General features: G+C 34.4%; 6 protein-coding genes across 6 annotated transcripts; 3 read left to right on the top strand and 3 right to left on the bottom strand.

The window, feature by feature from the left end:
- Positions 1–13940: 13940 nt before the first annotated feature.
- On the bottom strand, positions 13941–15448 carry LOC116113814 (ethylene-responsive transcription factor ERF061). Its single transcript, XM_031399983.1, has one exon. It carries the CDS (start codon positions 15062–15064, stop codon positions 14135–14137), a length of 930 nt encoding a protein of 309 aa, XP_031255843.1. The 5' UTR covers positions 15065–15448; the 3' UTR covers positions 13941–14134.
- Positions 15449–27534: 12086 nt separating this feature from the next.
- Positions 27535–30465, top strand: LOC116113815. The gene is made up of 5 exons (XM_031399985.1): positions 27535–27754; positions 27850–27956; positions 28044–28551; positions 29216–29343; positions 29790–30465. The coding sequence occupies exons 2-5, from the start codon at positions 27879–27881 to the stop codon at positions 30252–30254; spliced, it is 1179 nt and encodes a 392-aa protein (XP_031255845.1). The 5' UTR covers positions 27535–27754; positions 27850–27878; the 3' UTR covers positions 30255–30465.
- A 12681-nt stretch (positions 30466–43146) lies between these two features.
- LOC116113793 (endoglucanase 6-like) lies at positions 43147–47372 on the top strand. Its single transcript, XM_031399954.1, has 9 exons — positions 43147–43642; positions 43730–43942; positions 44186–44386; positions 45087–45176; positions 45272–45436; positions 45533–45817; positions 45915–46263; positions 46394–46468; positions 46571–47372. The coding sequence occupies exons 1-9, from the start codon at positions 43436–43438 to the stop codon at positions 46867–46869; spliced, it is 1884 nt and encodes a 627-aa protein (XP_031255814.1). The 5' UTR covers positions 43147–43435; the 3' UTR covers positions 46870–47372.
- Positions 47373–47744: 372 nt separating this feature from the next.
- Positions 47745–49778, bottom strand: LOC116113794 (protein phosphatase 2C 51-like). The gene is made up of 3 exons (XM_031399955.1): positions 48953–49778; positions 48512–48617; positions 47745–48149 (listed from the first exon to the last, which is right to left on the bottom strand). The coding sequence occupies exons 1-3, from the start codon at positions 49658–49660 to the stop codon at positions 47851–47853; spliced, it is 1113 nt and encodes a 370-aa protein (XP_031255815.1). The 5' UTR covers positions 49661–49778; the 3' UTR covers positions 47745–47850.
- A 5792-nt stretch (positions 49779–55570) lies between these two features.
- Positions 55571–58543, top strand: LOC116113876 (LRR receptor-like serine/threonine-protein kinase GSO1). The gene is made up of 6 exons (XM_031400041.1): positions 55571–55809; positions 55901–56055; positions 56143–56360; positions 56890–57499; positions 57679–58185; positions 58256–58543. The coding sequence occupies exons 1-6, from the start codon at positions 55625–55627 to the stop codon at positions 58363–58365; spliced, it is 1785 nt and encodes a 594-aa protein (XP_031255901.1). The 5' UTR covers positions 55571–55624; the 3' UTR covers positions 58366–58543.
- Positions 58544–59130: 587 nt separating this feature from the next.
- Positions 59131–66433, bottom strand: LOC116113813 (long chain acyl-CoA synthetase 4-like). The gene is made up of 19 exons (XM_031399982.1): positions 66006–66433; positions 65587–65650; positions 65400–65489; positions 65248–65304; positions 64896–64944; positions 64700–64776; positions 64343–64382; positions 64168–64262; positions 63028–63195; positions 62502–62612; positions 62340–62427; positions 61495–61561; positions 60892–60967; positions 60656–60773; positions 60291–60536; positions 60052–60191; positions 59655–59837; positions 59422–59541; positions 59131–59351 (listed from the first exon to the last, which is right to left on the bottom strand). Exons 1-19 carry the CDS (start codon positions 66155–66157, stop codon positions 59304–59306), a joined length of 1989 nt encoding a protein of 662 aa, XP_031255842.1. The 5' UTR covers positions 66158–66433; the 3' UTR covers positions 59131–59303.
- Between the last annotated feature and the right edge of the window lie 5656 nt (positions 66434–72089).

The raw sequence follows: 72089 nt of genomic DNA, 5'->3' as shown, positions 1-72089 counted from the left end.
CAATCATGCACCGATACAGCGACTCTGGCCACCCTCCGGCGGCAGTGGCAGACTGTCTGTATTTGATGGGTGGGTTGGGGGTGTTTTTGTTAACTTTTAATGTTTTATTATAGGGGTGTTTTGTAAAAAAAAAAAAAACATAGGGAGTATTTTATTAATTTGTAAATCATACATCGTAATACCCGTCCAATTCAACTTTTTTCAAAAAACGTAAAAATTTGAACCAAACGGAGCCTTACCTAGTTTCGGGGTTTTAAGATATTTTTAAAACCGAAGTAATAAAGTTCGTTTTTATTAAAAAGGAAATTAGTTAATTTTACATATACACTCAACAAAGAAAGGTGAAGTTAGTCCCTAAAATTAATTATAATAGAGCTAAACTACAAGTGGCAATGGGTTGTGCCGACACAGCACACAATTTTTTTAGCATTGCCCACCACGGCACGACACGAAAATTTCGTGATGTGCCATGGCCTGTGGGCCATGTGGGCCGTGTCATGGGTCGGGGATTTGGCATGTGGTTGTGCACGACACGTCCCACGAATTTAAAAAAATAAAAAAAATTCAAATGTAGCCGCTGCAACGGCTACAATAGCCGTTGGGACTTGGGTGTGCTTGGGTGTGATGGCTTACATAAGCCCCTAGCCCGCCCTTCACATTTCATCTCTCTCAAATCTCATCTCAATTCTTACATATTCTTCAATTATTAAACTCTCATATTTTTCAATTATCATTAGTCAATTAATTTCTTTCATCAAATCAAATTTATTTCAAAATGGATCCAAATTAAAATGAATTTAATCATTTTCAGTATTTTGATGATGAAGGAAATCCATTGCTTAATGAATTATCAAATGAAGATCCATAGCCCCCAGAAAAGAGAAGAAAACAAAAATCAAAGGTTTGGGAGAATTTCAGTCAAGTACAACAAAAAGTTTTTGGTGAAATTGTTCGACATGTCGTGTGCAGCTATTGTGGTTCTACTTTTTTATGTGCGAGTTTAGGTGGCACGGGGCATCTCAAAAGGCATACAGAAGATCATTGCACACATGCGCCAACTCATTTAAGAAGGCAAAAGCAAATTGGTTTTAAAAAAAGTAACATCATCAGAATGTAATTCATCTTCTAATCCATCTCCATCAGTACTGCAATGGGCGAAATTTCTAACTTCACATATAGTCAACAAAACATGAGAGACTATATGGCTAGGTACGTTGTCGCAACTGATCAACCTTTATCATTTGGTGATGATACTTTTTTAGAATGGTTTATGCAAAGTAATGTACAATCTACTTTTAGAAGAGTTCTTAGAAACACTTTAAGATCTGATATTATTAGAAATTATGAACAAATGAAATTAAATATTATAAAGGAACTTAGGAAATTTAATGGAGTTATTTCATTTACTTCTTATTTATGAACTTCTAGTAATCAAGATTTATGATATATTTGTGCAATTGGTCATTATATAAATTCAAATTGGCAACTACAAAGAAAATTCTTGCATTTCGTGTTTTAGAATATCCACATACTGGCAACACAATTTATGATGAATTAACTACAATCTTTAGAGATTATGAAATAAAAGATAAAATTTTCTCTATTACATTTGATAATGCAATAACATATGATAAAGTTACTGAGTTAATGTTACAATGTAATAATTTACCTTATGAAAGTAGATTATTTCATATTAGATGTGTGTGTCATATAATAAATTTAATTGCACAAGATGGATTAAAATTAGCTCAAAATGAAATATTCTCACTAGGCATGCAATTACTTTTATTTCATCATCTCCTTCACATTTACAACATTATTGTAAATTGTGTAAAGAAACAAAATTAAAAAAGAGAAAATTGAAAGTGGATGCAAAAACTCGCTGGAACTCTATATATTTAATGTTAAAATCTTGTGAAGGTTATGAAAATGTTGTTATACAATTTTATAATACAAATTAAAAGGATCATGTATTGACTCAATATCATTGGAATGTTGCGTTTTCCTTAATGAATATTTTAGAACCTTTAAATAATGCTAATGATCAATGTTTTGGTATTTATTATCCTACAACTTGCTTAGCGTTATATTGTATAATGGAAATTAGTTTTATTTTTAAAGAATATAGAATGAATGAAAATTTTGGACATGTTGCAAAAACAATGGAAGGAAAATTTAGAAAATATTGGGAAAAACCACCTCCACTGTTTGCATTAGCCACTGTAATGGATCCTAAGGCAAAATTATTAGGTGTAAATGATTTGGTAGAAGTTATTTCGGAAAATCTAGAGGTCCTTTTAGCATTAAAAATAGGAGATGTTAAGGAATCTGATACCACACTTCCTTTATGAACTTATTTCAAGAGAAGGCCATGTGGTAGAAATCAGAGTTCAGTTGACCAAGTCCAGCTTTGCCAATTGCTGGGTCTAACGCACATACCTGAAGAATCGGTCCAAGCTTGCCCATAAATCTTTCCAACAAGTTGCCTCACTTCTCCACTATTCCACTCAGTCACTTCATCAATTATTTCTTAGTTTCTAGTTGTTTGTTTCTGTATAAATACCTGTAGTTACTATTTTAATTAATGACCATTGAGATTGATAATGTTGTTATCTTTTGGAGTTTTGTCCTCTCTATACGACTGGTTTATTGGTTGTAATTGTGTTTAAGATTCTTGCATGATTTGCTGCTAATATAAGTTTCAATTGTTTCACATCATTATTTCTTTTAAAATTCTAGCCCTTACCATTTTGGTATCAGAGCAGGTTGATCCATCATGGTGGTTTAAACTAGATCATCTAATATCCAAAATGAACTAGCCAATCCAAACACCAACCCTCCACCAGCCAACCCAAATTCTAATCAATTTGCTCAACAATTATCAGCCATCGCTTCCAAATTAAACACCTTAGACTCTCTAGCAGTTGAAGTAGCATCACTCAAAGCCTAATCCAATGGGGTTCCACATCGGGAAACCAGTCATGGTCTATCCAACAAAGAGAAATGCAAAGACAGAAGATTTGCTTGGTCCGAAGCGGAAGATGATGACAGGGACAATCCTTGTTGGATTAAGAATCCTTCACGGCCCCCTAACATTAAGATGGAATTCCCAAAGTTCAAGGGAGGAGACCCCCGTGGTTGGATCTTAAAAGCGGAAAAGTATTTCTGTTATTATCAGACCCCGAAGGATATCAAAGTTGACATTGTCGCCATGTATCTCGAAGGAGACGCCCTTGATTTATTCGCTTGGATCAATAATTAGCAAACTCTACTATATTGGTAGGAGCAGGTCAAAGCATTACAAGAAAGTTATGGTTCGATAGAGTTTCAAAATCCCGATGAAAACTTTGCAGTATACGACAAACAAGATCTGTCCAAGAATGCCGTCAAGAATTTACTAAAAGATCTTCTTAAGTTAGGAATTGGCTAGATCATTGTTTGTTGGGTGTGTTCGTAAATGGCTTGAAGGAGGAGCTAAAAGCGGATCTTAGAATTCACAAGCCCAGGACAATCTACAAAGCAATGAGTTTAGCAATTGAATTTGAAACTAAGCTAGGCCTAAGTCGTGTTACCCGAGGGTCCAATTGGTCTACACCCAACTGACCAAGTCCACTAACCCAAACTTCCTTCATACGATCCCGCCTCTCATGTGACAATCATCCTTTATCTATGACCACACAAGCTAATGCCTGAACTAATTTTTTGGCAACCCAACCCCTGCAAGCTCACTCACGGGAAGTTGAAAGGCAAAATAGAGTATCAAAAGATCTTTTTTTTTTTTTTTTTTTTTTTTTTTTAATGTAATGAGAAGTTTTGTCCTGGTCACAGATGCAAGCCGATCTCTTTCTCTTTAATAGAGCTCACAAATGGTGAAGTTTCAGCCGATAAAGAAGGCGACAATGTCGGTGACCCAGATAGCGAACCCAACGGCAGTGTAGAAGATGCAGATCTTGCCAAAATCAGTTTCCATGCTATTTTGGGGAAATCTGTCGGTACCACTTCGAAGCTACAAAGTGTAATCAACACTAGGCAAGTTCTTGTCCTTGTTGACAGTGGGCCAACTCATAATTTTGTGGCTGAGAAGATTGTTGAGGAACTCCAACTCCCACTTCAATTTGTTCCTTCTTTCGGAGTCCAAATCGGCAATAGGGATGTAATCCGCTGCAATCGTATTTGTCGGGATCTCTCTGTGCAATGTCCAAGTTTGACAATTACTCAAAATTATTACCCAGTCTTAGTTGGAGGGGCTGATCTGGTTTTGGGAATCCAATGGCTTGTCTCCTTGAATACGGTACAAGCTAATTGGGATGAGATGTTTTTAATCTTCAACTTAGACAGTAAGAGATATAAGCTCCAACGGGTCCCTCACAAAGCGCAAACTGAAGCTACTTTTCAATTCATTTCAAAGCAGAACAGAATATCAGGTAATCATCCTATCCAAAAGTTAAATATTCAAAGTCTACTAACCACTTTTGAATCTATTTTTTAGGAACCGAATACCCTTCATCCTTTTCGCAATCACACTCTATCAATTCCATTACTTCCAAATTCCAAACCATCGAATGTCTAACCTTAACAATATCCCTATTTCCAAAAAACCAAAATTGAAAAACAAGTCTTAGACTTATTACAATCAAGTTTATCTGCCTAAGTTCTAGTCCTTTCGCCAGTCCCGTCCTTTTAGTCAAGAAAAAAGACAATACTTGGCGAATGTGTGTTGATTAACGAAGCCTAAATCAAATCACCATTCTTGATAAATACCTCATACAAACAATGGTAGACCTAAGATTTTTGCACGGGGGGCCCCTGTGGCTTCGCCATTGCTTGCCAATCAACTAGTGAAAATACAAGAAAATAACATCCAATTCACAAGGAAACACAAGAAAATTTTACGTGGAAAAACCTCTTCAATGTGAAGAGATAAAAAAAACCGCAGGAATCTAATGATCTACTTAAATCCAATATAATCAAAAGAGTTTACAATAACCACAAATCCACCAAAAATATTCTACACAAATTTAGAGCTTAATCACAACTCTAACAAAAGTATAATACACAAAGGTTTACAAAGAGATGGATTACAATCACGCCAAATCCAAATCCAGACATTAACATTCCAACTCAACTGTCTAGATTAAAGATCCACACATCCTCTGCGTATTGACCCAAAAATCAAGTTAGAATGGTATACCTAAAGATCTAAATAATATGAATATTGATTATTTAAAGATGAAAGCAAGCTAGAATAGTACACCTAAAGATCTTCAATTTAACACGATTTTCCGCTTCATTATGTTCTGAAAATGTTCAATGATATCTCATTTTAAATTGTAGTAAAAACTTCCTTTTCAATGTAAACTATTAAGCAATTGTTCATCCATTTGTCTCCTATTCGATTATACAAAGTATTCTTAACAAGATTCATTGCACAGAACACCCTTTCAACTGTTGCAGTAGCCACGAGCAAAACCAATTCTAATTTAGTAAGCAAGAAATCTTTGTCATAAGCAACATCCTTCTTAAACCCAACCATTTTTGCAAGATCGGCAATCCCATCAACATGAGTGAAGTTGGTGTTGGTGCTAACATCCTCATAATAGTTTTCAAGTTAATTATCGAACAACCAAATATCGTGTTGAGGAAAATTGGCAGGATAGAACTTTGCAAACTCAAGTAATCTATCTTTGTTAAATGCAGCAAAAGCGTTACTTGGATCAAGAGATGCCATACACTGAAGCAACCTCATTTTTACTTCATCAAAATGATTATTGAGTTCTTCTTGAATGTTATCTAAAATTGTGTACATCAGTTACACCTTAAAATGATGTTTATTCGTAATTGGCGCAATCCCCCGTTTTGTCCCCCCAAAATTATTTTCCATGTTCTCCAGGATTGATATGTCATTATCTTTACACAGATCATAAGCTTCTTTCAACAATATGTCGAAACAAGTGTCTTCATTTCTCAATTTATGCAATCAACATTTCAAAATTTGTACAAACTACATGGCATTAAGAAGATCTTGATCTTTTCTTTGTAATGCTTGTGACAGTTCATATGTGATTCCCAATACTTTCTTCATCAAGAATAACAAAAAGACGAATTCAAAATTCTCCATGATTCGTAATAAATTCCTTGCTTGACTTTTGTTTTGCTAATCATCTCCTTTAATCTCAATCACTGTGAGCACACCAACAACAGAAGAAAATAAGTTTATGATACTATGAATTGTCCCTATGTGTGAACCCCAACGTGTATCTCCTGGTCATTTAATAGTGCATTCTTGATTCAAACCGCGTTCCGTCTGAAGATCACCATTAGATATCAAAGATATCACATATTCATACTATTTATCACGTAGAAGATCTCTGCGCTTGCAAGATGCCACTATAGTGTTTGATAACATAGAAAGAGTTTGAAAAAAATGCACCTAATGCCGAATGTTTACTTACAACTTTGACTAGCGTCAGTTGGAGTTGATGAGAGAAACAATGAATGTAGAAAGTTGACTTATTTTATCTCAATATCAAAGTCTTCAAACCATTGAACTCACCCCTCATATTGCTTGCTCCATCGTAACCTTGCCCCTGTAAACTTGTCAAACTCAATCCATACTTTACAAAAAAGACATCTATTGCAATTTTCAAAAACTTTGTAGAAGTATTTTTAACATGCACAATCCCAATAAAATGTTCAATAACATAACCTATTTTGTCCACATAGCGAAAAACAATAGTCATTTTTTCTTTCATTGCCACATCACGAGATTCATCAACTAGTAAAGAAAATGGTTGTTTATCTCTCACAATTTCTACAATAATTTTCTTGGTCATCAAATGAGCACAAACACTAGTTAGTTGCCTCTGGATTTTGGGGGCCGTCATTTGATGGTTTTTCGGAGTATTTCCTAGCATAACTTTCTTTATGTCGTCATTGTGATTTGATAGCAACTTCAATAGTTCCATAAAGTTACCTTGATTTTCAGATTCAACCGACTCGTCATGACCATGAAATGTTAGTCCTTGATGTAAAAGGAATCTACTGTAATCAATTGATGCATTCAAGCGAATGTGATAGTCCAATTTGCCATTTTTCGACAATCAAGCAAGATTTACATCAATGTGTTGCCTTTGGTTCATCAAATCAACACACTTGGCATGACATTGGTTATGAGTACTAGAATGATTACCAACATGTTTTTTCACTTTTGCTTTATCTTTCCAATTATTAAATCCCTTATTCATAAAAACTTCACCACCTGCTTGGTCACCATGATGGGGTTTGAAAAGATAACAATTAAAACAGAAGATTTCATCTTTTGCCACACTATATTCCATCCAACTTGAACCTTCTTTGTACCACTCTGATGTAAAACTACGCTTTTTATCTCCAGAAGGAGTGCAAGGAAAGTTATGATCTTTAGGTTGGCAAGGACTTTTCAACAAATATGCTCTTCGAACTTCCTCTTTTTGTTTGTTAGTACAACAAAGCTCGTTAATTGGTATCCTCAATCCTGGGTCAGTTTCAAGTTCATCTAAATTGAACACCCCGATTGANCTTCACCACCTACTTGGTCACCATAATCGGGTTTGAAAAGATAACAATTCAAACAGAAGATTGCATCTTTTACCACACTATATTCCATCCAACTTGAACCTTCTTTGTACCACTTTGATGTAAACCTATACTTTTTATCTCCAAAAGGAGTGAAAGGAAAGTCATGATCTTTAGGTTGACAAAGACCTTTCAACAAGTATGCTCTTCGAATTTCCTCTTTTTGTTTGTCAGTACAACAAAGCTCGTTAATTGGTATCCTCAATCCTGGGTCAGTTTCAAGCTTATCTAAATTGAACACCCCGATTGAAGGTTGAACTTCTTTTACTTGGTGTTGTTGTCGCTGTTGTGGGGCTTCTTCTTCTAATGGAGTTTGATTAACCTCAATATCAGTAGAGTTTTTATCAACATTTTTTATTGGACTTTTCTTCAATCTTTTGAAATAATTGGATATCATAATCTTATTTGTACAAATATATTTGGAACCATTCTTGCTTCTTAATGCTTTGGATTCCAAATCCAATAAACATTAGTCAGTACCAAAATGGGATCCCAAAAATAAGAGACAAAGAGATTCCTATATATAAAAAAAAAAAAAAAAAACTAATTAATTTAGCAACTTAATTAACTTTTTCTTGAATAAGATACATGAACAAACCAATACATATAAACAATTAAAACAAATAATATAGTTTTGGCGAATTCAACCCATAGCCCAACAAGGCAACAACTATAATGTAGATGTGATCATTAAATGCATATTTTAACACATTAAAGACATATTTTAACACACTTATCTTATTCTATTTTGTAAACTCTAATAAAGAAGACAAAATATGAATAGAAGTACATGCATTTCCAAGTAGTCTAATCCCAATGGGTCTATAGTCATTTTTTTCTCTTTAGAATTTTCCAACAACACAAACAATTTACCATACATTTAATTGCATCCAATGAGTTCCTTTATTCAGTCCCAAAGTATCTCTTACTCCTAATTCTCAATTCCTAAATGCCCAGCACGGCAACACCAAACCTTCCCAAATTTGGAATCTCTTTCTTTTTACTCATTGGGAATCCCAATGAGACAATGAGTAAAAGGAAAGAAATGCAACATCAATTTCCCCCAATCATGATGTCCCAAATTTGCTTAAAAAAGAAATGCAACATTTTAATCAGGAATAGTAAAAAATTAAGGGCAAAGAGCCAAAGACAATACCAAATTACCAATCTTTCTTGTTATGGTTCTGAGAATAAGGAGAGTGCCAGGACTCAAGACTCAGGACTTAGGAGTCATGAGTGAGAGAAGTTGAGAGGCGGAATTTCAACTTTAGATTTTTTTTTAATTTATGGTTCTAGGTTTGAGGTAGCGTTGTCATGTAAAAGGGAAGATGAGAATTGGGGAATGAAAAAGTTGAATATGAAACGGACAAAATCTAACTTTTTAATTTTTAACTTTTTACTTTTTAAAAAAACTTTTCAATTTTTTTTTTTAAAAGTTGAGGGTAAGTCTGAGCCTACCCTCAAAGGCTTGGGTATAAATGAACCGTTAGGTCTACCCTCATCTTTTATACCCAGGCCCCTTAAGGGTAGGCTCAGGCTTGCCCTCAACTTTTAAAAAAAAATTGAAAAGTTTTTTTTAAAAAGTTAAAAAAAGTAAAAAATTAAAAAAAATTAAAGGATTAGTTTTGTCCGTTTCATATTCAACTTTTTCATTCCCCAATTCTCATCTTCCCTTTTACATGACGGCGCTACCTCGGACCTTGAACCATAAATTAAAAAAATCCCAGGTTGAAATTCCGCCTCTCAACTTCTCTCACTCACGTCTCCTCAGTCCTAGCACTATCCTCATCCTCAAAACCATAACAAGAAAGATTAGTAATTTGGTATTGTCTTTGGCTCTTTGCCCTTAATTTTTCACTATTCCTGATTAAAATGTTGCATTTCTTTTTTAAGCAAAAATTGGGACATCATGATTGGGGGAAATTGATGTTGCATTTCTTTCTTTTTACTCATTGTCTCATTGGGATTCCCAATGAGTAAAAAGAAAGAGATTCCAAATTTGGGAAGGTATAGTGCTGTCAGGCATTTAGGAATTGAGAATTAGGAGTAGGAAATACTTTGAGACTGAATAAAGGAACTCATTGGATGCAATTAAATATATGGTAAATTGTTTGTGTTGTTGGAAAATTCGAAAGCGAAAAAAAATGACTGTAAACTCATTGGGAGTAAACTACTTGGAAATGCACGTACTTCTATTCATATTTTATCTTCTTTATTAGAGTTTACAAAATAGAATAAGATAAGTGTGTTAAAATATGTCTTTAATGTGTTAAAATATGCATTTAATGATCACATCTATATTATAGTTGTTGCCTTGTTGGGCTATGGGTTGAATTTGCCAAAACTATATTATTTGTTTTAATTGTTTACATGTATTGGTTTGTTCATGTATCTTATTCAAGAGAAAGTTAATTAAGTTGCTAAATTAATTAGTTTATATATATATATATAGGAATCTCTTTGTTTCTTATTTTTTGGATCCCATTTTGGTATTGACTAATGTTTATTGGATTTGGAATCCAAAGCATTAAGAAGCAAGAATCGTTCCAAATATATTTGTATAAATAAGATTATGATATCTAATTATTTCAAAAGACTGAAGAAAAGTTCAGCAAAAAATGTTGATGAAGACTCTACTGATTTGAGGTTAATCAAACCTCATTAGAAGAAGAAGCCCCACAACAGCGACAACAACACCAAGTAAAAGAAGCTCAACCTTCAATCGGGGTGTTCAATTTTAGATGAGCTTGAAACTGACCCAGGATTGAGGATACCAATTAACGAGCTTTGTTGTACTGACAAACAAAAAGAGGATATTCGAAGAGCATACTTGTTGAAAGGTCTTTGTCAACCTAAAGATCATGACTTTCCTTTCACTCCTTTTGGAGATAAAAAGTGTAGGTTTACATCAAAGTGGTACAAAGAAGGTTCAAGTTGGATGGAATATAGTGTGGTAAAAGATGCAATCTTCTGTTTGAATTGTTATCTTTTCAAACCCGATTATGGTGACCAAGCAGGTGGTGAAGTTTTTATGAATAAGGGATTTAATAACTAGAAGGATAAAACAAAAGTGAAAAAACATGTTGGTGATCATTCTAGTACTCATAACCAATGTCATGCCAAGTGTGTTGATTTGATGAACCAAAAGCAACACATCGATGTAAATCTTGCTTGCGTGTCGAAAAAGGAAAAATTGGACTATCACATTCGCTTGAATGCATCAATTGATTGCATTAGATTCCTTTTATATCAAGGATTAGCATTTCGTGGTCATGACGAGTCGGTTGAATCTGAAAATCAAGGTAACTTTATGTAACTATTGAAGGTTCTATCCAATCACAATGACGACATAAAGAAAGTTGCTGGGAAATGCTCCAAAAAACCATCAAATGACAACCCCCAAAATCCAAAGGCAACTAACTACTGTTTGTGCTCATTTGACGATAAAAAAAATTATTGCAAAAATTATGAGAGATAAACAACCGTTTTCTTTACTAGTTGATGAATCTCGTGATGTGGCAATTAAAGAACAAATGGCTATTGTTTTTCGCTATGTGGACAAAATAGGTAGTGTTATTGAACGTTTTATTGGGATTGTGCATGTTAAGAATATTTATGCAAAGTCTTTGAATTGCAATGAATGCCTTTTTTGTAAAGTATGGATTGAGTTTGACAAGTTTACGGGGGTAAGGTTTCAATGGAGCAAGCAATATGAGGGGTGAGTTCAATGGTTTGAAGACTTTGATATTGAGAGAAAATAAATCAGCTTTCTACATTCATTGTTTCTCTCATCAACTCCAACTAGCACTAGTCAAAGTTGTAAGTAAACATTCAGCATTGGGTGAACTTTTTCAAACTCTTTCTATGTTATCAAACACTATAGTAGCATATTGCAAGCACAGAGATCTTCTACGTGATAAACAATATGAATAGGAGATGGTGATCTTCAGACGTGATGCGGTTTGAATCAAGAATGCACTATTAAACGACCAGGAGATACACATTGGGGTTCACACATGGGGACAATTTATAGTGTCATAAACTTATTTTCTTCTGTTGTTGGTGTGCTCAGAGTGATTGAGATTGAAGGAGCTGATTGACAAAACAAAAGTCAAGCAAGGAGTTTGTTACGAATCATGGAGAATTTTGAATTCATCTTTTTGTTATTCTTGATGAAGAAAGTATTAGGAATCACATATGAACTGTCACAAGCATTACAAAGAAAAGTTCAAGATCTTCTTAGTGCCATGCAGTTTTTTACAAATTTCGAAGCGTCGATTGCATAAATTGAGAAATGAAGACACTTGCTTCGACATATTGTTGAAAGAAGCTTATGATCTGTGTAAAGATAATGACATACCAATCCCAGAGAACATGGAAGATAATTTTGGGAGAACAAACGGGGGATTGCACCAATTACAAATAAACATCATTTTAAGGTGGAATTAATGTACACAGTTTTAGATAACATTCAAGAAGAACTCAATAATCGTTTTGATGAAGTAAATATGAGGTTGCTTAAGTGTATGGCATCTCTTGATCCAAGTAACTATTTTGCTGCATTTAACAAAGATAGATTACTTGAGTTTGCAAAGTTCTATCCTGCTGATTTTCCTCAACACGATATTTGGTTGCTTGATAATCAACTTGAAAACTGTTTTGAGGATGTTAGCACCAACGCCAGTTTCACTCATGTTGATGGGATTGTTGATCTTACAAAAAAAAAATGGTTGAGTTTAAGAAGGATGTTGCTTATGACAAAGTTTTCTTACTTATTAAATTAGCATTGGTTTTGCCCATGGCTATTGAAACAATTGAAAGGGTGTTCTCTGCAACGAATCTTGTTAAGAATACTTTGCGTAATCGAATGGGGGACAAGTGGATGAACAATTGCTTAGTAATTTACATTGAAAATGAAGTTTTTGCTACAATTCAAAATGAAGATATCATTGAACATTTTCAGAACATAATGAAGCAGAAAATCGTGTTAAATTGAAGATCTCCAGGTATAGTATTCTAACTTTCTTTTATCTTTAAATAATCAATATTCATATTATTTATATCTTTAGGTATACCATTCTAACTTGATTTTTGGGTCAATACACAGAGGATGTGTGGATCTTTAATCTAGATGGTTGAGTTTGAATGTTAACATCTGGATATGGATTTGGAGTGATTGTAATTCATCTCTTTGTAAACCTTTGTGTATTTTACTTTTGTTAGAGTTGTGATTGAGCTTTACATTTGTGTAGAATATTTTTGGTGGATTTGTGGTTGTTGTAAACTGTTTTGATTATAGTAAGTGGATCATTAGATTCCCGTGGTTTTTTTATCTCTTCACATTGAAGATGTTTTTCCACGTAAAAATTTTCTTGTGTTTCTTTGTGAATTGGATGTTATTTTCTTGTGTTTTCACTAGTTGATTGGTAAACAATGGCAGAGCCACGAGGGCCTCCATCGGGGCAAAAATCCTGGGTCCGCCACTGTATCTCGTGTACTTCAAGTCATTATGGTCACAGTGGAGCTTAGCAACTATTTGTAAATTTTTCAGCTATATGTTGTCTAATACTCAAATCTGTATTCAGTACTCTGTGATATCCAACGTAATGCTGCGAAGTACTGCACTAGTCTATGTAACATTGTATCTATTGTCAGTTGCGAATGTTCGTATTAATATCTTAAAATTATGGCATTTTTTCAATGATGTTTTTGGGCCCTGTATCAGTATATAAACAGTCTTTATTCCTCTTATTTTATAAGAAGCTCAAACGTATCCCATGTTTCTCCCCTAAGATAACTGATTTAATAGGTTCTGAATTATTATTTTTTTCTAACACTGATGATGGATGGTGATAGGGTAAAATAATGAAATAGCAGAAAATGCGAGCAATCAAAAAGTGTTGGATAATAAACCAGTTTAAACAAATATTGTCCTTAACATTGTATTATTGGGAAGTAAGTTAATCGTTTTTAATTAACAGAAAGATGATGGATACAGGGGATTGTATTTGTATCCATTGTGGAATGGGCCAATCATCAATCTGTCTTTATACCATTTACATTTAGGCAGACAGGACCAGGACCACTCACTGCCATAGCCATAGATGACATCAATAGAAAGCAAAAGAGATAAGCTGTGAAACGTGGCTGAGTTCACTTTCATTGATAAAGGGAGATGGGATAAGTTCGTTCATTCTTCAATAGTTCTATATTGAAAATCTTTATCTCTTCGGTCTGAACACAACATTCAACTTTTAAAGAGATACTCAAATGAAACTAAAAATAGGTGCAAATAAAGACCCAATATTGGTGCGAAATACAACTAATTATAACTTCAGTTTGGTGCTTAAAGTGTAACTAGTATAAAAAGATATGCCTTTTAATAAAAAAAAATTAAGGCCAAATAAACCTACCTGCAACATCAAAATCACCATTTACACTTACACCTAACATATTACATAGTAATCAGAATTATTACTGACAATTGGGAATTGAGAAAATAAATAATAATAATACTCTTCTAATTAGCAAGAACCTCCCAAATCAACTCAGGGTCGTATGATGGCAATCTTGCCAGCGAGCAGCCTTCAAATCCTGATTCCTCAGCGAACATGGTGGGATATTCTGTGGAAACTGATGGCTGAGAATTTTCACTCTTCCAAAACCCATCTTCAGAAACAGTTGGTGAAACCAATTCACCATCCCAATTGATCAAAGGCGACATAGTTGAAGAAGATGAACATGAATCAACTACTTTCTCTACTTTCTCATTCTCAGTGGCTCCGCTTTTAGCCTCAACGTTGCAACCGCTTTTCTTCGTATTCTTTTTAGCTCTCTCCTTTTTCACCCTTTGACAGATTGCTTGAATCTTGGCGTCAACTGAGCTCTTTAAGGCATTAAATCTCGTACAATCTACAAATCCTAACTTGCTTGGATCTTTCATGTTTGGAAAATTCAACCTTGCGTATTCTCCTCTAAGTTTATAAGCCGCACGATCATAGGCATAAGCGGCTGCTTCAGCTGTTTCATAAGTGCCTAGCCACACTCTCATTCTGTTTTGAGGAAGTCTAATTTCAGCTACCCATTTGCCCCAATGTCTCTGCCTCACTCCTCTGTATAGCTTCTTCTTTGTCGGAGCTATGTAAGTAGTGCTGACAGAGTATGCAAAGTTCTGAAGTGGCTGGTTGTTGAGCGAATTAAACGTGAGCGGGTTGGTTTTCGTTCTGTTTTCTTCAGAGAATTTCTGGAGAATATCTCTCTGGCGAAGGTAAACCGAAGAGCCTAATGGCTCAGGGACAGGGCCGGTGATGGTGGGTGTTGGTGGACAGTGAGAGAAAATTGAGTCGATCGTGTTGGTCCCTCCAGTTAATATCAGTTGAGAGAGCGAAGACCGGATATCAGCACCTTCACTGAATGAAAAAGACGGACTATTTTCTCGAATTCCTTCCATTTCTTTCTTCTTTTTGGTGAAGTATTCAATGAAAACAGAGGAAACAGAAAGAGGGTTTAAGAGTAAGAAAATAATATAAAAAAAAGGAAAACAGGGCACTAAAAAATCTCCCTTTTCCTTGCGAAAAGAAATCAAAAATTGTGAAAAACTAGCAAGAAAAGACCTCAAAATGAAAATATTAGAAATGGGTTAGACTATAATCTGAGCAGATATGGCTCAAACTTGAAGAACTCTTGGGTAAAGAAACACGAGACTTAGAAATTGAGAAGAAGATACAATAAGAAAAGTAGAATGGAAGAATCAGAAATGTTACAAGATTTTGGGAGCAGAGAGGAAGATTTAGATTTTTTTTCTTTCAAACAAGGAGGTTCAAGTTACTAGGTTGAGTCCTGAGTTGCCATATTTATAGCTGCAGAGTTAAGCCCTTTCTCATGCCCCTGTGTTCACAACTTTACATTCCAAGATAATTCGACTTTCATCTAAATTACTGGAAGCCCATCTCTGCATAAAGACTATACTGCCCTTCTCAACATCTCTCATTCTTTATAGTGGCACCCAGTCTTGAAGAGGGCGTTCTTGTAATTTCCCAGTAATATTGATGTCTGACCGTGAATCTAGTTAAGGGCACCCTTTTAATATTTGACTGAAAAAATAAAAATACCCTTAAAATATTTCTTAATTAGTTTATTATAAATTAAAATTTAATTAATCTAAAATCTTTATTTAATTATTTATTAATCTAAATATGAAGATATATATTTTTTTATTTATTTATTTAATTAAGAATATTGATTTTTTATGTTAATTAGTAAAAATAAAAAACATTATAAATAATAGTGATGTGATATTGATTATATTATAAATAAATATTAAGATTATTTAACTTTAAATAATTTTATAATATTACTCCTAATTTTTAGATGGAGTTAATTATTTTTTATTATTTGAATTTTAAAATTTTACTTTTTAACTAATTAAAAAATAATAAAAAATTTATAAAATAAAATATTTGAGGTCATTTTTGTCTTTTTAACAAAATATTATAAGAAAATAAAATAAAATCTAACAAAGGTGAAAAAGTTTCAAGTGGGAAAATGTCGGTCTCCCAACAGAAAATAAAGTTTGACTTCGTGCACATATAGTCCCCACTGACGTAAATACTAATGCTAAAAAGCTACTTTTTCGATTAATTGCTTCCACGCAGCTTTTCTGTTTCTACATATTGTGGAATCGTAAATCCTCCGCCACGCGTCTTTTAGCAAGACTCTCTCTCTCTGCCTTTTTGTTTCGTGTCCAGGGCCAGGCAGTCCAGCACCTTCTCATCAATGCAGCTTTTGATATAAGCTGAAACTGCATAAAAAAAGCTCAAGCCCATATCAGCTCATCGGCTAATCTTTAATTACCTGCCCCTCCTTTCATTCAATTCATTCCAGAACGACAAATTCTAATTGGGTTGCTGTCTTGATAATTAACTTTTTTCATAAAAACAGAGATCGTACATATTTTGGGTCATCAATCCACAACTTTAAACGTAAAAAAAAAAAAATGGGGTTTACATCAGTCCATGAAACTAATTAATTAGATTGAGTACAAAGTAACTCCAAATTTAGCACAGTAGATTGATTAAGATTTAAGAAAGCTCGTCTGTCTTTAAAGAACTACTCATGAATGTCAAAGAGTCTATACAAAACTTTACTATGACCTATGTTTACACTATTTTCCATCACTGTTTTAATTTCAATCAATCTCAAATCTCATTCTGTGCAGGTTTGAATCATATCAATCCGCCCATACTGTCGCACAGTTCTGTGCTAACAACCCTTCTGATTTACCACCGATCTTCACATGTTACAGCTAAACAAAAGCCAAAAGAAGGAAATCAATTTGATTTGGAGACAAGAAAAGGATAGCACATGTTCTGTATCTGAGCCAAGGATATAAAGTCGAGGAAAAAAGGGAGCCAAGTCATTAAGAAAACCAAACAAGAGCATCTCTGAGTCATATCAACAATCAACCACTTGTTTTGAATGAGGTTGGACCTTTTCCTTCTTCAAAAGTTTCAGATCAGAGACAAACAAAGCTATCAAAATCAAAATGGGACCATTTCTGAGTAAAGGTGCATTAAAGACATAAAGGTATCGTTTGAAAAGGTGATATATATATATATATGTATACAAAGGGTTTTGTGAAAGACAAAGCTCGTGAAAGCCACCAATCGAATCTTGAATGCCCAGAAATCTTTCTGCATGGGCATGTGAACATACCTAACTATCGCCTTATAAGTCAATCCACAATAGTACTCCCTCAGTCCTCATGTATATCCATCTTCTTCTTCGTCTTCTTCCTTATATCCTTTTGTCTTTTTTTCCAACTTTTCCCCTCAATCAACGTGACCCAATACCATATTTATACAAAATTTTGCTTTTGCATTTATCAGATCAAACAAAACATGCCATGTTACCAACATGTTTCCTTCAAAACTCAATCATCCTAGTGGTTATATAGCTATACAAGGTATACATTTTGCATTAAAATATTAAAAAACTCTCTATTAATATTAAAAACCCCATGTAAAATATAAAAAATAACTATCCCACAAGGGCCCATCACTGCCGCTCCCCAAATAAATCATGAAAATGGTATTACCTTATACTCAACTAGAAATCGAAGTGGGATTGTAGGTTAAAGCTATGCACAACCCTAGGGGTGAGCGGTTCCGGGTACCCTGCACTTTTCTGGGGAACCGGAACCGGAAACCACAGTACAGGTTCCCAAAAAAAGGAACCGGAACCGGAACCGCACAGTACAGGTTCTTCAATTCAAGGAACCGGAACCTAAATGCAGGTTCGGTTCCTTTCCAGGGTACCTGTAAAAAATCAATTACCCCCCTATTAGTTTAAAAAATAACAAAAACACCTTATAAGTTTACAAATACAACCCTAACAAATTTGTTATTCATTATTGTGTCCAATGTAACTCATAACCTGCAATCTCTAAGCAATGCTTGAATTCAACCAATCATCACAATTCACATAAAATTCGTCAATCAAAACCAAAACACAAACAATTATTCATCACAATCACATAAAATAACTTCACCAAAATCATTAAAAAAACAACAATTCTTAATACTAATTACTAACATTGCCATTTGCCAGGGGTCTATTGATAAGTTAATAAATTATTAATGTTTATAAATTTATTAATTTAATGTTATAATTGGTTAATTGAGTATTTATAATATACCAATTAATTTAGTAAATTTAATATTGAAACAAAAGGTATAATTAATAAGTGATCATACTACAATGTAAATTGTAATGTTATAATTAATTAAGTGATCATACTACAATGTAAATTGTAATGTTATAATTAATAAGTAATATATTATTTAATTATAATGTAATATTATAATTAATTAAATTGTTAATCATTTAATTAAGTATTATAATATTGTTTATAATAGAATGTTATAATTAATTAAATAATCATACCATAATATAAATTATATATAATGTTATAATAATAAAATTATAATATTCGATTAAATATTGTGCAAATTAGTAAATTACTATGTTTATAATATAATGTCATAATCAATTAAGTAATCATTAATTATGTAATGTTATATTAATTATTGATCATAATTAATAGTATAATGTAATGTTATAATGAATTAAGTAATCATACTACAAATCTATATTTAATATTATAATTAATTAAATTTCAAATCATTTAATTAATATACTAATGTTTATATGGAATGTATAATTGATTAAGTAATCATATACAAATATATAAAGTAATGTTATAATTAATTAAATTTTTAATCGTTTAATTAAGTAAGTTGTATAGTAAATTACTATGTTTAAATATAATGTTATAAATTCATAACTAAATTAAGTAATGTAATAGTATAGTAAATTACTAATGTTTAATATAATGTTATAATTCATAACTAATTAAGTAATTATGTAATCATTTAACTATATAATGCTATATTAAGTAAGTGATTATATATAATGCAATATAATAATATTATAATTTAATTGAGTAATTATTTAACTATAATGTAATGCTTAATTAATGTTTATAAGGTAATGTTATAATTAATTAAATTTCTTATCATTTAATTAAGTATTGTGCTAATGTTTATGTAGTAAATGTAATTACTAATATTTAAAATATAATATCATAACTCATAATCAATAAGTAATTATTAATTATGTAATTGTATATTAATTATATGATCATACTATAATAGTATAATGTATGTTATAATGAATTAAGTAATCATACTACAAATCTATAATTTAATATTATAATTAATTAAATTTCAAATCATTTAATTAATATACTAATGTTTATAATGGAATGTTATAATTGATTAAGTAATCATATTACAAATATAAAAGTAATGTATAATTAATTAAATTTTTAATCGTTTAATTAAGTAATGTAATAGTATAGTAAATTACTAATGTTTATAATGTAATGTTAAAATTCATAACTAATTAAATAATTATGTAATCATTTAACTATATAATGCTATAATTAGTAAGTGATTATAATATAATGTAATATAATAATATTATAATTTAATTGAGTAATTATTAACTATAATGTAATGCTTAATTAATGTTTATAAGGTATGTTATAATTAATTAAATTTCTATCATTTAATTAAGTATTGTGCTAATGTTTATGTAGTAAATTAGTAATTACTAATGTTTAAAATATAATATCATAACTCATAATCAATTAAGAAATTATTTAATTATGTAATGTATATTAATTATATGATCATACTATAAATAGTATAATGTAATGTTATAATGAATTAAGTACATACTACAAATCTATAATTTAATATTATAATTAATTAAATTTCAAATCATTTAATTAATATACTAAGTTTATAATGGAATGTTATAATTGATTAAGTAATCATATTACAAATATATAAAGTAATGTTATAATAATTAAATTTTTAATCGTTTAATTAAGTAATGTAATAGTATAGTAAATTACTAATGTTTATAATGTAATGTTATAAATTCAAACTAATTAAGTAATTGTAATCATTTAACTAAAATGCTATAATTAAGTAAGTAATCATATATAATGTAATATTAATATTATAATTTAATTGAGTAATTATTTAACTATAATGTAATGCTTAATTAATGTTTATAATGAAATGTTTATAAGATAATGTTATAATTAATTAAATTTCTATCATTCAATTAAGTATTGTACTAGATTTATATAGTAAAATAGTAATTATTAATGTTTAAAATATAATATCATAACTCATAATCAATTAAGTAATTATTTAATTATGTACGTTATATTAATTATGATCATACTATAATAGTATAATGTAATGTATAATGAATTAAATAATCATACTATAAATCTATAATTAATATTATAATTAATTAAATTTCAAATCATTTGATTAATATACTTGTTTATAATAGAATGTTATATTGATTAAATAATATATTAAAATATATAAGGTAAGTTATAATTAATTAATTTTTAATCGTTTAATTAAGTAATGTAATAATATAGTAAATTAGTAAATTACTAATGTTTATAATGTAAGTTATAAATTCATAACTAATTATAATTATGTAATCATTTAACTATGTAATGCTATAATTAAGGAAGTGATCATAAATATAATGTAATATAATAATATTATAATTAATTGAGTAATTATTTAACTATAATGTAATGTTTAATTAATGTTATAATGAAATGTTATAAGGTAATGTTATAATTAATTAAATTTCTTATCATTTAATTAGTATTGTGCTAAGTTTATGTAGCAAATAGTAATTACTAATGTTTAAAACATAAATCATAACTCATAATCAATTAAGTAATTATTTAATTATGTAATGTTATAATTAATTTATATCATACTATAATGTAATGTTATAGTGAAATAACTATTAAATAATCATACTATAAATTTTAATGTAATATTTAATTAATTAAGTTTTAATCATTTAATTAAGTTTGCACTAATGTTTATAATAAAGTCAATTAATTAAGTAGTAATCAATTAATGTAATGCTATAATTAATTATACTATAAATCAATAAGTAATGTTATAAAATTATAATTAATTAGTAATCATTTACTATAATGTAATGTTATAATTGATTAAGTATGATATTTAACTAGTAATTAAATTTATTAATGTTTATCAATTATCATATATAATTAATTAATACTAATTTATTATAGATATACTTAGAACTGATAATTGAAGTAAATAACAATATATTATTACTCAATCAAATATACTATTTTATTCAAAAATAATTCTTTTAATAACATAAAAATGTAAAACACTTTTAATTGGATCATAATTCCAATTATTTACTTAATTGATCAAAACTTTAATATTAATGTATTATAAATATTAAAGCTTTTAATATGGTGTAATTTATATGTAATAAGTATAATTGTATTCGTATATTATTTAATTAGGTTATTCTAAAAATTTAACTTTTTCTATTTTAATTTTTATATGTAAAATAATAGAAACTCCCCCATTATTTACATTTCACAAATATTTCATATAGTCCTGGTTCCAAAATAGGTTCTAAACAGGTTCCCAAAAACAGGTTCAAATATAGGTTCCAAAAAGGTTCCAAATAGGTTCCAAAACAGGTTTCAAACAGGTTCCAAAACAGGTTCCAAACAGGGTACCCCCTACAGGTTCCAAACAGGGTACCCTTTTTACAGGTTCCGGTTCCGGTTCCTCCGGGGGTAAGAACCGGAACCGGAACCGCACAGTAGCGGTTCCAAAAAATTGGAACCGGAACCTACCCGCACAGTGCAGGTTCTGGGTAGGTTCCGGTTCCGGTTCTGGTTCTTACCCCCGGTTCCGGTTCTACCCGCTACCCGTGCTCACCCCTACACAACCCTTTGACTCGTGGTTCGCCTTTATCTATGGGCTACCATAAGGGGTGACAGTTTTCAATAAATGCTAGATCATTTTTTTTTTGCTTAAATATATCTCAAAAGTTAGCGAAATTAATATTATTGATAACCCTGTAAATTGCAATTTCTATTATTAATAAAATATTTTCTTTTGTTGCGGGGTTCTTAATTTTGCATGAAAACAGAAAATTTAGTGCTTAATATCATTGTTTTAAAACCCGGCCGAGCCCGGCCGGTTGAACAGGGACCCGGCAGGTTCAATCGGCCGGGTTTAACTTTTCTGATTCACCCCAAAACCCTAAGATTTGGGAGGATGATCGACGAACAATCAACAGCTGGAAGGTTAGGGCTTTTGAAGACTAAGTTCCAGTGAATGCAATGGTGGTGACGACGTTGATTTCCAATGAGTAAATTGACCGAAAATCAAACAAACCTGCCAGCGGCAACAATGGGATTTTTTTAGCGATTGGCGAGGCTAACGGGCGTGGGGTGAGGTGGGTTTTGGTTGGGAGGAACAGGGGAGTAATTCCTGGGTGATAGGGAGGTTTGTCGACGTTGACATGGATGAGATCTGGCCTGGAATACCCATGCTAGCGTCAGTGAGATCTAACCCAAATCGAACCTATTTCGACCAAATCTTGGGTAGATTTTAATGGAAATTGGCTCAGGGGATGATTGGAGTTGCATCTGAGGTGTCGCCGCTGCTGATCAATTTTCATTTGGGGTGTGTTTGATAAAGTTCAAACATGTAGGGACTTGTAGGTAATTTTTAGGGGTGTATTTGTTGAGTTTTAAAATTTTTTGTCACTTGGTTTGACCAAAACTGGTCAACCTGGGACCCAAAAACTTTGCCGGGTTTCACCCCGGGTTGGGTTTTAAAACATTGCTTAATATAGAGTAATGTAATTTAGTGGAGGCTGAGGGGTATTTTTTGGAATTAAATTTCTCAAAAGTGCTGTTTCGTCGGTATATGGACTTGGTCATATTGTCACGGGCTCACAGCCAAGCGACGTCGACTATCCGCAGTGGTCCTGTCTCCTGAGACCGACACGTTAACCCTTCATCGTTTCTTCACTCGTTGACACTTTCTACACGTGTCGCTATCTCATCGATTAACCCCTTGAAACAAATGAGAAATTTCAAGTTCTCGTGAACTCCTGTTTCCAGCAAAGGTTTTCTTAAGCACTGTTGTTTTAGAAGGTAAAAAACGACGTCATTCCCATTGACACTTTCTACACGTGTCGCTATCTCATCGATTAACTCCTTGAAACAAATGAGAAATTTCAAGTTCTCGTGAACTCTTCCATTTCCGGTAAAGGTTTTCTTAAGCACGTAACTTAGAAAACGACGTCGTTTTTTAAGGACACGCGTCACTTCAATGGTATTGTGATGTCACCATGACATCAATTTTCTAAAGACAGATAAGCGTTAAGCAACCAGGAAATTATAAGATAAAAGCTGAATCCTGAAACACAAACATTGAAGATTAGGGTTGAGAATTTGAAAGGGAGATTAGGAATATCCGAAAGGGTGAGTCATCGAAAAGTAGGTGAATAGGAAAATGATCCTTGCAGCTTTAACAGGTTATGGGTTTGATGTTACTACACAAACTGCAACTCCATACATGCATGATTGAGCTTCTTATCTTTGACAATCACCCAAATCAGAACCACGTGGTTGGTTCAAATTGTGACAAAAAGGGTTTGTCATGATTCAAGAGTATGGCGATGCAATGTTGTTGGTAACAGGGTTTTAATTGACGAGGTGATTAAGCCAATGAGATCTCACAGAAGAATCTCCGTAGCCCTCGAAAGAATTTTGATGTTGATTTTGCATATTAGATAAGCAAGTGGCATGGCATTCCAAATTAGTGTAAAGTTGAATGGTGACATCTGTGGAGATTGATATAAACCTAACATTCGAATAATTGCTTCCTATTGATAATTGATTTTGACACCAACTATTCGTACGTGTAAAATATTAAAATAACTTAGAAGTCACACGTGATATGAAGGGATTGAATCAAATAAAAGGTGAAGAGCAATATTTAAAATGGTTTGGATACTCGCAAATAATTCTTACGTCCACTGCTATTGCATTAATAAGAGAGAGTGATCAGGTCGCATTCAGCAAGCTGAGTTACAATTTAGAGAGAGAGAGAGCTATTTCAATGTAAAATTAGTTAATCCCCCTCAAAAGAGAGGGAAGTCCTCTATTTATAGTGAGAAAGTTCAAGATATTGATTATGAAAGCTGCAAGTGGGTAAGTGCCGTGCAAATCCTTTCTCTGCGTCCCATTGATCAACTGCCCAAGGGATTTCCTCGATTAAAGCAGGGCTTTGACACATGGGCGATCTTCAGCCGCTTGTTGGCCTGGCACTCACCTGCTGTACTGACATGAGCCATGCCACTTGCGCTAGGCACGACGTGGCCACACCTGGATAGCATAAAACCCTTTTGAACTCTGACCATCTTTTACTGACGAGGATCCACGTCAGCCCTACTTTTTCCGGCATAACACTTACAATCATGCATTAACTTCTTCATTCAAAACCCCTGTTCAAGGAAATGTATCTGTAAGCTTCTCTGTTTAAGCATATGTTTTGTTGGCAATAGTATGGGCTGAGACAAAAGATCATAATGGGATTTCATTTCATCTGAAGCTGTGCGATCGCTGCCTCTTTGACGGTTGGCTGGTCCCTGAATCGGTATCTGCCTGGTTTGAACCTGTTATGTAATTGATGAGACGTCTGTTGGCTTCAAATAATCGAATGGCATAACATGATATGTAGAAGAAAATTTTTCCATGTAAATCTTGTCTCCAAGCTTAAGCTACCTGGTTTTATGGTCCCCCCTTATCGAAATTTAAATGTCATTTTCTGCTTTATGGCTATGCATTTGGGCCTACCTTCATATTCATAAAATATTTGGTGTCTATAATTTCTCATCTCATTCATTATCTCATTAACAATGAGATGATTAAACATCATTTTTTATCCAATTTGACCTCAAACTAACGCTCCCATACTCCAAATATGATAAACCCATTTACCCAAATCAGACTAAAATTACACAGGTTGGGTCGGGTTTGCCAAAAATCGAACCAAAACGAACCGCGCACACCTTTTTTTTCCTTTTGTTAAACTGAGATATCTGAACTAACTTACGCGCACCTTAACTAATCCTCAAGAAAAATTATCTTCTAACAACCCACCGTCACAGCCTTTCAGATAAATGATGGATAAAAATACTACCTTTGCACCCACAGGGAATCCAACCTGGAACTATAGGTTGAAGTCATGTCCAGGCCCTTTGGTTTGCCCTTAACGCAAGACTACCCATAGGTGGGTACCGCATACATCTTTCAGCTTTGACTTAAGAGAAATTTGATCAAGACACAGTGTGGAAATATGAGGATTAGACACAGAGAAAAGTGGGTGTGACTTGTTTCACAAAAGAGTCGTTTGTGTAGGTGAATTATTTCAATGAGCTGTCATGGGCTGCTGAGAAAACTTGAAAATTCTTTGAACGGTTTGGATGGACATGGTCGGTTTGACAATTCTAATACTCAGGTCTTAGCCTATCTATCTATCACTAAGAATTCAAAGACTTTTTTGACACAAAATTATTAAGTTATGAAGCTCAATTATGAAATTCCGATATGCTTTGACTGTGAAATTATATGTTCTTAATTAAGCAAATAAATAGTTTACAATTGGCTGCTACTGTAGTGTCCATATTGAAAACTTGAAATTTGGGTAAGTTGACTTGAGCCAATGTGATCGACATGCATGCAGCACCGACGAACCAAGGTAGGTGATTTGTTGACCTCATTCATTTGAGAATGGTTCAATGTCTGGCTAATTTATTCAGATAAATTGAGTAAGTTGATTAAGTTTCAGTTCAGCACTGGCTGATATAAGTCATATCATATTTAAAGATTATATGGTTTTAGTCAAAATTTGGCTTACTAAGTTTTTGTTGCAATATTTCGCATCAATGAGAAGTACGTGAGTCTTCTGGAGAAGTTTGTTTAAAAAATCTGTGTGAGACCATGAAATATAATGTTGAACTCATGGATGATAATAATAATGCAAGTAAATCGATAAGAAAAATGGAGAAGATCAATAGCAATAAAGCAACAGAACAACACGATCATAATGAAAGGATATTCCACTGGCAACCAATAAAAGGATTCAAAGGTATATCTGAATGAGGAAGCATTGGTCACAATGAAATGAACCTGGGCTTAATCCATTGGACTGTGATTTGCAATGGAGTTAAGAGAAAGAAAAAAAAAAAAAAAAAGTAGTCATCGAAGACAAAAGCCATAAATTCAACAACGGAACGAGAGAGAGAAAATTTTTGGTTTTATTGGCTATAGAGATCTATCTTAACGATCATCTTTGAGTTTTATATTTCAGTTTTTACTTCTTCAACGATCTTTTTATAATTAATGGAGTGGGAATGTTTATTCATTAGCTGAGATTGTAATTTTGCAAGGATGAAGATGAAGGTAATATTGTAAATCATAGGTATAAAATATAACACCTAAATCTTGATCCATGGATGGCGCCATTGATGAATGTAGTGGGGTGGAAAGATCATTTCCCATAGCATTCCTCATTCTTATTTTATGGGCTTTAATAATGGAGATCCGAACCAGGCCTGATTTTATTGCATAAAGCTCACACTAAGGAGGGCCTTTCTTCAAAATCTCTGCAGGGAGAGCACAAAACTTCAGCTTTTTAAGTGCTTGCCAATTTTGATACTTAGCCCATTATCTATTGCCAATCAAAAGAAATTTCAAGATACAATATGTGCATTACTTCTTTTATATTTGTACACAAAACGATATGCCCTTTGTCTTCTCAAGAAAGATGGATTGTTCTTTTTAGGCTATGAAATGAAATCCAATGAGGTTTAGCATATTCTATACTTAAGACTTAGGTAAAGCACATTGCCTTTATGCTGTGAAAAAGCCCATCAATTGCATAGTTAAAAAAAAAATAGTAGAAGGGACAAAACACTTTTTTTTTTTTGAAATAGAGTGTCTGGATCAATTTGTGTGTATTTCGACTAATCTCTATAGGTGATTATCATAACATTCTCCCACCATGATCATTTACTTAAATCTTAAGAGTTAAGAGATTCGAATCTGAGACCGTATATTTTAACCACACGTCTTAATACTCGTCGTATCACTTGAGCTCCCAGAGGTGGGTGGAGGGAACAAAACACTTGTTGCGCTTGGTCTTGGTGGCCTATCAATTAGTGTTGGGTAGCAATGTCCAGATGTCCTTTAATTATAATTTTAAATGGCCGGAGTGTATTTTAAGTCAGAGATGATACTACTTTAAAATTCGTTAAGGTCATTATTCCCTTTCAACTTTTTATTTTTCTTTTTTAATTTTTAAAATTATTAAATAATAATAATAACAACTATCTCAAGTTGAAGTTCCCTCTCTACAAGTCACACTCCCGATTACTTGTCTAGCTGGCTGCACTTGCAAGTGGGAAGCGTCCAAAAACGATGCGTTTAGCTCAAGGGAATCATGATCAGCCTTCCTCGGAGCAACCGTAAAAAGAAGAGTGTTTTTGTTGGTCAACCTCTCTCGCGGTTTTAAAACCTAAACCGGGGACCAGTTTACAGTGACCCAAGTTCGATGATATTCATAGCCAGGATCTTCTGAAACAACACTCCTGTTAAAACGCTGTCGTATTTCAGGTCAGTCAATACTTCTATCCTATTTCAAACTCTAAATTTAATTCAGATTTTTTCTCTTTTGTATAAATTTTTTAAAATTTAGGCGCCTCCTGTAGTATAGAGAAGTTGGTTCATCTCTGAGAATATGGAAACCCGTCACGTTACTTTTTTGGCGGTTTTTCTGATACTACTTGTTAATGGTTGTTCTGCTGTTGATGGCAAGGTAAACATTTTAATGAAAGTAACTTATTTAATTTGCTTTAAATAAAATCAAGATTGTTTTGATTGATTATAGACTTTGTTTCTATAGAAAAATTCGGGTACAAATTCTGGATTAGATAAATCTGAAGGCAAGGGTAGTTCAAATGAGGAAACGGGCGGGTCACACTCGGTTACAAAGTCTGTTGAAGTTGATAAAGTTAAAGAAGATAAAGGAAATCAAGTGGGAAAATTAAAAGAGAGTATAAATAGCAAGAAAATTGATAATTCGACTAAGGACAGGGATTCGGGAAAAAGTGAAAATATGCAGAAGAGTAATGAAAATAATTCAACCAAGGAAGTGGATTCGAAAGAAACCGAAAATATGAAGAACAGTAATGGTAATACTAATGAGGAATCAAGAGCTAAGGAGGGGGATAATGGAAAAGGGATCTTGAGTGATGAAACGATATCTAAAGATTTACCTAAAGAGGTTGGCAACGTAGATGATTCGAAAACATTAACAAAGGAGGGAGCTGAGCATGAAAAATGTGATTCATCTAATAAATGCATGGATGATGGAAATAATTTTGTTGCTTGTTTGAGAGTTCCGGGAAACGGTATGTATTTGCCTACTATTAATGATGTTTCCTTTTATCATTTTATAGCTAATATTACTTACTTCAGGTATTTACTGTATTTTCCTTTTTTTCTTTTTTTTCTTTTTTTTGGTTCACTGTGATGTTCTGCAATGTTCATTGATATTTGTATATGATGGGATGTTTCCTTAATTGGATGTTTTTTGTTTCACCTTGGACATAACATTAATTTGTTAAAGTTAGATTTTTGGTTATATAGGCGAGGCAAGGATTTAAAGAATGTAAGTACTAACAATCAATGTTAAATAGGAGTATGTATGATAATTCAGAGGTGTGGATTGAATATGAAGATTGAAGATTGGCCTTCTTATGATCCTAGTCTATCTTAGTGCTGCATTCCAGAAAATCTTATAAGGGGGGCTTCAAATTGATGCATTGTCAAAGCATACTTAGAAGAAATGACCAGCAAGGATTTATATGTATTGTACTGTTAGTATCTTTGTATATGGATCAACTCATCAAACCCTGTTGACAACTAGTTGATCTGAATTATATGGACATTTTTATGTAGGGTGAAGATAAAATATGCATGAAATCCTTTTGATCTCTATACTTTTGCTTCCTATATTTTCAGTCTTTCATTAGGAACAAAAATCAAGATTTGAATCCAGGGTTGCTTTTGCAGATTCTCCAGCTCTATCACTTTTAATCCAGAATAAAGTGAAAAGCCCTCTGAGTGTCACAATTTCTGCTCCTGAATATATTCAGCTAAAGGAAACAGAAGTTCAACTCGTAGGAGAAGGACACAGAGAGGTACTTGTACAGCATCTCTCACAGTTATAGAGCTTTTTTTCTATTAGTTCACCAGTTTTATGGTTATTCATCGTACGTGCTTGTATTAAAATATGGTGAATTTTAAATTCCAGTAGCCTTTAGTTAAGTTTCTATTTTGTACTAAAATATATCTTGCTATCTTTTGAAATGATTGAATATGAAAAGTGGAAAAGGATGGCCTTCCATTTATGGGGATTTTTCCTAGAAAGCACTCGATTTATCATCATTATGATTAAATGCACATAAATAATATATATTTGATAGTTTCTCTTCGATATGCATTACAGTGATCTAACAGTCTTAATCTGTGCATGATTTTCATTGCCTCGGATGGGATATTAAATTGATGAATTTCCTGGGTTTTGTGATTGTTGATTTATTATTATGCCAAGAGTGGATTGTGACTTTATTTCTGGATTCTGCAGCTCATGTTCACTGTCAAAAAGAGAGGAACTGACAACGTAATCATGTTTATAGCAAAAAATGGTAACTGCAGCCTAGATTTTGGTGATTTAATAGCACACAATTGGGAAGAGGAATCTGATAATACTCCCAAGTCTACATATTTCAGTTTCATGTCGCGAAAGTCTACCCTCATATTTATATCCTTAGCTGCCCTACTCGTACTAGCAGCAGGATGCATGTGTGCCAGCATTCGGTGGAAGCATTTTTATAATAGCAGCCCAAAATATCAAAGACTAGATATGGAGCTGACAGTTTCTGGTGCACGGAAATTAGACTCAGACGCTAATGATGGATGGGATAACAGTTGGGGTGATGATTGGGATGATGAGGAGGCACCCAAGACTCCCCCGGTGCCAGTTACTCCAAGTGTTTCTTCTAAAGGCCTTGCTTCTCGGCGGTTAAACAAGGAGGGCTGGAAGGATTAGTTATCTTTAGTTTTACGAACTCTCTAAAAGATGGAGAAAATAGGATGAGATGGTTCTCAAATGTAATTTAAAATCCTTTAGATTTTGGTTTTTTTCGAGGGAAGGGGATGTTATATGTAGACTCTTAATTTCTTTTCCTATAGGAAATTAAAGGATGATTTCAATATAGCCTATTCTTTTCTGCTTAATGATGATGCCATTTGATTCTGTACTTTGATCATTTGTGGGATTATCTTTATTTTGTCTATCTGTACTCAGGGATTGATGACAATTACAAGGACGGATAACTGACATTTTAAAACTCATTTTCCGTCGGATTAACAAACTGAAAGTAAGTGCAGCATCTTTAATTTGCTTAATCGGCTGTTCTATATTCTCTGAAAGAGACAATTAAATTTTTCATTATATGGTTCTAGTTCACTGAAAATTAACAATATTTCATATTTTTCATCATTTTAGTATGATTTTAAAGTTAATTGACAGTCAAACAAGGTTCTTTTAAGTTAAAGGACCCAAATGCAAGTATTTGAAATAAATGTCCTTGATGGATAAAACCAAATGTAACTATAGAAAAAGGACTCAACTATTAACTGTCATTTAAGAATTAATCAGGCTAAAGCTACTTGAAGATGAGTGTACAGATGATTTGAAGAATTTGTGGTTATCTAGAAATGAAGGTTAAAGCTGATAAACTCAAGAGGGTTTGATTGGGTTTGGTTTGAGGTTGGTTGAGATTCTGTTTAGGTTGATTGGGTTTGGTTTGACGTGGTATTTTTGTGGACACTAAGCCCATAACTATAATTAGGTTTAAAAATCCTCGGGCCTTGTTCTCTCACAGACTCTGTTGATTTTAGTAACTTTGCAATTGGGTTGGGTCCGGATAGCCACAGTTGATACCGAGCCGGCAGCCAGAGCAAGATCTTTTTTATTTTATTTTTTATTTTTTGGTGACAAAAGGTACCTAGGTCAATTTGCACGTACCTCAACTAATCTTCAAGATCCTAAAATTAATAACCGAGTAAATCCTTTCAGTGATCACCCCTATTAGCAACTCAGGTAGATCGAACTTAAGACCTTTTAAGTAATACACTCAAGAGTCTTAGTTGACCACTAAGCCACTAAGTGGTGGTTATCAGAACAAGATCTTAGGTCCTCTATTTCTATTATGACAATCCTACTTCTCTAATCATTCTAGCAAGCAAGGTGGCATAATATTTCACATGATTAAAGGGTAACAAATCAAGCATCAAAATTCAATTCAGTAATGTCCAACTTTAATTTTGTTGTGCGTAAAAAATTACACTGATGTCAGCACCAACCAATCAGAGTTCAGGAAGGTTTTGTGCCATCCAAGAGCTATCACATCGCCCCAAGACAGAAGAGATACGACTGTCACCAACCCAACAGATTCAAGTTTTGTCTATGAGTGAATGAGGACCACACACTTTTCCCAACTTTATCAAAATAAAAAAGATAAGGATTAAGGAGTGGTCCCCACGTGTCATGACAATTCACAGAAGCACTCATTACATTAACCTAAAAGGTATATAAATGAGCGCCTCTCTTCACGAAAAGAGGAGGTTGGGCATATGAGAGCTAGGCATAGACTTGAGCTTCATTATTTCTCTCTATAAAGCAAAGTATTTCTTCATCTTTGTATGCCTTACAGGCAATATCATAAAAATAGTCAGAGAATAATAAAATAACAGTAGATGTAGGATTTGCTTTAAGCATCCGAATCATTATAAAACCTCTCTTGTCAGTCGATTATTTATGTTTCTACAACATATATAATCTCAGAACCATATTCAAATCTCATGGATCGATCATGTGTAATTTCTAAGACACTCTTAGCACTTTGCAGGTGCGAGTCGTTGGTGTCCAAAATCAAGCATCAACAGTTTGGTGGCTCATGCAGATCTCAAACCTGCGTCCAAGTTCTCCGATCGCATGGCCAGATCACTGATCGCAAGCTTAGATCGCTGATCTTTAGCTCTTCGATCACGTGGTCAGATCATTGATCGCACGCTCAGGTCGTCTTGATCTACAGCTTCAGATCACTAATCTTTAGCCTCAGATCGCGTGACCAAATCACTGATCGCATGCTCAGATCGCTAATCTTTAGCTTTCTGATTGCGTGGCCAGATCGTTGATCGCACATTCAGATCGTCTTGATCTTCATCTTCAGATTACTGATCTTTAGCTTCAGATCGCGTGGCCAGATCACAGATCGCACGCTCAAATCGTCTTGATCTTCAGCTTTAGATCGTTGATCTTTAGCTTCAGATCGTCGCTTCGCGCTTTCTGATCGAACTCCTTAAGTTTTCAGATCAAGCTTCGCGCTTTCTGATCGAACTCCTTGAGTTCTCAGATCAAGCTTCGCGCTTTCTGATCGAACTCCTTATGTTCTTAGATCAAGCTTCGCGCTTTCTGATCGAACTCCTTGTGTTCTCAGATCAAGCTTCGCACTTTTTGATCGAACTCCTTTAGCATTTACTGATCGAGCTCTTTATGCTATCTGATTGAGCTCATAAGCTCGCTCGTTTACTTGAGATTGTGTGCATTAGATTGTTCAGATCGCATGCCTCAGACTCTCAAGTCGAGCTCCTATTAGATTGCGATCAACTCCTAGCTCTGAAATCGTGATTAGCTCTTACCTCTGATATTGCAAACAGCCTCACGTCGTGTTCTTAACTCTCAGATCGTGACTAGCTGCTAACGTCAGAAAAAACGCGTAGAAAACTCAAAAGAGCCCCGAAACATGAAGAAACGTTGGATTTTGGCCCCAAAAATGGCCTCAACTTGGTTTTCCAATTGCCACGACATAGAGCTCAGAACAAGCTTTCCGTGGATATCTTACGGGCTCCAAATCTCCTCCCGGATCAAAAGTTATGGCTGTTTTAAGTTGGATTATCCGTTTAAGGCCTTTAAGCCGTGTGTTTGGGCTTCTGACGTTAGCTCTCTCCAAGAATTCATATGCTGGACATTTCATGTTAGTTATCAGATCGCACTCAACTTCAGATCGCTCCAAGCGCTCCGATCACAGTCCTATCTCTCAGCACCCGATCGCGTCAGGTATAGTTCGAGCTCTTCAATTCGAGACTGCAGCCTATAGTGCGACAACCATTCAGATCAAAGACTTGAGTTTTTGAAGCGCAATTACGCAATCAAAAAATTGGGGGGTTTTGTTGTGTCTAAAAAACCGCACTGATGTCAGCACCAACCAATCAGAGTTCAGGAAGACTTTGTGTTGTCCAGGAGCTACCACATCGCCCCAAGACAGAAGAGATACAGCTGTCACAAACCCATCAGATTCAAGTTTTGTCTATGAGTGGATGAGGACCGCACACTTGTCCCAACTTTATCAAAATAAAAAGATAAGGATTAAGGTATGGTCCACACGTGTCATAACAACTTGTAGAAGCACTCATTACATTGACCTAAAATGTGTATAAATGAGTATCTCTCTTCATGAAAAGAGGAGGTTGGGCATACGAGAGCTAGACATAGATTTGAGCTTCATTATTTTTCTCTGTAAAGCAAAGTATTTCTTCATCTTTATATGTCTTACAGGCAATATCATAAAAATAGTCAAAGAATAATAAAATAACAGTGGATGTAGGATTTGCTTTAAGCATTCGAACCATTATAAAAACATTTCTTGTTAGTCGATTATTTATGTTTCTGTAACATATATAATCTCAGTACCATATTCAAATCTCATGGATCGATCACGTGTAATTTTTTTTTTATGTAACCAGGGTGTCCAGATCAGTTTGCATGCACTTCAACTAGTTCTCAAGGTTCATTGAATACCGTACAAACTCAATGAGTCAAGTAAGTTATAAATATGGTAATTGACAATTTAATAGAATTTGAACACAAAACTTCTTAGAAAGTCACAAATGTAGTAGGTGATCGCTATTAAATTTATTTCCTTTAATCTTAAATCCCTTATTGTACTGTCGGTCATCAAAATTTCCGGTGAGTGGAACCAACTAATAAACATTGTTCTATACACATGCAAACAATAATTATTATTATGCATGCCTTCTTATAATCCACTGATTTGTTCATTACAAAGCTGACATTTGGGATGATTTCATTACAATAACTTGAAAGATAACTTATCATACTTGCATTAGTTGGTAGAAAGGCTCGACTTTTCTTATATTTATTATATGTTAACCAGACGAAAAGCATACCACGTCCCTTCCAACTCTTCTCTTCCATTCCTCTTCGTTGTCGTTTCATCAAAATTTATTATTCATTTTTAAATTAATTTCTATTTTTAAACATACAGCCAATTAAACGGTTGTTAGGAGCATGTGAGAAGTACCTAAAATTACACTACGTGGCGATTACGGATTGGACCACCTTGACAGAGCACGTGCCACAGCTCTGCTTCTTGAAGGCCATCACGTGGGTGGGCCTGTTACAGATTGTCAGATTGCACGTGCACTCACATGACCAAGGTCTAATGCCCCTTTTCTGAGTGACACATGTCTCCAAGTTTCCGGATTTATAGGGTCACAAATCACCGCTGATTGCGATTAGGGAATGGAAAAAGCGTATTTTGGGGACCCATAAATCAACGTGAGTTAAGGAGGCTTCGACGGCTCAGATCCGCTGTCATAGTTAACGTATTCTCAACTTCATTTTTGTCTATTTCTGGTAATAAAAATATATTTCGCGACGTCGCCTCTCACGTGTAAACGCCGTTCAAATTTGAAAATCAATGATATGAAATTGGGCCTTATCTCATGTTACATGAGTTGTATATTAAAAATATTTAGTATTAATATTTCATTTTAAACCTTCCCCAATTAACACTTAACCTTTTAATCATTAATTAGCGCCTCTAATTGTACCACTTAACTCCTTAATTGACAACGGTCAACACCCATCAGTTTGTTCTTTTTCAAATATAATCATTATACATTTATACTTGCCCTTTAGCTCAAAACATTTACAACATTTTTCTCTTTTATAGAGAAATATTTGTACGAGACAATGTCATCATTTTTTTTTTTTTTTTTTTTTTTTTGACTTGATTATCAACTCTTTTAATAAAAGTTAATTGCATGATATTGTATTGATAGTGATATTATACATATAAAGTTTTTACATAAAATGATTAACACTAATAACATTGTTGATGCTCATCCAATACTTTTTTTTTTTTTTAATCAAGATGTCTGAACTAGTTTACATACATCTTAACTAATCTTCGTGAGAGACTAGCTCAGTAAACACTCACAGCCACGACCCCTTACTTAAATTACAGATGCTTATATGAGAAATTTATCTTGAGATCGTGCATCTATCCATACTATCTCTAATTCCACTAAATCATTTGGGTTACCCACGGATGGATATGCCCATCTAACACATTCTTGTTTTGCAATGAAGACATTCTTTAACCATCACTAGGTTATTTGATAATAAAAAAATAAAAGAAGGTTCTATAAACTTTTGAGTTCGAGTCCCTCAGACACTGATAGAGGTGGTCATGAGAGTTGATAATTTCAAGATCCTAAAAGTTTAGTTGAGATGTACGTAAACTGACTCATACACCCCTATTATAAAAAAAAAAAATGAAGATATTCTTTAGGATAAAATTACTAGGATTTAATTGGTAGTTTACAGTAGAAGCACATGTTCTCAGGCTCATAAAAAATATCACCTAATTTTAGAAGTACGATCTATACTAATTTTAATTGGATAGTCTCGCAGCGGTGAAACTATTAACACGTGTAAAATGGATTTAATTTCGCTCTGCATAGTTAGTGGGGAATTAAAAATAAATTATCAAAATTAATGGGAACAAATTTCCGGCAGAAGTTGCGCTTAGTCACAGAAAGACTTGGGGCCCGATGATCAACTGCAGTAAGTGAGTGGTTACGTTAGGGAGCTGGGATTCTGGTGTAGGCTTTTAAATTTTATTTTTGAATGTAGAACAAACAAACTACTGATATTTATATTACAAAATATCAAACCACAATTGTATCAAATCTAATTCTTTATACAAAATATATATCCATCTACTACCACAATCAATTCTTGCATAGAAATATACAAAGGAAATTTGGGACATTGTGCTTAAATTATTGTGGGGCTCTATGAGATTTTGTAAGTGGGTTTCCCTTAAAAAGTTCCATTACCTAATTTCTCGCTTAATCTAGCAAAAGGAACACTAAAATTTAATTCAATCAGATATCAAATTTGTGAAATAGAGAACATGTTTATAGGGAGTTAATTAAAAATTAATGACCACTTGAGAGGCAGTTACTTGTCTTATTTGGTGATTCATTATCAATGTTTATGCATCTTTTCAATTAGGTCATGTCAATAGAAGGTACCATATTAAACGACAAAAGACAAGGGACAATGAGATTTGCCTTTCAAGTTTCATTTATTTAGAATCAAAGTTTGAAACCCAATAAGAAGAAGTTAATCATAAGCATTTGTAAGGTAATATTAGTGTAATTTACAATATAAAAATGGCACGATTTCATTGTCATTTACTTCAACAACGTCTATATAATGACAGCTATAAAGATAAGACGGACGATTCATGCATGTTTACCAAAAGAAATAAAGAACAAGACTAATAATTTGTCAAATTCTATTACCAATCAATTCATTAACTTTTCAGTAATTATATTGTTTAGTACTTAATCTTCAATTAGTGGCCGCCGCGATGGAGTTTCATGTGCTTGTTCCACTTCCACTAGGCATTGACGCGACCAAGATAATAATCTTCATCTACTGTGCTATTCATTGGAGGAGATTTAAAGAAGATTGTCACTTTCACATTGGTCAAATCCACACCAAACCCAGTTAATTTATAGCTTTCTTTTGACAAATTTAAAATATTATTACATGCAAGTTTCAAAATTTATGTAACCAATTAAACCCTAAAACGTTGCCGTACGGATAAAAGTATACCACTAATGAAGCATCTATGAAAAATGAAACAAGAATCATGTAAAGTAGTGGAAGAATTAAAAAAAAAAAAGTAAAAAAAAAAAAAAAAAAAACAGCTGCCTCCTTTATTGGTTACAAGCTGTCCACACATTGAAAAATCTCTCTGTATATGGAGGATTAAACGGGTTAGCATAGGCCCCACCAAACAACATTTCTCCGCAATTGATTCAATCTACAGGCGGAATCTACCTGAATTTGCGCCTTGACCAAATTCACCCTACGTACCTACATTTATGTATTTATATAACTTTGTCAATAACAAAAACGATTTTCATAAACTAAAGCTGAAAGGAATAAGAGTTGAATATACTGACACTATAAATTTGTCAACTTTGAGAGTATTTCTGAAGAAAAATGTTCCTAAAACATTATTTAAACACTTGCCACAACATTACTAAATGTTTATACTTTTTTTTTTCTTTTTTAACCAAAGTGTTCGGACCAGTTTACACACACTTTGACTAATCTTGAGGAGAGACTAATACAATAACGCACCATCACGACATGCTCAAATGGGAAAATGAACTTGAAATTGTGTGTCTATCCACAATATCCTCAATTTACCCAAACCATCTAAACTACCAACTCACAAGTCACTGATAAAAGATTATTCTAGCAGTCAAGTTTAGGATTTGCTCATAGCTTTCCAATACTTTGGGGATTTAATGGGTATTTAATTTTGATTTCAGATTCGCAAAATGACGTTGAGAGAACTTACGTAATTGGTTATTTGTTTCTACGTAAATTGGGATTCTAATATTATTTTAACATAGTTATTTACAAAATCATAATTTTCAATGTTTAGCTTAATTATTTGAAGTTGCATGTGATGTGATATAATTGCTAGAAACTTTGAAAGGGAATTATACAATTAGAGGTAGGGTTAGTTTTAAAGAGAGAAACAAAGTTGATTATTATAGTGTTTAGGCACTTTAGAGCGATGTGGGACATGAAAATGTCATCCACGACGTACTTTTGGTGAGGAGCGTTAGGAAGAAAAAAAAAAAAAGGAGAGATGAGGGGTCCCTTCTCTTCACACCATAAAAGCTCTCACTTTCTACCATTTCTTAATGGGAACATGCACATATCATATATGGGATCTATATAGCTCCACCATTTTGTCTATCGATCCACACAAGGCCAAGGGCCACTGATTTTACTACTTGCACGTGTATCACGGTTCCAAAAATAACTTCACTTGGTATCACACGCATGATGAACTTGAAGGCCAAATAACATATTCTCCCTTTGGATTCATAAATTTAACACTTTCATCTAAAATGTCATAAAATTAACACCGTAATTTCTGTATAGTTATCAGCTATTATGGAGATTTCAAAAGATAAACAATGACAAAAACCCATTTCGGTATGGCAGAGTTTTCAAACCCATTTTCCTTCCTTAACCACTTTGCTTGTGGTCGGATGACAAGACCTTAAGTTACCCAATACCCAAAGGTCTTGGTTCGAGTCTCACCAAATGACTATCTATCACATTTGTGATTTACTTAGTTTATTAGGTTTATCGGATGTTCAATGAATTCTAGAGATTAGTTGAGATGCGTGTAAGCTGACCCAAATACCTCGGTCACAAAAAAAAAAAAAAAAAAAAAAGAAACTCATTTCCCTCTATCAACTAAAAGGGATTACAGTGTCAGTTTCATGAAACCTCAGGGATCTATTGTTATTTTCCAGAGTTTGAGCTAAGTAAACTACACACAATTGATACTTTTTCTCTTTTTGTTAAAGGGCTTTAAGCTAGTAACAGTCAGTAACACGCCTTCCGAAGGTCCCCAATTACTTTGCATGCGGGTTACATGCGCAGGCACATATAATGTGATTACATTAACAGCCACAATTATGGCAAGGATCATATTTTGTGCATTGTGTCTCAAAAGCAGAAAAAGGTAAAGTTGTTGTTTAATTATGCAAATTTTGGTGACTATATGGACTTTCTTTTAAATGTTCTTCGTTAATTTGAAGTATTTTAATGGGGGAATTTACTATTTGAAAATATCATAAAAGGATAATACCAATAGCGCTTCTTGTTTCCTGAAGGGATATGGGGATATGACTCTGATAGCTACAATAATCTACCCATTAAATAAATCATTCCAAATTAGATGTCCAAACAAGAGCCACACAACCACATGAAAATAAAAACAAATAACAAACAGTGTCATCAAAAGATTTACTAGATTCGTACAATATCTTAACTAACCATGCCCTTCTGACATAATAAGATGAAGGTTTGTTTGGTTCCAACCCTGAGGTGGGTCTGGGTCTGTGTCTGTGTCTGTGTCATTTATAACCACAAGATTCAACAAAAGCCACTGCCAACAAACCTTACCAAAAAGTACCCATAAAATATCGAAGGCAATTTGGTAAATGCATTTTCATAGTCATATTCTTTTCACATTTCATGGTCTTATCTTCATGTGAAGGATTAGCATCTCTGCTTTAGAAATTTTAAGCTATGTAGGATGTTGTTGGCCCTTCTAAAGCAATAGGAAAGAGACCTTGGCTTAAAGATATGGAACACATTTGATCTCAAAGCACATGTTCTTAATTCCCATTTCTCACTTGTCGCATATCCTATGCTTCAAGTAGCCCTCTTCTATTAATTATCATCAGTACGTCTCCATGCCCGAGCAAGTCTGGCACTTAAAAGTTAAAAGACATCAATCCTATAAGGTTTTAATATAATAACAAAAATCTCTGAAATTATATTTTTATCATTTATTTTAACTCTTAAATTCAAAAATCTTAAGAAAAACTTTGTTATTTAATCAAAATTCAACATATTATAGTCATTTACTCCTACACAACAGCTAAGGAGGCTGCAAATGGATAAAACCTGCAATCTCATATTCGATGAGTGCAAAGGTAGTATATTTACCATGATTTACTTGAAAGGTCATGACATTAGATTGCTGTAGGATAATTTTTCCTAAGGATTAGTTAAAGTATGTATAAACTGTGTCAGACACTTCGGTTATTAAAAAAAAAAAAAAAAAGTAATCAATTCTTCGGCCTTTATTAGTAATATTTATATATTTTAACTTTGAAATTTGACGAGTAAACCATAAAGATGGAGTAAGTTTTATAGTGCTTTATAACTTGCTTGACAAGTCAAAAAAGGAATAAAGAAAAAATTGATTTCAGTGACTTTTGCTATCTCAAATTGTACCCAAATTACAAAAGATTCCTCATGTCATTGTTGATTATGATAAACGAAATGAACAGGAAACCCACAAGCTCTATTGACTTATACCCAGTTACAATACTAAACCCACTTAAAAACCCTAATATTCAACGTTTGGCAGCACCACCAGCACCCGCAGCACATTTCCGGATCTGAGCAACTGTTTTTGAGTGCAAATTAATCTAATTAATCAACTTGAACACCAGGACTACCCATTGCCCAACCCATGCTCATTAACCCAATCCATTAAATAAATTAGGCGGCTCTCCTCTCTGATTAACTTGGAAACTTGAATTCCTGATTAGCTTTTGAATTTTTCCACAAACTAGTAGGGATCAGTAAAAGATTTCAAAAGAGAAAAGGTGAAGCCATAATAAAGTAAAAGGAAAGACTAAAGAGAGTAGATAATCCTCAATAGTCTAATCTAAAAAAGTAAAAAGAAAGTTTTATGAAGCTTTTGAGTTTGAGTCCCTTTAAACATTAATAAGAGTGGTACCGATTAATGTATGTAAACTGGTCCCGATAATTATAAAAACTGGTCCCGATAATTATAAAAGAAAAAAAAAAAAAAAAAAAGAGTGCGTATGATTTTAGGGGACCTTGTTAGGGTGACAGCCATCAGGCAAGAGTTCCACCTATGAAAAACTTTGACCTTGTGATTTGGTAGACTTCGTTCAGTCTCATACTTTCAACTATAAACCTATCTACCACCTCTACTTGTTTTTCTAAAATTCAAAAATTCGACTATTCACAGTTCACTAGGCTTCATTATACTTACATTTATGCCCTAAAAGGCCTCAATTTTTTGGTACTATTTTTTTTTTTTTTTTTGGCCCTTTGGTAAGATGGCACAGTAGGATCCTGCCACAGAAATGGGGCCCACATAAGGAGATAACGTGGCGAGATCTGAGATGGGTGGTCGACATTTCTGAAACTCACCGGCTAACTAGGTTTTGTCTAGTAATGAATTATGATACGATGTGGGAAGTGCTGCCGTGGCCGTAACAAAACCGGAGTTTAAACGGTCATTGCGGGGCTTTGCCTCCTTTGACTTATTGTACGTGTCAAGAATACCTTGTTTTTTTAACTTCTGTTTTTTATCGATTTTATAAATTTTTTTTATAAAAGTAAAATAAAGATTTTATCTCTTTTTCGGCGGAGGCCGTTGATTGCGGTTGGGAATAAAGCACTCTGACATGGGAGCCCTCTTTTTGACCACATCTTACTTTGTCTTTTTCTCTCTTTTTTTTTCTATTTTTTTTTTTAAACTTATAATTAAATTAAATACAGCAAAAGTAGCCTTAGTTCAGTGATAATATTACAAGAATACCCTTTTTTAATTTGACCTTTGTGTAACTGTATTTTCACCGTATATTGTCGGTGGACTTAACAAAAATAAAATTCCAGATACAAAATTAAATGGGTTGAGCGTGTCATTGGTTGGGTTGTCGGGTTTTCGAATCCTGGTTAAATTACAGGTCAATCTTCTGTGACATTGTTTCAGAAACCAGGTGTAAACTATACGGCCACGTTTCTATGCCTCCTTTCAAATTTACATCAATCACCTCGTTTCTCTAATATTGAATTAAAAATGAAAATTATTAGCATTGTACAAATTAAATAAGCTTTTGGGAGCATGTGAAAATTCATGACCTCCATAATTGTGGGAAGGTTACAGGAAGAGAGAAATTGAATGGGCTTTTGAGGCACAGATAGGACGTATATCTAACTGTAATAAAACTTATTGTCTTTTAGGGTTGCGAGAAATTAATGCAGCAGTAGACGTAAATAATGAAACATTTACCTACGGAGATCTTCCCCCAGCTATTGTCCTCTCTGGTCCATTGATTATGATAATGCATCTTCCTTCACATGTGATGCTGACCCATCTCGCATTTATAACTTCATTCATCCTTATAGATAGACGAAGACGGTCATTTTTCCGTAATTTTTTTGCTTACTCAATCCCGGCTGTGCTCCCGGCCAAAGTGGAAAGTGAAAGCGCTTAAAGGAGAAAGGTAAAAGTGTAAGATGTCCAACAAGAAGTATAAATCAGACGCTCCCGCCAAGATTGCAGTTGAATTTCAGGGCAATTACTATTCTCATCAATTCAGTTTTTAACTGGGGAGTACTTTTGCTTTTGGGTCAACCTCGTTTCGAAACTTACTATCTGTTACTGGCCAATCAGTAATGCCCACGTCAGAAGCCAATAACATAGAGGACACGTGGCTTCAAGGGTATTTTAGAGAATTCAATTGTGGAGACATAGAAGGGACACTTTTTTTCACCCTTCTACTGCCCTTCATTTTCCTCTTTCTGGGTTTGGTAATTCTCAATCCACAGTGACAGTGTTTCACTGTTTCTGTTTTCATTTTTAAGTTGTAAATTAAAATAATATAAAATTAATTTTTCTTTTATATTACTAACCTTTTGAGCCATATTGGGATTACCGTAATTTATTTTCCTCAAATACATTAAATCCGCACCGACCCTTCCAGTAAAGAGCCCGGGACACCCACATGATTCTGTTCTTTTGCTAAACCGTTTTCAATATTCCAAATGTGAAAATATTATAAAAATAAAAGAATAATCAATAATAGAAATAATAAATAAAACTTTCATTTATTAGGCCCTGCCAATTTTTGGCCGCTTGGACCTTCCTTTCCTCCTCAATATATAGAGACTCGTGCTCCTCTCCCCATTCCCAAGCCCACAACTCTCTCCCTCTCTCTCTCTCTTCTAGTTCTTTTTCTCTCATTTAAGAGCTGTATCTGTTTCCGGTAGGTTTATCAGAAGTGTAAACTGATAAATTATACCAACATTGTGAATTTGTCTCACTTAATGGGTTTCTCTATAGCGTTTTAGAGAGTGTAAAAGGAATCCCATTTAGAAGTATACACTTACACAGCAAAAACAGATCACTCTTTCAGTCTTTATTTTGTTTGTTAATACACTGAAAAGAAAACCAGAGTACTCTTCTTATTAACATGGAGAAGTTTGTGAAACTCACTTCAATGAAGCCTCTGCTTCTGCTTCTTTGTCTTCTTCCTCTCGCTTTTGCTGGCCATGACTATGGCCAAGCTTTGACTAAGAGCATTCTGTTCTTTGAAGCTCAAAGATCTGGCTACCTCCCCCACACCCAAAGAGTCAATTGGAGAGGCAACTCTGGTCTTAACGATGGCAAAGCCAGTGGGGTAAGTTCTGTTATTTCACACACACTTGACCCATTTAGCTGTAACTTACGTTATTAACTTGTTAACTTTTCTTTTTAAAATGTTTAGGTGGATCTTGTTGGAGGTTACTATGATGCAGGTGATAATGTGAAGTTTGGTTTGCCAATGGCATTCACAATAACTATGATGTCATGGAGCATCGTTGAATATGGTAAACAAATGGCTTCCACTGGTGAACTTGGCCATGCCATGGATGCTATTAAGTGGGGAACTGATTACCTCATTAAAGCCCATCCCGAACCTAATGTTCTCTATGGAGAGGTGCCTTTCAAGCTATTCAAACCTTTCTTTTCACTTTTTTCCTTCATTTATTCTCTTTCAACTGCTTTTCTTTTCCCCCTATTACTTCCCCTGTTTTTGTTTTGAGTTTTGACTTATTAGTTTGTTTTTAATATAATATTATTTCTACAAAAAAATGGAATTATGGAATGATATTTGTGATTAAATTTAATATGATTTATTATTATTATTAATTTTTATGTTAACTTACTTATGTTTAATTAGGTAGGAGATGGAAACACTGACCACTACTGTTGGCAAAGGCCCGAGGACATGACCACTGATAGGCGGGCCTACAAGGTTGACCCAAGTAACCCCGGGTCGGATCTTGCCGGTGAAACAGCTGCTGCCATGGCTGCCGCCTCCATGGTTTTCCGCCATTCTAACCCTGCTTATTCCAGTGAGCTTCTCCGCCACGCCTACCAGGTATCATTTCATTCTTTTTACAACTCATATACACTTTTATTTGTTGGGTAAAAAGTTTGAATGGTTACAATTTTTCCGAGTAAAAAACACAAAAACAAAAGCAAAAAGCGCTTTCGAACGGGGTATGGACCACTTTTATGACGGTATATTTTAGTAAAAACTGTTGTTAATGATGCGCAAGATAGCAAAACGGCCATAGTTAATAGGCAGTTACAATAGCTACCTTTTTGGTCAGGCGGGTCGGTGCAGCATGTCAGACCCAAGGTAGCTTCATTGATGGTTAAATAGAGTTACTTTAAAGTGTTCATTGTAGAGGGCATATCACGCCACAGATAATTAATTTATTATAAATTAATATTTGATTAAATATTTATCATTTTAGTGAAATTGAAAATTAAATCCGGGTAAAAATTCATCGGTGCAATAGTTGGATCGTGAGTGCACTTTACCCGTCTATCACGGGCAGAGTGTTATGATCGTACAGATCTAACGTACAATCAGATCTTAACCGTCAATTTCAGCTATCCATAAGCAGCCCATTGGTTATTCATTTTTCACGTGCCAACCCTGTCGGTGCTAGGCCACGACCAAACATCCCACCTTGTTCTGTTTCTAATCAAAACTCGGATTCCAAAAGTACCCTTTTACTCTAGATTTATTACATGAACTACCACTGACGGTGTTTAGCTTTTGATTTCAGCTCTTTGATTTTGCGGACAAATACAGAGGAAAGTATGACGGCAGCATTACAGTGGCCCAAAAATACTATCGTTCAGTCAGCGGCTACAATGTATGCGAATTAGCAGCGAATATTAATGGCATAATTCACTCTTTAAACAATAAAATTAATGTGATACTGATTTTATTAATTTTGTTTATGTATAGGATGAATTGCTCTGGGCGGCTGCATGGTTGTACCAAGCAAGTGGCAACCAGTACTACTTGGATTACCTTGGCAGAAATGGTGACGCCATGGGCGGAACTGGCTGGGGCATGACTGAGTTTGGTTGGGATGTTAAGTATGCTGGAGTTCAAACTCTCGTTGCCAAGGTATTAATCTATTAAAACTGATTTTAAACTATGTAATATTCGAAAATTCGTTGTTTTTCTAGTTAAGTGACATTGGTGTATGTATTGTTTTTGCAGTTCTTAATGCAAGGCAAAGCTGGTCATCATGCCGCAGTTTTTGAGAGGTACCAACAGAAGGCAGAGTACTTCATGTGCTCATGCCTTGGAAAGGGCTCTCGGAATGTTCAGAAGACTCCTGGTGGCCTGATTTTCCGCCAGAGGTGGAACAACATGCAGTTTGTGACCAGTGCTTCTTTCCTTGCTACCGTGTACTCTGACTATCTTGCTTCCTCTGGAAGAAACTTAAGATGTTCTTCAGGCAATGTTGCACCATCTCAACTTCTAGGCCTCGCGAAGTCTCAGGTGATTTGCTTGTGTTTTGATCAGTTATTGACATGTAATATTTGTATATTTCAGTGACTAATAACTTATTTGGCTTTTTGCTACTTAAAACTTTCAGGTAGATTACATTCTTGGAGACAACCCAAGAGCCACAAGTTACATGGTTGGCTATGGAAACAACTACCCACGACAAGTTCACCACAGGGCTTCCTCCATTGTTTCCTTCAAGGTTAATCCCTCATTTGTCAGCTGCCGTGGTGGTTATGCCACTTGGTTTAGCAGGAAAGCCAGTGATCCCAATCTCCTTGTCGGAGCTATTGTTGGGGGACCTGATGCCTATGACAACTTTGCTGATGAGAGAGATAATTATGAGCAAACTGAGCCTGCTACTTACAACAATGCTCCTCTCCTTGGTATATTGGCAAGGCTAAATGGTGGTCACGGGGGATATAACCAGCTTCTTCCAGGTACCAGAAATAGCCTTTATAAACCATTTAGATAGACTTTTTCCTTTGCTAATCCTATGGAGATGTGTCATAAGCATCTCCTAGTCAAATTATATCGATTGTTAACGTTGGACTTATCTCTTCACTGCAGAGAATGTTCCAGCTCCTAATCCCGTTGTCAGAAAACCAACTCCAGCACCACAACCTAAAACAACTCCTGCTCCAGGTATTATTTCACTTTATTACGCTGTTTTTCTAACTGTTCTTCGTATTTGTTTGAATACTGTAGTGTTAAATGATCAAATCTAACCAATAGCTATTTTTGCAGCTTCATCATCTGGTCCAATTGCCATTGAGCAGAAGATTACAACTTCATGGGATGCCAAGGGACAAAAATACTACAGATACTCCACTGTAGTTACCAACAAGTCAGGCAAGACCCTGAAGGATCTCAAGCTCTCAATTTCCAAGCTTTATGGTCCTCTGTGGGGTCTAACAAAGGTGGGCAATGTTTATGGTTTTCCATCATGGCTTAACTCCTTGCCTGCTGGAAAAAGTATGGAGTTTGTCTACATTCATTCCACTGATCCGGCTGCTGTCTCAGTTTCAAGCTACAATTTGGCATAAGAAAGTTTAACAAAATCAATTACAAAAAGGTTCTCAAAGTTTCTGGGGGTGTGATGAAAGAATTGTGCAGTTTATACAGAATGCAGTCCAGAAAAGGTTTTCTTTTTGCTTTCCTTTTCTTTGGTGGAGGGATTTTCAACTTTACTCGTTGATTTGGTATCTGATTAGGATAATAGATCATATTGGGTATAATAAGATTGAAGGTTCGAGGATGAAAGGAGCGAAGAGACGATTTAATATGAGTGCTCATCCTCTTTCTCCTCTACTTCCTTAGTTTATATAGATAGATTTGAGAGAGACAGGTAAAGAGTGAGTGTTAAGAAGTGAAGCAAAATGGCTTCTCAATATATATTGAAAGCAGTCTTTTCTTTCTTTGTCCTTCCAAGAAAGCCTTGGATGTCCTTTTGGGTTTTGTGAGTTGTAAGCACTTTTTCAACCTTTTATGTTTCCAATATGAATATAAGTTGTCAATGATATTTCCTTCTTGTCCATATTCACTGATATTTCTTCAATGTTTTCCTCATTCATCTTGAGTTATGTCTTAACTATGAAATCTTAAGCTTCCCCCAAGAAGAAGATAAATTGCTAAGTGTAAAACAGAGAGAGAAGATAGACCTGATCACAACAGTATTTGAGAATAAGAATTGAAACTATCCACAATTCACTAATGGGTTCTTGTATGTTGTCTTCACTAATGGGTTCTTGTATGTTGTCTTCACTAAAGAGGGTGTATTTGTGTACACTGAAAGTATTACCAGCATGGGATCATTTCGTCTCAGAATTATTTTCATGGTGGATTTGCTAAACTGAGCATCATGATAACTCGATGATTCTTGATTAGCACATATCTTTTTAGGATTTTAGTGAGAGCAAAATAATACAAAAACGAATAAACAAACTTTTCAAGATGATTTTAAGTTATCTGTACAATTATCCAGCAACCCTTTTAACAATACAACATCAAAGCAAAGGACAAAGAACTTAGCTCGAGCTTTTGAGCACAACTACTATGACACTGATATTGTCTTTGCTGCCTCGAGCCATAGCCAGCTCGGCCAAAAATGTTGATGCCTCTGCAGCAGAAGTTCCAATACAATCCTCTGAAAACCTCACCCTTAATTGGCCGTTAAGACATCTTCTTACAACTTCACAGGCAAATTCATTAGTCACAACATCCCATAATCCATCAGATGCTATTATGAGGAAGTCGTCTGACTCCATTCGCTCATTCACAGTGACCTCAGGCTCAGAGATCACATATGGCTTCATATACTCATCTCCTGCATTATGCATCATATGAAAAATATTATCTTCAGAAAAATATGCTGGAGAAGCTCAAAACTTGAATAAACATGTATATTGCTTAATCAACTCTACTATAGTTGGTAGTTCTATAAGTTGGATGCGGCAGAAAAAAAAGATCAATAAGGTTAGAAATGGTTTCAGAAGAAATAAACTCTGGATGCAGCCAATTGAAAATATAGATCGACAGAAAGAGTAATCTGTCAGCCGCTACATACAACAAACATCAAGCAGGAGAAATACTAATCTTTACCATTCTAGGATAAATATTATTACTAAGCTAAATTCAACAACAATGAAAATTATACAAATAATTAACAGAGGCAATGTTGAGATATACCTATTGACCTTGAAGTAGCAAGAACTCCTAGAACGCGGCTACCATTCCAATTTATGATCCTACCTCCGGCGGCTTCCACCCTTTCCGTCTCATCAGGCCTGTCGGGCTGTACAACAAAGTTGTTACTTCACATTAGTTAGCTCTTCCTTACAAAATACATATCTAATTAATAAATTATTTCATAAAGTTATTGGATCCATTTTTTGATGAGATGGTTTGGTTAAATGTGTTTATCAGTTACTAATATATGTAATTATACTTGTAATTAATCAGCTAGCACGCATACTGTGGTAGCTTGCCTTAATCTTCCAAATCATGCGTTTTATAAGGGTTACATCTCTTTGTCTTGTACTCTTAATTAGCCATGGACTATTCTCTCAGAAATTGCGCAATTAATTTCAGAAAAAGACACGAAAATAATGACCAAATGTCACTCATTACCTTATGATCACGGGATAATGGCACTGCCACGCCACCACGGCACAACACAGCCCTGGAGTCCCCACAGTTAGCCACCACCAATTCATCCTTTCCCACCATCACCACCACCGCGGTGGACCCCATAGTCCTCATTTCAGCGGCCGCCGGTCCTTCCTTCTCACCACCGACACTCACTTCCTCATCCATCTTCATAAAAGACGCCGTCATCAGGTCCTCCCAGTACTCAAACCCCCCGCCCTTACAGATATTTCTCCCCTTCAGCTCTTCCCGTATTATCACATGCAACCTTTCTCTACACTTGTTCGCTGTCTTGGCCCCACCGTGCCCATCATACACAGCGAAAAAATCATAGCCCTTAATCTCACCGATCGCAACGGTCACCGCGTCCTCCATAGCTCTCCGCTGTCCGATCACCGATATCAAACCGTGAGATAACATCTTAACTCTTTCCTCCTCTCCCTCCTCGTCCGTAGGACTGTCTCCTGCAGCCATTACTATCCCGACAGCTGTACCTTCTTGGTCAGAAGAGTTTTCAGAAGAAGTTGGCGATTTGATGAGTGAAATATCTGAAGAATCTTTATCGACTTTCATTCGTTTACTGTTTAATGCACTTGACTCGCAGCTTGTTCTTTGTTTTATATCGCTCTGGTTCTCGTTTATGCAGCAATCAACGAAGCCATCGATTTCTCGGACTGTCAACCTCTTCATTGTTTCTTTGCTTTATAGGAATAGAAACTAGAATCTGGCATTCATTTTTTTGATTATTTTATTTATTTTCTTTTTCTTTTTAATGTTCTTGGAAATTTTACAAGAAGCGTTTGAGCTTGAACTAGTTATCGATACATTTAAAAGGAGGGGAAGAACCGATCTGGGGCGTTGGATGAGGGATGCATCAGATGGGTGCCATGTGTGAGTAAAACGGCGGTTAAAGGTGGACGGTTGAGATTGGAGAGAAATACACGTGGCTGCAGTGTGAGATTGATTTTGGCGGGAGATATTATATGAATGGGGTCAACATATCTACTTGTGGTTTCTGGAAAATGATAACGTGGCTTTCAGGATCGTAACCTTTTGGAAAATGTTTTTGGCCTCTTTCGTCTTTACCATCTATCTATCATTCTAACCATTCAACGCCTCCTCTTCATTACGTGTCCTCTATTTCCTTGAAGATTCCGTAAGAGTCACTCCCATTAACACAAATAGTCAAAATTGGGAACTTCGCAGTACTCCTTGTTTTTCAGGATTACCACAAGGTAAATAGGTGTAGCTTTTAAAACAAAAAAAACTGACCGATTCAATTTATGTATATTTCAAGTAATCTTTAAAAAAAATTATTTTATAATAATTTATCGTCATATCATTTTAGATAAATTATAGATAAAAATATTGTCTTTATACCTAATAGAAAATTGAATATGAGATTGTGTATTCTATCTATTTACCACCTTCCTGATTCACCTTTATCGTTGGGTTATAATGCAAAGTTGCGTGAGGTACAAACAATAGTTGCGTACGGAACTGAAATTTTTAAACATGGTGTAAAGGTGAGGATGTGAAACAGTGAAGGAGTACGATTGATTTAGATTGTGGAAAGGGAACAAAAAATAAAAGGGGAGGGAGGTGGTGATGATATGAATATATGTATATATTATGTAACTGGACCACAAATAAGCATGAGCTGGGCGGTGAGAAGGCTGATTATGATTGTACGTTTCTTCCAATTGACAAGACAACCGTGTGCATGCATCAAATATCAACCCCAATATCGCGTATGCAAATTAGGGTACCGGGTGTGTTTGTTTTTTTTTATTTTGAATATGATTTTTGAAAAAGTTTTAGGTATGTTTGGTGCATTATTTATATTTTCTACCATATCTTATATAAAATACATATTTGTTTTCCTATTATAAAAATTTTATTTTATTTTATTCAACTATTTTTAAATCCTTAAATTTGTTAATTTAACTAAAACACCTCAATAATAAAAGTTTATAAATTAATAAAAAACACCCTCATCCAACCACATATGCCCGATAACCTGTCATTGGTTGTCGGTATTTAATGGGTGGGTGAGAGTGTTTTTATTAGTTTTAAAACTTTTATTGTAAGGGATGTTTAACTAAATTAACAAATATAGGGGATTAAAAAATAATCTTATCAAACACATTTTCAAATTCAAATATTACCTCGTAATAATAACCCAATTTAACTTTTTCAAAAATACTACTTAAAATAATAAAACAAACAAACTTAAGAGTTGGGTGGTTATTACAAGGTAGAATTTAAAAATTAACAAAAATACTCTATAGGTTTATTAATTAAGCTAAACACCTTTGTAATAAAACATTAAAAATTAACAAAAAACACTCCCATCCACCCATTAAATGCCGGCAGTCAGCCACCACTACCGGAGTTGCCGTATCTTCGTACGACTGGCTGGATCTAGCTGGTCGTGCGCCAATATGACATTTTTCGGTCAAATTCACCATGGATCTGATCGAAAAATGTCAGATCTATGGCCAGATCTGGTCGTTGACGGTCAAATCTGGCCATGTTTGGTCGTCATTGACAACCAACTATGGCCAAAGATCTGGCCGTTAACGACCATATCTTTGGCTGTAGATTGGAGCACTACCGGTAAGATCTAGCTAGTAGTGCGCTATTATACCAGATTTTGGCCACTTCTGATGGTGGTAGCCGAAATCTGGCAAATGTGGGTGGATGGGGGTGTTTTTGTCAATTTTTAATCTTTTTTTAAGTGTTTAATTAAATTAACAAACCTATGGAGTTTAAAAATAATTCAATAAAATAGAATAGGATTTTCAGAACAAGGAAATAAATGTGTATTTTTTGTAGGATAGGGATAGGTAGTGCAAAAATACTGAAACAAACACACCCGCTTTAAGAGAGGGTTTTCTTTATAGTAAATCCTGCCCATGCTAGTTTCAGAAATGTGTACCAACTCTAGTTGATCTTGAGAATGTGACGCTAATCCCTTTATGTTTGATGTTTATTATAGTGCGTATTTAGTGGTTTCAAATATGTCATCGATTCAACATTCAAATTTATTAACAATTTTATCAATTTAACCTTAAAAAATATATTAACCCCTCAACATTTGTTGACAAATTTTGATAAAAATGTCATTTTCTTCAAACTTAAACTTAATAATTAACCGTTTGTAAAAAATGGGAGCTAGGTGTAATTGTCAAACTAGCGGATGCTTACTACAAAAAAAGTCAAACACACAAAGGTTAAAATAGAGTTTTCAAAACCGACGGATGTTCACTAACAAAAAGCCAAATACAATGAATATATATGTCTTTAATGGAAATTAATAATGGAGCATAATATTTGACTAATAAAATTGTATTTTGAATTATTTTGGGTGGAAAGTGTCGTCAGCTATTATTTGCATAAGAAAAAGTCGTTTACCCGTTAGTTTAAGTTGTAAGAATTTTGGTAATGTTTGGAAAAGTAGGGCTGACATAAAGCTTTATCAGTATAAGTGTTCAGAGTTTAGGTAAGTTTAGGTACCGTTCAGGTGTAGTCACGTCGCGCGTTTGAGACGTGCTTCTGCCAGTACAGTAGGTGTGTGTCAGGCTGGTGAAAGGATGGAGATAATTCACGTGTCCAATTAGGGGCGGACCCAGCCCCTTGGAGGGTAGGCCCAGGCCTACCCTCACATTTGAAAAAAAAAAAGTTTATATAGACCATTAAAAAATTCTATTAATATATATATCTAGGTCTACCTTCAGATATAAAAAAAAAATTGAGAAATATTATATATATATATCCAGACTTATAAAAAACTTGTTATTAATATATATATTCCAGACCTACATCATATCAAAAGTTTAAAACTTTCACCACTTTTTTCTATGTCAATCTGTTTTTTATGATTTTATCCTTAAAATTATTTATTCTCTCATTCTCTCTTTTACTTTCTCTATGTTATTCGTTCTTAAAACTTTTGAAGACTGAAATTGTTGAAGCTTTCACTGATCAAGGTGTCACAATTAGCTTCGTTTTCTGTTTTATCAGTTTTAGGTATGTGTATTACTCATTTCATTTTAATTTATTTTAGGGTTGAATCATACTTATTTTTTGAAGTTTTTTATTCTAATTTGATGGAAAAAGGCATGTATTTTGTGAGTTTGTTTTGTTTTTTTGTTTAAGAATATTCATGCTTTCCTAAATTAGACTTTAACTATATTTTACTGAATATTATTCTTCATTCTTCACCCATCACTTTCCTACATTTCAAACGTCATCGTTTGACTAGCTCCTTTTTATGTAACGGACCGTACCCTGACTCTGATACCAGTCCGGCCACTTCACGCAAGCGTCCTTCGTGAAAATATCTGTCACGAAGGACACTTGCGTGAAGTGACTGGACTGGTATCAGAGTCAGGGTACGGTCCGTTACATAAAATTCAAAATTATTTAAGAAGTTTGAGTTATTATCTATGTTTATACTAAGAAAATTTCTTTTTTTTTTTATTAATTCATATTAAAAGTCAAGGTAACGTTGACTTAATTTAAGTTTCGATTGTAGCTTAGGCTATGCCTGATCAAAGTTATGAAAATTTATATTATAATTTTTGAGAGCGAAAAAAAAAAAAAGGAAAAATAAGAAATTTGTGTAGAACATTTTTTTGAATTGTGATTGTTGTGAACTCTTTTAATTATATTGGATTTAAATGGATCATTAGATTTCCGTGGTCTTTTGCTGTCTTTAATTGAAAATGTTTTTCTACGTAAAAATTTTCTTGCGTTTTCTCGTGAATTGGATGTTATTTTCAACATAATTTGCTCAATGTTTTGCTTCTCATAGATTTATTCATGTAGTAAAGTATTGTGTTATTGCATTACTTTATTGTATTATATCCTTTGCTTAAGGTTTGATAATTTTTTTAAAGTTTTCATTAGTTGTTTGACAAACAATGACGGAACTGCGGAGGCCCCCCCCGGCAAAAATCCTGGGTTCGCCAGTGTGTCCAATCCCTATAAGAATCGAGTAAATCATTCGGGCAGGTGAATAACGGGGCGCAAGGAAGGATTTGGACGGAAATCTGACATACTCCCTGATTTAGTAATCATTACCTCAATCCATCCCACTATAACTAGGGGGTTCCTCTCCCGTTTGTAGGATTAACTAATTTCTTTCTGTAATAACATACCTATTTTCTCTTTGTAATCACTTGTAAATCAGCTCGCTAAACGCGACCTGACCTCAGTATATTAATACAATATCAATGGACGTAGGAGTCGCTTGTTTAAGCATCTGAACCACTTTAAATATCGTTCCCCATCTTTTATCCATTCTCATATCCCCATTCGCGTGTGTTCTCTGAATCAACTCAATATTTTACACGTGCATTTAGTTGGCGTAAAAATCACGCATCAACAGACTTAATATCATCTCAATTTAATCTTTTACTAGATGAAAGTCCAATACCATTAATTAGTAATAAAATAGGTATATTCGTTTGACTTTTAAGAAATTTAATATTTGTGAGTTCATCTTACCCATAACTTGAATGTTTTTGTGTAGGCTTGGCTTTAGTCAAACCCATGTCAGTTATTTTAGTCTAGCTCTGTGGGCCGAAGATTTCAAACCGTTCTCTGGTTTTTACTCAAAATAGACCCAGATATTTTTTTGGCAACATTAAATTGCATTTATTCATGGATGTATAACAAACAAGTGACGCCTTTATCTAAATTCTCTGTCAAATATTTTATTCCTTTTAGATATTTTTTTTTTTTCTGATAGAATCAATACATTATTGATGGCTTTCACTTCACTTGGTCTCCTTCTGAATGTGTCTACATTAATTTGGTTTACCAGAGCACAAAGTGTTTTGTTAATTGTCCTTTTCTTCCCCCATTGAATGAATTTATTTGTTACAATGAAACATGATAACCACTTTGTCCACCTTCCCAATTTCACTAATTGCTACAATCCAATTGTTATTGTTGTTTGTTATTTGCAATAAGTTAATACTAGCAAAGGATTGTCTTTTATTTATTTATTTTATAATCAGGGTATTCGGGTTAGTTTACACACATCTTGACTAATCTTCGGAGTCTATTGAACACTCTATAAGTCTATCAGCTTTTAAGTATCTCGACTAATCACTGAAGCCTATTGAACATCTTACAAGCTCATTAGTTCAAGGTAAGTCATAAATGTGATAAATTACTCTAAGGTGGTTTGAACACAGAAAGTCAATAAAGAGAGAAAACTTTTTTGATCGTGAGATTAACCCTTTAGGTTAAGGATTGTCTCTTAATCTCACACAAAACTGCCATGTTTTTTTTACTTCAGTGGAGTTATATGCACTCAAAATACTACTTGTGCTCTAAAAAAATGGGTATCAAGTGCACTTTATTGGATGGTAATAATAGTCGAAAGTAATCTGATTTCATTTGGTACTTGGCCGACAAAAATAATGGGCCGGATTTGTGCTGATCCGAGTCCATTTCTAAGCCCAGTCCAACCCAGTTCCTGCAAGCCCGGTCTACGGCCCAATTCCGGGCTTAGTTTTTCATTCTTTGAGACAAAAATAAGATCGTTGTAGTGTAGCTTGACTTTAGGGATCGGTACGATACCGAGTTACCGATCAAAATCCATAACCAACTGAGAGCAAACACAATAAAGACAAATTGATGATGGAAATAGAGAATCAAACTGAGCTGGTGAGGCTATGCTTAGAAGCAGCTGGTGAAAGTAGAGAAAGCATTGAAAAATGGCGGAGACAGAGACGTTCTTTAGAGAGATTGCCAGCTCATCTCGCCGATTCTCTGCTCCGCCACCTCATCCGTCGCCGCCTACTCTTCCCGTCCTTGCTAGAGTAAGTATACGAAGCCAATTGTTTTAAGCTTTCGTCTCTACTAAACTGAGATTTTTTTTTTTTTTATTTATTTTTTTTTTGGCTCTCGTAGAGTTTTCAAACGCAGTGTCGAGGTAATTAATTTAAGAGGTGAGAACTATGTTGATGGAGAATGGTTGGCATATTTAGGAGCATTTCGTTACTTGCGCTCTTTGAATCTGGCTTATTGTCATAAAATCTCTAGTTCGGCTATTTGGCCTCTAGCCGGTATGCTCTAAGTTCTGTTTTGTTTTGGTTAAGTTTGGCTGCATATTCTCTTTTTCTTTTTATATGGACGTGTTTGGTTGGTTTTAGGGATGAGTAGTTTGAAGGAATTGGATATTTCAAGGTGCGTGAAGGTTACTGATGCTGGGATTAAGCATTTATTATCTATTCCAACTTTGGAGAAGCTGTGTCTTTCAGAGACAGGTGTCACTGAGAATGGAGTTGAACTCCTTTCATCGCTCAAAAACTTGTCTGTACTTGACTTGGGCGGGTTGCCTGTTACTGATCCGGTGTTGAGTTCTCTTCAGGTGCTATATCTTATGTGGCATTTTATAGAATTCAATTATTTGCACTGTTCTGGTTATAACTGCTCCATGTATTATCAAGTAATGTTTCACTCCATTAATTAAAATGTATCTTCTTGAAAAACCATGGACTTAATGTTTGAACTATTTTATCTGTTAATCCGTTTTTATTAACCTTTTGGCGGTAACGAATGGTGGAGACTTAATGTTTGAACTTTTTTATCTGTTAATCCGTTTTCATTAACTTTTTGGTGGTCAAGAATGGTTGAGATGATTGCTTTACTGGTCTTGTTGAATTGTGACTCTGGGTTCTTTGTAACTGAATTTTATGCTGACATACAGTTTTTGTCATTGGGAAACATAACAACTACAAGATCTTAGTGCCTATTTCTGCTAAATATGTTACTGTTTTTCCATCCTGACTTCTGATTTTCAAATGCTTTATGTTTTGAATTTTGCTTCCTTTGATACATGGCTGTTTACTGTGCAAGTTCTATAGGTGAAACAATTTGTTGTGGTTCTGTTTCTATAGGTTCTGACAAAGCTACAGTATCTTGACCTTTGGGGAAGTAAAATATCTAACGAAGGAGCTTGTGTTCTTGAGATGTTTCCAAGGTTGAGTTTCCTCAATCTGGCTTGGACCAATGTGACAAAGTTGCCGAAAATGTTATCCCTTGAATGCTTAAACTTGAGTAATTGTACCATTGACTCTATACTTGAACTGAATGAAGAAAAAGCTCCTTTAGTAAAGCTAAGTCTCTCAGGAACTACGTTTGTAAATGAAGCTGAAGCTTTTTTACATATTGAAACAAGTTTCCTCTCCTTTCTGGATGTGTCCAACTCTTCCTTTAATAGCTTTTGCTTTTTACCGGAAATGAAAGCCCTGGAACATTTGGATCTTAGCTCAAGCATCTTGAGAGATGATACAATTGAAAAGGTTGTATGTATGGGTGCAAATTTGAGAAATTTGAGTCTCAGCAACACAAGAATCAGCTCTGCTGGAGTAGGGGTTTTAGCTGGTCATCTTCCCAATCTTGAAATTTTATCTTTATCTGGCACACAAATAGACGATGTGGCCATGTCATATATCAGCATGATGACCTCACTGAAGGCTATTGACTTGAGCAATACAGACATTGAAGGTATGAATCCATCAAAGCAGTTAAAATTTTCTCGGGATTATCATTTTAGGTTATTCTTTTATCAAATAATGTACACAGACACACACAAGTTTGATATTCTTCTGTTCTGGGTATAGCTGTATGGTTGTGTAATTCATGCCATGTGTATGGTTATGTGATATTTGCTTCTCGAAATACAGGTTTCATTCGGCAGGTGGGTGCTGAGACAGATTTGGTTCTCTCACTGACAGCTCTTCAAAGTCTGAATCATTTAGAAAGGTTAAATTTGGAGCAGACCCAAGTCAGGGATGCAGCTCTTAGCCCCTTATCAAACTTCCAAGAATTACAGCATTTCTCTCTCAGAAGTCCTTCCCTCACAGATATCTCTCTGCACCCATTGTCATCTCTATCAAAGTTGACACATCTTTCCATTTGTGATGCTGTGCTGACTGATTACGGGCTTGGTTCATTCAGACCCCCGGAAACTCTAAAATTGCTAGACCTGAGGGGTTGCTGGCTGTTATCTGGGGATTCCATCATGTTATTTTGTAAAAGAAATCCACAAATTGAAGTAAGGCATGAACGTAGATCTGTTGCTCCATCAGATCAAGTCGGCCCTAACCGTCCATCCCCATCTCGCATATCTTTGAGGGCTTCACAAATGAACAAAAAGCCGGAACAACTTCCATTGTCTCTGTGTTTTATAGGTGGGAATTCTTATGCTTTCATTTTATGTGATAATTATTATCTTATTCTCTTTGTTCTTTTATGAAACAGATCAAAGATTGAAGTACAGCCGGGAGGAGCTACTTGAATTGCAGTATTCGACTTTATCACTTGAATTGCCTCACGATAATGATGACCAAGAGGTGATGAGATTGGAATAAATGCTGTGTATTGTAATATTATGTACGATTAAGTGCGATTTTTTGTTCAACAATTACTATGTTCTGTGTAATTTGTATTTGAATAGATTATACCGGTTTGTAAGTAACTTCCTGATGAGGCACAGGCAACGATCTGAAAATTTATTTGATGTTTTTTAGCGGGAAAGGCTGAGACTAATGGGCTATCTGTATTAGTATTGTCGGGTCATGGACTATCACGTTTTTCAACTGTTACACAAAGCCACGTACAACAATGGCAGATTCTCTTAATAAATTACCCCCTCTTTGGTTAATTTTTTAACCTGTTTTTATTCTATTATCCTATCTTAAAAATTGAAAAAAAAAAAAGCTTATTTTAATATTTTTTAAAATCTAATTATACTCTATTCAATTTAATTGTCATCGTTGTCACCATTAAAATGACGCACAATTGATTGGATCTAGTTGATCATATATGTCTATTTTTAACCAAATCTATCACGGGTTTGATCGGAAATGGCCTGATTAACGTATGACTGACTGATTGATTAGATCCAATCGACCATGCGATATTCCATCGACTTTCGACCACCGTCCAATGGTGGTGACCAACTATCAACAATCAATTGGATGTGTTTTTGTTAATATATAAACTTTTATTATAGGAAGTGTTTAGTTAAATTAACAAATGTAAATGGTTAAAATATGTTTTTAAAAAATGTACCAAACATATTCACATAATCTTATCCTATCCTATTTAGAATAAAATACTATTCTAGAAAGTGTACCAAACGGAGCCAAATTCAGTAACATTTTAGTTAATTCGAACATAAATGTAAGCATAAGTACAGTCTCAACAAGAAAAACCACTTAAAAAAAATAAAACTAATAATTAATTGTATAACATAACAAAGGAGTATATTCTTTAGAGATCCTTGAAAAATATATTTCCTTCAAGATCAGGGCTTGGACTTGTTCACACTCTTGTACATGTTGTCAATAGCAGTCTGCCAAAAAGTTTTCCAGTTACTACTTGAAAGAACAAAACAAAGCGAAAAACAAAACAAAAGGATGTACCTGATAGTATTTTTGCAACTGAGGCCTCTTCTTCTTATATGTGGGGGTTAGGAGGTCGCGTTCCATGTCAAATGGCACAGGATCAAGGTGAACAGCTTTTATAAATTCAAAACCTTTCAACTGCCAAGAGTAAAAGTTAAAAGATCAGTAAAAACCATCTTTTAAAGTTGTCAATTCATTTCATGACTAGTCAACAAGGTATATGTAATGTAGTACTAAGGATAACCAGAAACCTTTTTTTCTTTTCCAACCCTTGCGAGCTCTCCAAGAATGTACTCTTTCGCCTTAGGATTTTCACAAAGGGCATTGAAGTCTCCAGGTACATTATTTTCTGCTGCCCATCGTTCAAGAGCTGCCTTGTTGGGGTTAGCAACGGCAACGAGAAACGACTCAAAGCTGTTGCCATAAACCCATATCTGAAATTCAAAAGAGGAGCATAAGAAAGCAGCCAAACCAAATAAGGAAGAAAGCAACAAATGTGTTAAACATCACAAGGAAATGCCAACCAAAGATCCAGCAATAATGGTACATAATATCATACAGACAGATATATGCATTTCTACCAAATGGTTCATGTATCTATCTACACAAAATAAAGAGAGAGTGAGAGAGAGAAGGGAGAAAGCATACTGAATCAATATCAGCTACAAGAGAATAAATGTTCTCCAAGTTTTCAACTGCAACATATTCTCCTTGAGAAAGTTTGAAAATGTTCTTCTTACGGTCAATAATTTTCAAGCTTCCATTTGGTTGCCACTCACCAACATCACCTGATGCAAAGATCATGACAGACAAGGTAACCTGAGAAAAAGACCACGGACATAGCGTATTAAGAGTTCTTTAGAAAAACCATATAGGTAAGGACAAACCTGTGTGGAACCATCCATCAACAAGAACTTCCTCGGTCAGATCTTCGCGTTTGTAGTACCCAGAAAAGAGGGTTTTACCCCTAACACAAACTTCTCCTCGTGGTGTGCTTGAGAGTGCATCATATCCCATTTCAGGAACAGATTCTAGACATACATCAACATTTGGTACTGGCGGGCCCACAGTACCAAGCATGGATATTTCATTTGGTAGTGACACGAAAGTACCGGCACAAGTTTCCGTCAGACCTACATTGCCATCAAATGATTATTAAATTATGAAAGTTCATGTATCACTCAGTACACACATTCAATAAATCCAATGCATGGAGATAGATGGTAAAATTAATTTCAAACGACAGCAATACCATATCCCTGTAGAACATGAGCACATGCGACCACTCGCAAGAAAGCTTCTACATGCGCAGAAAGAGGAGCTGCACCAGACAAAATGAGCCTTACACGCCCTCCAAATGCTTGCTTTACCTGAGGAAAGTCATAGAAACCAACAAATTAAGGTGGAGTGGTTTGTTAATAAACTTCTAAGCAGTAAATTTGGGCTAGGGGTGCGGTTGGGAGGAGATAGGATTAATAATTCCATCACCTTATCAAATACAATTTTGTCAGAAAGAGGAGATGCTTCTTCGGTTGTATGCCCCTTCCTCAAATTATGGAACTTACTGCAGCAGTTAACAATTGCAAATTAGAAAAAGATAGTAAATCAAACTAACTCAAACTTCATAAATCCTTTAATTAAACCCCATACTGGCTTAGCTAAGTACAGCAATAAACAGTAAGTTCAAAACAACTGGCAAAAAAAACGCAATGCAGTGAACAGAAGAAACAAATGAACAGAAAAACTTGTATTAAATTAACATGTGAAAGGACTGAGGATCTATCCAAGCTGTTGCAGATTCAGTTACATGTAAGGATCCAAAATAAGCAGAATATTAATGGTTTTACTCAACAGAAAAAAATAGCCATTGAAAAAGTATATCCGTAGATCCCACATCCATGTCAACTGAGGAATTTCTGTAATTGTTGAAATGATGCACTTTGAGATCAAGAGGAGCTCTGAATTGGCTATTGCGAATTTTAAGGTAATGCAGGATGTGTAGTTAAGCTAAACAATATATACATACATGCAAAAGAATATCTCATAGTAACTCATTTTTCCCAAGCAAACTATATAAGCAATAGAACTTACTATGCGTATGCAACATTAAATAGTGTCTTTTTCAATAAACCTCCATTAGAAATCTTCAGATTCAAACCTGAAATAACATACAAGAGTTAGATAGACTACAATTCAGGAAAATTTCAAAATTTATCTTGCATTTACTTTGCTATATATGCATTGTAATAAGAATAAAACCATACCCAATTCACAGCCCCGGTCAAAGTATAAACTATGTACATCATTCTGTTTCTATTTACGGATCTCTTCATAATGTAAGACAATATTAAAGCATATTGCCAAGCTGGCTTGAATCATGGATTCCTGAGCTTGAGGGGCCCTACAAATACCTGCTACTCAACCGAGACTCCATCTCAAATTAGTTGGGTCTACTACATGAATCCTTTTTCCCCATTCTACACTATCTACAATCATATCGTTATCTAGAATTTCCAACTATGTCTGTTTCATAATGTAATAGTAGTACTACCTACACCCTTTTCAATTCCACAATTTGTTATTTAAATTTCCTATAATCCCACAGCAGTATCAGAACCTCTCAACCAAGCCAGCACCCCCTTTCTGAACATTTTTTTTTTGTTCTTGAGAAAACAGATTACTTAAAACAAAGGAGTACAAAATCAAAACTAACAAGTTACATAACTATGTTTGATGCACCAACTCCAGGAGAAAAAGAACAAAAGTTGAGGTAAGACGACTTCTTTTTCAAACCTTGAAATTACCCAATCCTAATATGCATGAAACACAAGGATGTTATGTCATCTGGATCGAAGTATCCCTCTAATAACTTATGGCACATGATAGATGCAGATAAAAAATTCCTGAAAACATTGAGGAACAAGTTAAATTTTTACCTGAATAAATCCTATCTAGTACACGGGGAACAGCACAGAAAACAGTTGGTTTCAGCTCTCCAATGTCTTCGAGCAATAACTTGACATCCTGATAAATAATATACAATTGATTAGCATATGGAACTCTTCGTATGACAGAGAGGTATAGGTAATCATACTCACCCCACGCCAGAATCCTATTGCGGCACCATGTGCAATAAAAAACTCTTCAATTGCCCGGTCAAAGATATGTGCAAGAGGAAGATAAGAAAGATATACATCGTCTGCAGTCAACTGTCAATACTCACACTAAAAATTAGATAAATAAAGATAAAACCTCCTGTGAAAAGGAAAACAGTTGTGCAAACGTGTGTGTATGTGTATAAATTTTCTGTTATCATGATGTCCTGATATTTTACACCATCAGAGACTTTCAATTTGAGACTAATTAAAAAGACTTGACATTTAAATTTTGCTGTTGATTTTGCATTTTGTTAAAGTTCCAAATTTTAGCTAGCTATTCATACCTTCTATAAAGTGCAAACATTCGCACCTGATATTAACCATATATATATGTACACACACACACACACACACACACACACAAAATCTTCGTATTTAGAACAGATAAAACATTATGATCCAGCTTCAGTCATTAATCACTTTAATCAAACAGATATTTAATTGAGCTCAAGGAGCAGAAAATCACCTTTTCATTCACACTTTCCAGTACTAATTTCACTCCAGCTATAAAATGAACAATGCTCTCATTTGAAATCATTACTCCCTTGGGATCACCAGTAGTTCCACTAGTATACATTATTGTACAAATGTCACTTTTCTTTTTTTCAGGAAGATCAAATTGTTTATTTTCTCCCTGTGCAGACAGATATCCAGAACTTAAATCAGAATTAATTTTCATTTAAAAGGATTAGAAAAGAATTCAAATATTGTCTTCCACAGGATCATTAATGGTAATGCACATTAGAGAGTTAAATTAAACAAATATCAATTAATTACCTACATATAGTGTTTAGTAAAATAAATTCCCATTCCCAAAATATAGACGGCTGCGTTTGTTTTAATATTTTTGCACTATCCTATCCAAAATACACATTTGTTTCCCTATTCTGAAAATCCTATTATATTTTATTCAATTATTCTTAAACCTCCTAGGTTTGTTAATTTAACTAAACACCCCCCAAAAAAAGTTTAGAATTAACAAAAACACCCTCACCTACCCGCATTTGCTAGATTCTAGCCACCACTGCCGGAAGGTGGCCGGAATCTAGCATAATGGCATACTACCGACTGGATCTAACCGATAGTGCGCCGATCTAGCTTTTTCCAGCCAGATCTACGGCCAAAGATTTGGCCGTCGTCGTTGACGACCAAGACGCAGTCAGATCTAGCTGTAGATATGGTCTTTTCCAACCAGATCCACGGTGGATTTGGCTGGAAAAGGCTATATTGGGGCATGACCGGCCATATCCAGCTGGTCGTGTGCCGATACGGCTACTCCGGCCACCCTCCGCTGGTGGTGGCCAGCTGCAGGTATTTAATGGGTGGGTGAGGGTGTTTTTATTAATTTTCAATGTTTTATTACAAGGGTGTTTAGTAAATTAACAAATCTAGGGGGGTATTTTTGTTAATTTTTAAATCTTACCTTGCAATAACCACCCAACTCTTACTTTTTCAAAAATCCTATCCAAAATACTAAAACAAACGCACCACAAGATTTCATCTTCCACTCAAGAGACTTGCATATGAAAACTATCATCCTCCAATTATTATGAAATTACATACAGAGATTATAAATCAAAATAAGCATATAAAGAAAAGTATCTACCAGTTGCAAAAATTCTTCCCAAGAATACATAGCCAAACCATTCTTCTCAACTTCTTCTCTCTGCTCAGGTGTAGCCTTGCCGAAGCTCACAATCGCTGCATGATGACTTATCTAGAATTATTTCTGACTAGCACATGCATAATTAAGACAAAACTTCAAGCAAAATGCAACTTACTTTTCAAATGTTTTGTTGCGTTCGGAAATGTTTTAAGCAACTGCAAGTAAAAAAAAAAAAAGATAGCTACAGGTAAGAAAGAACATTCCTAGCACATATTATATCAAATTCTTAGAATGCCAACAGACTTAGCACAACCTCAGCAGTGGTCCACCAAAAAATGAACCATTTTTGAGTACCACATAATCAGGATGCAAATTCTGGAAACCAGTGCCATCATAAACAACTACAACATTCTACATAGTGACATTTTAAACTTTGTACCAGTATGAGTATCTAAGATAGCAAGGGCATCCTTACAAGATATTTGCATAGCAACTTTCAGGTGAAAATCAGATGTAAACATAAAACATGTACCTCAGAAATCTTCTTTTCCTCCACAAAAACAATTGAAACCTCTGAATGGCATATAATAAATTCCACAGCACCAGCACCTAAAGCATACACATGAAAGTGGTGAAATAATTGTGAATACCATTTTTGGCACATTAAATAATGGCATCCAAATCAAATAAGCATACAGTAATGTATGCTTAAGAAGAAATATGCTTACCTAGAGTGTCATACAAAGGAACACAATAGAGCCCATGAGCATTGCAAGCCTGCATCAGTTTTGAGTATTAATCTTAAAAGTCTACATACAGTAAATACACTAATTCACAAACAATAATATAGAAAGACAACTAAGTAATAGAACTCCATTACAAAAGAGACACAAACTGAATTTGGATAACTAATAAGTACGCCTGCACTTTAAAAAACAAAACAGAATTTGAAACACCTTCCCCAAATTTTGTAATTTTTGACATTTCTTAACTTTCAATTTAGTCTCAGAGTAGATAACTAATATAAATATAAAAAAAGGTGAACCACAGGAAAATAAATAAATAACTAAAAAATAGTACCTCCATGCTAATAATCCACTCTGGGCAATTTGCACCATAAATACCACATTTTCCTCGCTGTAAACCAGCAAAAAGTACATTAAAACCAGAAGATTAAAAATAAAATGACAAAAATGAATACAAGCGGATTTTCCAATAAGATAAAGCCTTACTTCCTCAAGGCCACAACTCCTAATGGCGTTTCCAACTTTGATCACCAAGTCATACACCTCTTTATAAGTTCGCCACACATATTTACCAGCCTGAACATACACATAAGAGAGCCTTAAGTAAACACAAGCAACACAAACAGACTAAAAGTTAAAGGCATCTACCATGTTCAAATTAAGTACAATATACCTGCCCATTTACAATCTCCCGGTGACCAAGCATCGGAATGTTTGGATTTTTCTCCACCGACATCCTGTAACAATAACATAAAATTACAAAGTTCAATTGAAGCAAAGAAAAAAAAAAGTAATTTATCATCTAAAAAACGTACTAAACATGTTGTAATAACGACTTGACTAAGTGAATTAAGCCAAAATCTTTGGCAGAATCATGAAGCATAGACGGCAATTTGAATTTCGTATAATCACGTGATCATCACTTGATTTGGAAAAAAAAAAAATCAATAATTTTCCTAATCATATTTAGTCCTTCAACTTAACTGTAAATTACAATTGTACAAACTACTCACTGAAATACAACAACAGCAACAACAACAAAAAAGTAAAATAATTTTCTCAGCAACCAAACAGAGTGAAGAAAATCCTCACCGGAAGGCGTCCCAACAACTCTCCATGCCATGCATCGGAGAAGGAAATCCATCCTTAGCAAAAATACTGCGATACACAGGTCCGATCGACGGCTTGCCGTCCCTGGCCTCCTTGGCTCCCTCAACCTCTACTATGTAACTCTTACCACTCATTCTCTCTCGATCGATCACGCTACAACTATTGATATTAATTCCTGTCTTGCCTTCTGGTCCAGCTCTCGCTCTCGCACTTTATAACCGCACAAGAGGAAATTAAATTAAATTTGGTGGATGTAGTTGGCCAAATACGAGAGAAAACTGAATGCTACTTATTTTGTGAGGCTGGAAGAACTCTGTAGTTGGTTTTTGACTTAAAATGGGAATGAGAAATGAGAGCGCAAGCTGCAAGGACCACAGGGTTTTTGTGACTGTTCCTGATCCACTGTTCCAACGAATCAGCTTTTAAGTTTTTAGAATTTCCGTCAACAAAAACTGTAAACTCAACTCAAAAATTAAAAAATAAATAGATTAATTATATAAATGCATAAATTTTTATTTTTTTGAGTTGAGTTGAGTTTTTTTGGCTACGTGATGGGCTGGATTTGCGAATTTTTTGGAATGAATCTGACTTTTAGTAGAGCTAGTTAAAGACAATTAACAATTTATTATATGATTGCGGCAATATTTTTAAAATTTTATTTTCCATTAAAGTATTTGTCAACTGTTTTAAAGGGATAATTCCATAAATAAAAGAATTTGTAACGGAGTTAGGTTATCTTAATTCATATATATATATTTTTTTTAATTTTGTATATTGGTCAATTCAATATAGATTGATTTTTTCAATCTCCCCATACTTTGAAGTTTGAAGTTAATATGAGTTGATTTTGAGAGAAATTAAAAACATAGGAAAAACTTTTGAATACGATTTTATGTAAAAAATTTAAAAAGAGGGTAATAATTTTGTTTTTAAAATAAACAAAAAACAAAACACATTTTCGGCAACAATTGCATTTGGAAAATGTCACCAAACAATGACTTAAATAATTTGTTTAGGCAAGTGGGTAGAGGTTGGTTACATTAATCAAATAACTAATTACGTGTTATTTCATGAATCTGGATTCTGGACCATGCTTATCGAACTCCACTGTGTAATTTATTATTTTATTTAGGCCGAACGATTTACACATACCCAAGGTTTACCAAAACAACAAGGTGATACCCAAAAGATTTTGAAACGACAAATAGGTACCTTCCATCATGTACTGTTAGTGATTTCTGTTTGGTAATAGTAAAAAGACTAGAATACCCTTGAAAGTGTGATATTTTAGTTTTTTATAAATTTAAAAATTTCTTAAAAACCTCATAGGTTTGCTAATTTAACTAAACGCCTAAATATATAAAATTTTTGTAAAATAACAAAAACAGCCCCACCACTCGCAGTGTCAGATTCCGGCCACCACCGCCGGAATCTAGCCAAAAAATTGCGTTACGACACAGACCCATCGGATTTGTGTCGTAACGCGTCGATCTGGCTTTTTCCGGCCAGATCCATGGCGGATCTGGCCAGAAAGTCGAGGCTGCAAAACTCTCGATAGCCAGATCTGGACGTAGATCTGGTCTTTTTGGGCCAGATTCTAGCGATGGTGGTCGGAATCTAGCAGTGCAGGTGATGGGAGTGTTTTTATTATTTTACAAAATGTTTATATGTTGGGGTGTTTAGTTAAATTAGTAAACCTATGGGGTTTTTTAAAAATTTTTAAATTTATAAAAATCTAAAATATCAAACTTTCAAGGGCATTCTATTCTTTTTATGATTATTAAACGAAAATCACTAACAGTACATGACAGAAGGTACCTATTTATCGTTTTAGAATCTTTTAAGTACCATTCCTAGTTCCGACGAACCTTGGGTATGTGTAAATTGTTCCCCCTTTTATTTATTAAAAATGTCGGGAGTCTCAGTCACTTTATTTAACTTTACTTTAGAAAATTCTATTTTATTTAACTCTACTTTAGAAAATTCTATTTAGTCAAGTAGAAATAAAGTAATCTCCACTCTTTAATAATTATGCCCCCACTGGAACGGGAACCTGGTATGTCTTTGAGGAATATTTAATATTTTAAGTGAATCAGATTTGGATCTAAATCAAAAATGTTTTTAGTAATTTAAAAATCTTAGCATGAAAACAGTTATAGTGAATTATCTTTGGATGGTCGAGTGGTTTGATAGGGACTATTGAGTGTATTAGTCAAGAAATCCTAAATTCGAGTCTTTTTTCAAGTGCTAATAGAGATAACCATTGGAGCTATCATTCGGCCTATAATTCTACGGTTCCAAAAGATTACTTAAAGTACACATAAACTGCTCAAGACATTTCGATCATAAAAAAAAAAAAAAAAAAAACTTATAGGTGATGACTAATGACCATGCTTAATAATTTAGCCGGGCACATGGATGCCCAGGAACATAGCAGCTATCAACTAGATTTATGTTATAATAAAATAAATGAAATAATTTAACTGAAAATAATCTTTGCAATAATATAAAATAAATAGAAATGGATAAGAGGATTCATTTACAGCCAAGTAAACGTTTAAGATTATGTAAATGGTGAGATCAGAGCTTAATATTATATCGGGTTTATAAATTAATAATACAATCTCAATCAAAGTTCGTGTCATCTCTTAAAATACGTGTATAGACTGATCATATTCTTTATTATTTTATATCCTCTAATCATGTTACAAACTAATTATGCTTTGTCGGTACAAATTTACAGCATATGATTCGATTTTTAAATGTGCCATCTAAGGTATCAACTCTTCAAATGACTGGGTCAAGTTTTATTGAAAAGTCAATTCAAAGTATAATTTTCAAAGTCCAAGAGAAATTAAAGCAGGAAGCATTGTGTCACCGGCGTAGACTTTAAAAGGGAGAAATCTAGAATGTGAAGCTTGTACAAGCCTAAACTTTGAGAGATTTTTTAAGAGGAGAATTGAATAAGATATCTTAAAGACGGTTGAAAATTGAAAGGATGGGCCTAAGCTATTACGTATTGTTCTTGTCATTGTATTAATTTTTGTCTTTTTCAAGTTGGTTGTTAAACAAGTACACAATTATGCATTATTGCATTTATGATAGTAAATGAAGTACACGTTTGTAATCTAAATGCAAGAAGAGGGAATTTTTATGGAGTGGTAGACAATATGGACCAATTGTCTGTGCTATAAGAGGCATTTTTCATCTAAAAAGAGCTATAGACGAATTTTATTGTACAGAAATTGTTAAGAAAATAAGCGTATTTGGGTGCATATTGTTCACTTCAATGGTATACTATTAAGATCCCATATCAGGATCTCATACCTACCAAATATGATATTTAAATATAGGGGTTCTCCCACCTCTCAAGTCAGTCTTTTAAGTTGGACTCTCTCTTAGGTTTGAATTCTAACATTGGTGTTTTTCGTTAAGAATTGGGTTATGGAAAGGGCTATCGATAAACTAGATTAAGGTGCAATGTACTCTTCTTAGGACGAGGTATTGCATCGAATAACTGATAGGTGAGTGAAGTCATCTGAAAGAGAAAAAGGCTATCATTAGGTTAATATCGACAGAGTGAAAGTCATCGTGAACTTCAGCTCTTGAAAGGAAGTGCAATGTGAGGAGAATTGAATGAAGATATCTTAAAGACGGTTGAAAATTGAAAGGATGGGCCTAAGCTATTACGTATTGTTCTTGTCATTGTATTAATTTTTGTCCTTTTCAAGTTAATTGTCAAACAAGTACACAATTATGCATTTATGATAGTAAATGAAGTACACGTTTGTAATCTAAATGCAAGAACAGGGAATTTTTATAAAGGATTGGTACACAATATAGGCCAATTGTCTGTGCTATACGAGGCATTTTTCATCTAAAAAGAGCTGTAGACGAATTTTATTGTACAGAAATTGTTATGAAAATAAGCGTCTTTGGGTGCATATTGTTCACTTCAATGGTATATCATTAGGATTCCATATCGGGATCTCACACCCACCAAATATGATATTTAAACGTAGGGGTTCTCTCACCTCTCAAGTCAGTCTTTTGGGTTAGACTCTCTCTTGGGTTTGAATTCTAACATTGGTGTTTTTCGTTGAGAGTTGGGTTGTGGAAAGGGCTATCGGTAAACTAGATTAAGGTGCAATGTGCTCTTCTTAAGAGGAGGTGCTGCATCGAATAACTGATAGCTAAGTGAAGTCGTCCAAAGGGAGAAAGGGCTACCATCAAGTCAATGTCGATAGAGTGAAAGTCGTCATGGACGTCAGCTCTTGAAGGAAAGTGCAATGTTAGGATCCCATATCGGGATCCCACACCCACCAAGTGTGGTACGCCAAGGGACTCTCTCATCTATCAGGCTAGTCTTTTGGGTTGGGCTCTCCGCAATGTTAGGATCTCACATCGGGATCTCACACCCACCAAGTGTGGTACGCCCAATGGCTCTCCTATCCATCAGGCCGGTCTTTTAGGTTGGGCTCTTCCTTGGGTTTGAGTTCTAACACAAACACTATTAAATTGACAACAAAAAGTTGCATGTACAAGACTTTTGAAATATAAATATTTTTATAAAAATTGTAAGTTTAACATAAAATTAATATCAATTTCCGGGAAAGGAATAACAAAAGCAAAGCAACACTCAAAATTAAAAATAACAACAATAATAATAGAAAGATCATAACCTCTAGTCTAGCATTTTCATTTGTAGTGTAATTTTGGGAGAAGAAACACAAAAAGAAAACTAGAAAATGAAAACCCCAAAGGGTTGCCTATGGTCAAGGAGGTTTACTTCCTTCATCGTGTTTTTGGGTTTAATAGACCCCGAAAATTCTTCAACTCAACCGGTTAAACTTACTGTTTTTTGAAGGTGGGGTTAGTCCTTTGTCAGTCTCCAACTTTTAAATAAAAAGTAATACATTTCTTTCTTTTTTCCGAGAGATCTTTGAACCACAATGCTCTACCATTTTTGAAAGAAGAAACTTTTTCTACAGTATTTATAAACTCATAGATGTTGTAATAACACTCTGAAAAACCTAATTTATAACCAATAGAACAAGCATCCACAAAAGATCAAACACCACAATTTTTGCCGTGGTTCACCTTTCCAAGAATGGGAAGGCTACGTCTACGTTGAGCTCTGGAAACGGATGAAGCTCACTGCACTAATTTATGAACCAGTTTACAGATTACGGACGCTAGATCAAACAATCCAAGAAAACCCAAAATCACCCTATCTGGTAACAAACAACCTAGGAAACTAACACCCAGATTCCCAGCCCTAAGAGAGACAATCCCTTTCTATCAGAATGACAAACCCAATCACTCAACAAATTATACAGATTCAAGATTTCAGAACAGGAAGATGAACCCTAGTAGAGCAAAACCTAATACACAGTATATCAATCGAAAAAACCCTTATCGAAGACTGAAGAACCATTTGCTTATATATCGTTGACCAAGATGAACTGAACTCTGTCGTTGGATCTCATGAAGATTGATGGTCCAGATTTATTCCTGAAACGACAACGTATTAGTTTAAGTAAGACGACATCGTTTCAGTCTTCACATTTACAATCTCCACCTTGAAGACTTGAAACCAGCTCTCTCACTTGATTCCCTTTTAGTGCAGTGTGCCTCAATTGATTCCCTCATAGCTCTGTTGATATTCTGCTTACTTTAGAAATAGCAAGTTCATGCAATGCTTGAACTTGGCTGGACTGACAATCTTTGTTCCCATGTCTATAGGATTTTCTTCAGTGGGAACCTTTTTCAGATCAATCAGCTCTTTGGTGATCAGGTCTCTGATGAAGTGAAACCTTATGTCCACATGTTTTGTTCTCTTATGGTATATGGGATTTTTGCTTAATAGTATAGCACTTTGACTATCTAAGAAGATAGTCACTTTGCTATCAGTCAGCTCAGTTTCTGTCAGTAATCCTTGCATCCATATAGCTTCCTTGAACCCATCTGCCAGGGCCACATATTCTACTTCAGTGGTTGATAGGGCAGCTAAAGGTTGGAGTTGAGATTTCTAGCTGATGCAATCCCTCCAAGTGTGAAGCAATA

This window comes from Pistacia vera, unplaced genomic scaffold, assembly GCF_008641045.1.
Source record: "Pistacia vera cultivar Batoury unplaced genomic scaffold, PisVer_v2 Contig691, whole genome shotgun sequence".
NCBI lineage: Eukaryota > Viridiplantae > Streptophyta > Magnoliopsida > Sapindales > Anacardiaceae > Pistacia > Pistacia vera.
This window is presented reverse-complemented; position numbering and strand designations above follow the sequence as displayed.

Coding starts and splice junctions, on each gene's coding strand:
- LOC116113813 (XM_031399982.1), bottom strand. CDS start 66,157: ATGAGTGGTAAGAGTTACATAGTAGAGGTTGAGGGAGCCAAGGAGGCC. Junction 65,651..66,005: donor AGTTGTTGGGACGCCTTCCG/GTGAGGATTTTC, acceptor TTATTGTTACAG/GATGTCGGTGGAGAAAAATC. Junction 62,428..62,501: donor CAATAGGATTCTGGCGTGGG/GTGAGTATGATT, acceptor ATTATTTATCAG/GATGTCAAGTTATTGCTCGA.
- LOC116113814 (XM_031399983.1), bottom strand. CDS start 15,064: ATGGAAGGAATTCGAGAAAATAGTCCGTCTTTTTCATTCAGTGAAGGT.
- LOC116113815 (XM_031399985.1), top strand. CDS start 27,879: ATGGAAACCCGTCACGTTACTTTTTTGGCGGTTTTTCTGATACTACTT. Junction 27,957..28,043: donor GTTCTGCTGTTGATGGCAAG/GTAAACATTTTA, acceptor TTGTTTCTATAG/AAAAATTCGGGTACAAATTC. Junction 29,344..29,789: donor TAGGAGAAGGACACAGAGAG/GTACTTGTACAG, acceptor TGGATTCTGCAG/CTCATGTTCACTGTCAAAAA.
- LOC116113794 (XM_031399955.1), bottom strand. CDS start 49,660: ATGAAGAGGTTGACAGTCCGAGAAATCGATGGCTTCGTTGATTGCTGC. Junction 48,618..48,952: donor CATTATCCCGTGATCATAAG/GTAATGAGTGAC, acceptor TTTGTTGTACAG/CCCGACAGGCCTGATGAGAC. Junction 48,150..48,511: donor TGCTACTTCAAGGTCAATAG/GTATATCTCAAC, acceptor TGCATAATGCAG/GAGATGAGTATATGAAGCCA.
- LOC116113793 (XM_031399954.1), top strand. CDS start 43,436: ATGGAGAAGTTTGTGAAACTCACTTCAATGAAGCCTCTGCTTCTGCTT. Junction 45,818..45,914: donor TAGGCCTCGCGAAGTCTCAG/GTGATTTGCTTG, acceptor TAAAACTTTCAG/GTAGATTACATTCTTGGAGA. Junction 46,264..46,393: donor ATATAACCAGCTTCTTCCAG/GTACCAGAAATA, acceptor TCTTCACTGCAG/AGAATGTTCCAGCTCCTAAT.
- LOC116113876 (XM_031400041.1), top strand. CDS start 55,625: ATGATGGAAATAGAGAATCAAACTGAGCTGGTGAGGCTATGCTTAGAA. Junction 55,810..55,900: donor CTCTTCCCGTCCTTGCTAGA/GTAAGTATACGA, acceptor TGGCTCTCGTAG/AGTTTTCAAACGCAGTGTCG. Junction 56,361..56,889: donor CGGTGTTGAGTTCTCTTCAG/GTGCTATATCTT, acceptor CTGTTTCTATAG/GTTCTGACAAAGCTACAGTA.